Below are 61,794 nucleotides of genomic sequence, written 5' to 3' on the forward strand. Positions count from 1 at the left end.
CATCGTTCATTCGTCATTGATCATTGATCCTTGTTCATTCTTCATCGTTCATTCGTCATTGACCATTAATCCTTGTTCATTCTTCATCGTTCATTCTTCATTGATCATTGATCCTTGTTCATTCTTCATCGTTCATTCGCCATTGATCATTGATGCTTGTTCATTCTTCATCGTTCATTCGTCAGTGACCATCAATCCTTGTTCATTCTTCATCGTTCATTCGTCATTGACAATCAATCCTTGTTCATTCTTAATCGTTCATTCTTCATTGATTATTGATCCTTGTTCATTCTTCATCGTCCATTCGTCATTGATCATTGATCCTTGTTCATTCTTCATCGTTCATTCGTCATTGACCATTAATCCTTGTTCATTCTTCATCGTTCATTCTTCATTGATCATTGATCCTTGTTCATTCTTCATCGTTCATTCGTCATTGATCATTGATCCTTGTTCATTCTTCATCGTTCATTCTTCAATTATCATTGATCCTTATTCATTCATCATCGTTCATTCTTCATTGATCATTGATCATTGATCCTTGTTCATTCTTCATCGTTCATTCGTCATTGACCATTAAGCCTTGTTCATTCTTCATCATTCATTCTACATTGATCATTGATCCTTTTTCATTCTTCATCGTTCATTCTTCATTGATCTTTGATCTTTGTTCATTCTTCATCGTTCATTCGTCATTGACCATTAATCCTTGTTCATTCTTCATCGTTCATTCTTCATTGATCATTGATCCTTGTTCATTCTTCATCGTTCATTCGTCATTGACCATTAATCCTTGTTCATTCTTCATCGTTCATTCGTCATTGATCATTGATCCTTATTCATTCTTTATCGTTCATTCTTCATTGATCATTGATCCTTGTTCATTCTTCATCGTTCATTCTTTATTGATCATTGATCCTTGTTCATTCTTCATCGTTCCATCTTCATTGATCATTGATCCTTGTTCATTCTTCATCGTTCATTCGTCATTGACCATTAATCCTTGTTCATTCTTCATTGATCATTGATCCTTGTTCATTCTTCATGGTTCATTCTTCATTGATTATTGATCCTTGTTCATTCTTCATCTTTCATTGTTCATTGATCATTGATCCTTGTTCATTCTTCATTGATCATTGATCCTTGTTCATTCTTCATCGTTCATTCGTCATTGATCATTGATCCTTGTTCATTCTTCATCGTTCATTCGTCATTGACCATTAATCCTTGTTCATTCTTCATCGTTCATTCTTCATTGATCATTGATCCTTGTTCATTCTTCATCGTTCATTCGTCATTGACCATTGATCCTTTTTCATTCTTCATCGTTCATTCTTCATTGATCATTGATCCTTGTTCATTCTTCATTGATCATTGATCCTTGTTCATTCTTCATCGTTCATTCGTCATTGACCATTAATCCTTGTTCATTCTTCATCGTTCATTCTTCATTGATCATTGATCCTTGTTCATTCTTCATCGTTCATTCTTCATTGATCATTGATCCTTGTTCATTCTTCATCGTTCATTCGTCATTGACCATTAATCCTTGTTCATTCTTCATCGTTCATTCTTCATTGATCATTGATCCTTGTTCATTCTTCATCGTACATTCTTCATTGATCATTGATCCTTGTTCATTCTTCATCGTTCATTCATCATTGACCATTAATCCTTGTTCATTCTTCATCGTTCATTATTCATTGAGCATTGATCCTTGTTCATTCTTCATCGTTCATTCGTCATTGATCATTGATCCTTGTTCATTCTTCATCGTTCATTCGTCATTGACCATTAATCCTTGTTCATTCTTCATCGTTCATTCTTCATTGATCATTGATCCTTGTTCATTCTTCATCGTTCATTCGTCATTGACCATTGATCCTTTTTCATTCTTCATCGTTCATTCTTCATTGATCATTGATCCTTGTTCATTCTTCATTGATCATTGATCCTTGTTCATTCTTCATCGTTCATTCGTCATTGACCATTAAGCCTTGTTCATTCTTCATCATTCATTCTACATTGATCATTGATCCTTTTTCATTCTTCATCGTTCATTCTTCATTGATCTTTGATCTTTGTTCATTCTTCATTGTTCATTCGTCATTGACCATTAATCCTTGTTCATTCTTCATCGTTCATTCTTCATTGATCATTGATCCTTGTTCATTCTTCATCGTTCATTCGTCATTGACCATTAATCCTTGTTCATTCTTCATCGTTCATTCGTCATTGATCATTGATCCTTATTCATTCTTTATCGTTCATTATTCATTGATCATTGATCCTTGTTCATTCTTCATCGTTCATTCTTTATTGATCATTGATCCTTGTTCATTCTTCATCGTTCCATCTTTATTGATCATTGATCCTTGTTCATTCTTCATCGTTCATTCGTCATTGACCATTAATCCTTGTTCATTCTTCATTGATCATTGATCCTTGTTCATTCTTCATGGTTCATTCTTCATTGATTATTGATCCTTGTTCATTCTTCATCTTTCATTCTTCATTGATCATTGATCCTTGTTCATTCTTCATTGATCATTGATCCTTGTTCATTCTTCATCGTTCATTCGTCATTGATCATTGATCCTTGTTCATTCTTCATCGTTCATTCGTCATTGACCATTAATCCTTGTTCATTCTTCATCGTTCATTCTTCATTGATCATTGATCCTTGTTCATTCTTCATCGTTCATTCGTCATTGACCATTGATCCTTTTTCATTCTTCATCGTTCATTCTTCATTGATCATTGATCCTTGTTCATTCTTCATTGATCATTGATCCTTGTTCATTCTTCATCGTTCATTCGTCATTGACCATTAATCCTTGTTCATTCTTCATCGTTCATTCTTCATTGATCATTGATCCTTGTTCATTCTTCATCGTTCATTCTTCATTGATCATTGATCCTTGTTCATTCTTCATCGTTCATTCGTCATTGACCATTAATCCTTGTTCATTCTTCATCGTTCATTCTTCATTGATCATTGATCCTTGTTCATTCTTCATCGTACATTCTTCATTGATCATTGATCCTTGTTCATTCTTCATCGTTCATTCGTCATTGACCATTAATCCTTGTTCATTCTTCATCGTTCATTCTTCATTGAGCATTGATCCTTGTTCATTCTTCATCGTTCATTCGTCATTGAGCATTGATCCTTGTTCATTCTTCATCGTTCATTCGTCATTGACCATTAATCCTTGTTCATTCTTCATCGTTCATTCTTCATTGATCATTGATCCTTGTTCATTCTTCATCGTTCATTCGCCATTGATCATTGATGCTTGTTCATTCTTCATCGTTCATTCGTCATTGACCATCAATCCTTGTTCATTCTTCATCGTTCATTCGTCATTGACAATCAATCCTTGTTCATTCTTAATCGTTCATTCTTCATTGATTATTGATCCTTGTTCATTCTTCATCGTCCATTCGTCATTGATCATTGATCCTTGTTCATTCTTCATCGTTCATTCGTCATTGACCATTAATCCTTGTTCATGCTTCATCGTTCATTCTTCATTGATCATTGATCCTTGTTCATTCTTCATCGTTCATTCGTCATTGATCATTGATCCTTGTTCATTCTTCATCGTTCATTCTTCAATTATCATTGATCCTTATTCATTCATCATCGTTCATTCTTCATTGATCATTTATCATTGATCCTTGTTCATTCTTCATCGTTCATTCGTCATTGACCATTAAGTCTTGTTCATTCTTCATCATTCATTCTACATTGATCATTGATCCTTTTTCATTCTTCATCGTTCATTCTTCATTGATCTTTGATCTTTGTTCATTCTTCATCGTTCATTCGTCATTGACCATTAATCCTTGTTCATTCTTCATCGTTCATTTTTCATTGATCATTGATCCTTGTTCATTCTTCATCGTTCATTCGTCATTCACCATTAATCCTTGTTCATTCTTCATCGTTGATTCTTCATTGATCATTGATCCTTGTTCATTCTTCATCGTTCATTCGTCATTGATCATTGATCCTTATTCATTCTTCATGGTTCATTCTTCATTGATTATTGATCCTTGTTCATTCTTCATCATTCATTCTTCATTGATCATTGATCCTTGTTCATTCTTCATCGTTCATTCTTCATTGATCATTGATCCTTGTTCATTCTTCATCGTTCATTCTTCATTGATCATTGATCCTTGTTCATTCTTCATCGTTCATTCGTCATTGACCATTGATCCTTTTTCATTCTTCATCGTTCATTCTTCATTGATCATTGATCCTTGTTTATTCTTCATTGATCATTGATCCTTGTTCATTCTTCATCGTTCATTCTTCATTGATCGTTGATCCTTGTTCATTCTTCATCGTTCATTCTTTATTGATCATTGATCCTTATTCATTCATCATCGTTCATTCTTCATTGATCATTGATCCTTGTTCATTCTTCATCGTTCATTCGTCATTGACCATTAATCCTTGTTCATTCTTCATCGTTCATTCTTCATTGATCATTGATCCTTGTTCATTTTTCATGGTTCATTCTTCATTGATTATTGATCCTTGTTCATTCTTCATCTTTCATTCTTCATTGATCATTGATCCTTGTTCATTCTTCATTTATCATTGATCCTTGTTCATTCTTCATCGTTCATTCGTCATTAATCATTGATCCTTGTTCATTCTTCATCGTTCATTCGTCATTAAACATTAATCCTTGTTCATTCTTCATCGTTCATTCTTCATTGATCATTGATCCTTGTTCATTCTTCATCGTTCATTCTTCATTGATCATTGATCCTTGTTCATTCTTCATCATTCATTCGTCATTGACCATTAATCCTTGTTCATTCTTCATCGTTCATTCTTCATTGATCATTGATCCTTGTTCATTCTTCATTGATCATTGATCCTTGTTCATTCTTCATCGTTCATTCTTCATTGATCGTTGATCCTTGTTCATTCTTCATCGTTCATTCTTTATTGATCATTGATCCTTATTCATTCATCATCGTTCATTGATCATTGATCCTTGTTCATTCTTCATCATTCATTCTTCAATTATCATTGATCCTTGTTCATTCTTCATCGTTCATTCGTCATTGACCATTAATCCTTGTTCATTCTTCATCGTTCATTCTTCATTGATCATTGATCCTTGTTCATTCTTCATCGTTCATTCGTCATTTATCATTGATCCTTCTTCATTCTTCATCGTTCATTCTTCATTGATCATTGATCCTTGTTCATTCTTCATCGTTCATTCTTCATTGATCATTGATCCTTGTTCATTCTTCATCGTTCATTCGTCATTGACCATTAATCCTTGTTCATTCTTCATCGTTCATTCTTCATTGATCATTGATCCTTGTTCATTCTTCATGGTTCATTCTTCATTGATTATTGATCCTTGTTCATTCTTCATCGTTCATTCGTCATTAATCATTGATCCTTGTTCATTCTTCATCGTTCATTCGTCATTAAACATTAATCCTTGTTCATTCTTCATCGTTCATTCTTCATTGATCATTGATCCTTGTTCATTCTTCATCGTTCATTCTTCATTGATCATTGATCCTTGTTCATTCTTCATGGTTCATTCTTCATTGATTATTGATCCTTGTTCATTCTTCATCGTTCATTCGTCATTAATCATTGATCCTTGTTCATTCTTCATCGTTCATTCGTCATTAAACATTAATCCTTGTTCATTCTTCATCGTTCATTCTTCATTGATCATTGATCCTTGTTCATTCTTCATCGTTCATTCTTCATTGATCATTGATCCTTGTTCATTCTTCATCATTCATTCGTCATTGACCATTAATCCTTGTTCATTCTTCATCGTTCATTCTTCATTGATCATTGATCCTTGTTCATTCTTCATCGTTCATTCGTCATTGATCATTGATCCTTCTTCATTCTTCATCGTTCATTCTTCATTGATCATTGATCCTTGTTCATTCTTCATTGATCATTGATCCTTGTTCATTCTTCATCGTTCATTCTTCATTGATCGTTGATCCTTGTTCATTCTTCATCGTTCATTCTTTATTGATCATTGATCCTTATTCATTCATCATCGTTCATTCTTCATTGATCATTGATCCTTGTTCATTCTTCATCATTCATTCTTCAATTATCATTGATCCTTGTTCATTCTTCATCGTTCATTCGTCATTGACCATTAATCCTTGTTCATTCTTCATCGTTCATTCTTCATTGATCATTGATCCTTGTTCATTCTTCATCGTTCATTCGTCATTGATCATTGATCCTTCTTCATTCTTCATCGTTCATTCTTCATTGATCATTGATCCTTGTTCATTCTTCATTGATCATTGATCCTTGTTCATTCTTCATCGTTCATTCGTCATTGACCATTAATCCTTGTTCATTCTTCATCGTTCATTCTTCATTGATCATTGATCCTTGTTCATTCTTCATGGTTCATTCTTCATTGATTATTGATCCTTGTTCATTCTTCATCTTTCATTCTTCATTGATCATTGATCCTTGTTCATTCTTCATTTATCATTGATCCTTGTTCATTCTTCATCGTTCATTCGTCATTAATCATTGATCCTTGTTCATTCTTCATCGTTCATTCGTCATTAAACATTAATCCTTGTTCATTCTTCATCGTTCATTCTTCATTGATCATTGATCCTTGTTCATTCTTCATCGTTCATTCTTCATTGATCATTGATCCTTGTTCATTCTTCATCATTCATTCGTCATTGACCATTAATCCTTGTTCATTCTTCATCGTTCATTCTTCATTGATCATTGATCCTTGTTCATTCTTCATTGATCATTGATCCTTGTTCATTCTTCATCGTTCATTCTTCATTGATCGTTGATCCTTGTTCATTCTTCATCGTTCATTCTTTATTGATCATTGATCCTTATTCATTCATCATCGTTCATTGATCATTGATCCTTGTTCATTCTTCATCATTCATTCTTCAATTATCATTGATCCTTGTTCATTCTTCATCGTTCATTCGTCATTGACCATTAATCCTTGTTCATTCTTCATCGTTCATTCTTCATTGATCATTGATCCTTGTTAATTCTTTATCGTTCATTCGTCATTGACCATTAATCCTTGTTCATTCTTCATCGTTCATTCTTCATTGAGCATTGATCCTTGTTCATTCTTCATCGTTCATTCGTCATTGATCATTGATCCTTGTTCATTCTTCATCGTTCATTCGTCATTGACCATTAATCCTTGTTCATTCTTCATCGTTCATTCTTCATTGATCATTGATCCTTGTTCATTCTTCATCGTTCATTCGCCATTGATCATTGATGCTTGTTCATTCTTCATCGTTCATTCGTCATTGACCATCAATCCTTGTTCATTCTTCATCGTTCATTCGTCATTGACAATCAATCCTTGTTCATTCTTAATCGTTCATTCTTCATTGATCATTGATCCTTGTTCATTCTTCATCGTTCATTCGTCATTGATCATTGATCCTTGTTCATTATTCATCGTTCATTCTTCAATTATCATTGATCCTTATTCATTCATCATCGTTCATTCTTCATTGATCATTGATCATTGATCCTTGTTCATTCTTCATCGTTCATTCGTCATTGACCTTTAAGCCTTGTTCATTCTTCATCATTCATTCTACATTGATCATTGATCCTTTTTCATTCTTCATCATTTATTCTTCATTGATCTTTGTTCATTCTTCATCGTTCATTCGTCATTGACCATTAATCCTTGTTCATTCTTCATCGTTCATTTTTCATTGATCATTGATCCTTGTTCATTCTTCATCGTTCATTCGTCATTGACCATTAATCCTTGTTCATTCTTCATCGTTGATTCTTCATTGATCATTGATCCTTATTCATTCATCATCGTTCATTCTTCATTGATCATTGATCCTTGTTCATTCTTCATCGTTCATTCTTCAATTATTATTGATCCTTGTTCATTCTTCATCGTTCATTCGTCATTGATCATTGATCCTTATTCAATTTTCATCGTTCATTCTTCATTGATCATTGATCCTTGTTCATTCTTCAATGATCATTGATCCTTGTTCATTCTTCATCGTTCATTCTTCAATTATTGTTGACCCTTGTTCATTCTTCATCGTTCATTCGTCATTGATCATTGATCCTTATTCAATTTTCATCGTTCATTCTTCATTGATCATTGATCCTTGTTCATTCTTCATTGATCAGTGATACTTGTTCATTCTTCATCGTTCATTCGTCATTGACCATTGATCCTTGTTCATTCTTCATCGTTCATTCTTTATTGATCATTGATCCTTATTCATTCATCATCGTTCATTCTTCATTGATCATTGATCCTTGTTCATTCTTCATCGTTCATTCTTCAATTATTATTGATCCTTGTTCATTCTTCATCGTTCATTCGTCATTGATCATTGATCCTTATTCAATTTTCATCGTTCATTCTTCATTGATCATTGATCCTTGTTCATTCTTCAATGATCGTTGATCCTTGTTCATTCTTCATCGTTCATTTGTCATTGACCATTAATCCTTGTTCATTCTTCATCGTTCATTCTTCATTGATCATTGATCCTTGTTCATTCTTCATCGTTTATTCTTCATTGATCATTGATCCTTGTTCATTCTTCATCGTTCATTCGTCATTGATCATTGATCCTTATTCATTCTTCATCGTTCATTCTTCATTGATCATTGATCCTTGTTCATTCTTCATGGTTCATTCTTCATTGATCATTGATCCTTGTTCATTCTTCATCGTTCATTCTTCATTGATCATTGATCCTTGTTCATTCTTCATCGTTCATTCTTCATTGATCATTGATCCTTGTTCATTCTTCATCGTTCATTCGTCATTGACCATTGATCCTTTTTCATTCTTCATCGTTCATTATTCATTGATCCTTGATCCTTGTTCATTCTTCATCGTTCATTCTTCATTGATCATTTATCCTTGTTCATTCTTCATCGTTCATTCGTCATTGATCATTGATCCTTATTCATTCTTTATCGTTCATTCTTCATTGATCATTGATCCTTGTTCATTCTTCATCGTTCATTCTTCATTGATCATTGATCCTTGTTCATTGTTCATCATTCATTTTTCATTGATCATTGATCCTTGTTCATTCTTCATCGTTCTTTCGTCATTGACCATTAATCCTTGTTCATTCTTCATCGTTCATTCTTCATTGATCATTGATCCTTATTCATTCTTCTTCGTTCATTCGTCATTGATCATTGATCCTTGTTCATTCTTCATGGTTCATTCTTCATTAATCATTGATCCTTGTTCATTCTTCATTGATCATTGATCCTTGTTCATTCTTCATCGTTCATTCGTCATTGATCATTGATCCTTGTTCATTCTTCATCGTTCATTCGTCATTGACCATTAATCCTTGTTCATTCTTCATCGTTCATTCTTCATTGATCATTGATCCTTGTTCATTCTTCATCGTTCATTCGTCATTGATCATTGAACCTTGTTCATTCTTCATCGTTCATTCGTCATTGATCATTGATCCTTGTTCATTCTTCATCGTTCATTCGTCATTGACCATTAATCCTTGTTCATTCTTCATCGTTCATTCTTCATTGATCATTGATCCTTGTTCATTCTTCATCGTTCATTCGTCATTGATCATTGATCCTTGTTCATTCTTCATCGTTCATTCGTCATTGATCATTGATCCTTATTCATTTTTTATCGTTCATTCTTCATTGATCATTGATCCTTGTTCATTCTTCATCGTTCATTCTTCATTGATCATTGATCCTTGTTCATTCTTCATCGTTCATTCTTCATTGATCATTGATCCTTGTTCATTCTTCATCGTTCATTCTTCATTGATCATTGATCCTTGTTCATTCTTCATCGTTCATTCGTCATTGATCATTGATCCTTGTTCATTCTTCATCGTTCATTCTTCAATTATCATTGATCCTTATTCATTCATCATCGTTCATTCTTCATTGATCATTGATCATTGATCCTTGTTCATTCTTCATCGTTCATTCGTCATTGACCATTAAGCCTTGTTCATTCTTCATCATTCATTCTACATTGATCATTGATCCTTTTTCATTTTTCATCGTTCATTCTTCATTGATCTTTGATCTTTGTTCATTCTTCATCGTTCATTCGTCATTGACCATTAATCCTTGTTCATTCTTCATCGTTCATTCTTCATTGATCATTGATCCTTGTTCATTCTTCATCGTTCATTCTTTATTGATCATTGATCCTTGTTCATTCTTCATCGTTCCATCTTCATTGATCATTGATCCTTGTTCATTCTTCATCGTTCATTCGTCATTGACCATTAATCCTTGTTCATTCTTCATCGTTCATTCTTCATTGATCATTGAACCTTGTTCATTCTTCATCGTTCATTCGTCATTGACCATTAATCCTTGTTCATTCTTCATCGTTCATTCTTCATTGATCATTGATCCTTGTTCATTCTTCATCGTTCATTCTTCATTGATCATTGATCCTTGTTCATTCTTCATCGTTCATTCGTCATTGATCATTGATCCTTGTTCATTCTTCATCGTTCATTCGTCATTGACCATTAATCCTTGTTCATTCTTCATCGTTCATTCTTCATTGATCATTGATCCTTGTTCATTCTTCATCGTTCATTCTTCATTGATCATTGATCCTTGTTCATTCTTCATCGTTCATTCTTCATTGATCATTGATCCTTGTTCATTCTTCATCGTTCATTCGTCATTGATCATTGAACCTTGTTCGTTCTTCATCGTTCATTCGTCATTGACCATTAATCCTTGTTCATTCTTCATCGTCCATTCTTCATTGATCATTGATCCTTGTTCATTCTTCATCGTTCATTCGTCATTGATCATTGATCCTTATTAATTCTTCATCGTTCATTCTTCATTGATCATTGATCCTTGTTCATTCTTCATCGTTCATTCGTCATTGACCATTAATCCTTGTTCATTCTTCATCGTTCATTCTTCATTGATCATAGATCCTTGTTCATTCTTCATGGTTCATTCTTCATTGATTATTGATCCTTGTTCATTCATCATCTTTCATTCTTCATTGATCATTGATCCTTGTTCATTCTTCATCGTTCATTCGTCATTGATCATTGATCCTTATTCATTCTTTATCGTTCATTCTTCATTGATCATTGATCCTTGTTCATTCTTCATCGTTCATTCTTTATTGATCATTGATCCTTATTCATTCATCATCGTTCATTCTTCATTGATCATTGATCCTTGTTCATTCTTCATCATTCATTCTTCAATTATCATTGATCCTTGTTCATTCTTCATCGTTCATTCGTCATTGACCATTAATCCTTGTTCATTCTTCATCGTTCATTCTTCATTGATCATTGATCCTTGTTCATTCTTCATCGTTCATTCGTCATTGATCATTGATCCTTCTTCATTCTTCATCGTTCATTCTTCATTGATCATTGATCCTTGTTCATTCTTCATCGTTCATTCTTCATTGATCATTGATCCTTGTTCATTCTTCATCGTTCATTCGTCATTGACCATCAATCCTTGTTCATTCTTCATCGTTCATTCTTCATTGATCATTGATCCTTGTTCATTCTTCATGGTTCATTCTTCATTGAGTATTGATCCTTGTTCATTCTTCATCTTTCATTCTTTATTGATCATTGATCCTTGTTCATTCTTCATTGATCATTGATCCTTGTTCATTCTTCATCGTTCATTCGTCATTAATCATTGATCCTTGTTCATTCTTCATCGTTCATTCGTCATTGAACATTAATCCTTGTTCATTCTTCATCGTTCATTCTTCATTGATCATTGATCCTTGTTCATTCTTCATCGTTCATTCGTCATTGATCATTGATCCTTCTTCATTCTTCATCGTTCATTCTTCATTGATCATTGATCCTTGTTCATTCTTCATCGTTCATTCTTCATTGATCATTGATCCTTGTTCATTCTTCATCGTTCATTCGTCATTGACCATTAATCCTTGTTCATTCTTCATCGTTCATTCTTCATTGATCATTGTTCCTTGTTCATTCTTCATGGTTCATTCTTCATTGATTATTGATCCTTGTTCATTCTTCATCTTTCATTCTTTATTGATCATTGATCCTTGTTCATTCTTCATTGATCATTGATCCTTGTTCATTCTTCATCGTTCATTCGTCATTAATCATTGATCCTTGTTCATTCTTCATCGTTCATTCGTCATTGAACATTAATCCTTGTTCATTCTTCATCGTTCATTCTTCATTGATCATTGATCCTTGTTCATTCTTCATCGTTCATTCGTCATTGATCATTGATCCTTATTAATTCTTCATCGTTCATTCTTCATTGATCATTGATCCTTGTTCATTCTTCATCGTTCATTCGTCATTGACCATTAATCCTTGTTCATTCTTCATCGTTCATTCTTCATTGATCATTGATCCTTGTTCATTCTTCATGGTTCATTCTTCATTGATTATTGATCCTTGTTCATTCTTCATCTTTCATTCTTCATTGATCATTGATCCTTGTTCATTCTTCATTGATCATTGATCCTTGTTCATTCTTCATCGTTCATTCGTCATTGATCATTGATCCTTGTTCATTCTTCATCGTTCATTCGTCATTGACCATTAATCCTTCTTCATTCTTCATCGTTCATTCTTCATTGATCATTGATCCTTGTTCATTCTTCATCGTTCATTCTTCATTGATCATTGATCCTTGTTCATTCTTCATCGTTCATTCGTCATTGACCATTAATCCTTGTTCATTCTTCATCGATCATTCTTCATTGATCATTGATCCTTGTTCATTCTTCATCGTTCATTCTTCATAGGGTTCTGAGCCATATCAGCTAGGCTCAAATAAAGATCCAAGGGAACCAGCAAGCAATAACAACCTAAGGAACAATACAATCAAAAACAACAAAGAACACATGAATGTTTCTGTTGAAAATTTGGATCAAGCTGCACTTGGCCCTGTTTTAAGGACATCATCATTGAATAATGATGATCAGGATTCAGACCAAGACAATGACTTAATTATGGCAAACCAAGCAACAAGGAACACACAAGCAAAGCCAACAACAAGGACAAAACAAGCTAAGTCTGACCAACAGCAAGGTCTGACACCGACCAGCGACCAGGCTACCTTGACAAGCCCGCCCAGATGTAACCCGAGCCCAAGTGATGACGTGGAGGGCATAATTGGAATCTCCACACTAGGAACTAGCCATCATAGTCCAAGGGTTCCACGCATGATCATTGGAAACTCATGGAAACTTGAGGCAAAGGTCGCACAGTCAACCTGGACAGCAAGCTCAAACATGCATCAGTTTCTGACCATTGAGCAGGCCACCTTGGCAAGCTCACCCAGGCGTGACCCGAATCCATTGGATGACGTGGAGCATAGGGTTGGAATCTCTGCACTAGGACCTAGCCACCATGACCCAAGAACCCTCTTGAAAGTCAACGGAAAGGCATTGAAATCAGAGCACAAGGTTGCTTAGTCAACGACCAGCAGGAGGACTTTCACACAGCTGCTGATGTTTCTGTTTTGGCTTTAATAAACACATGTATGTGCACGTGATGTATATTACCGTTATGACCGTTGCTCCTTCATGTAACTTCAATTATTCTTAGTGTCTAGGCTTATATATAGATGATTCATGCATTGTAAAGGGACGTTGATCATTGAATAAATTTCCAAATTTCAGAAAACTTCAAGTGTTTGAGTTTTTCTTCAATTGCTTGCAATTGGGTTACTTGGGCCAGTTTGCCCTCCGTTGATTGTGCATCCTCTTGATCAGTCTTCAAGATTGCACTTCAACCTATCCAAGAACATTGAACATTCCCTTGATTAATCAAAGGAATTTGTCATTGTTGCGTTGAAAAGGGGCTTGGCAGTCCAACCCTTGACAAAGCACTGTGTTCAGTCTTGGAATATCCTCCATATATCTTCGTGTCCAATCCATTCCATTGCATTCACCACGCACACATACATCAATTGGTATCAGAGCAAGGACGTGTAGGGCTTGAATTTCATCCTCATTCATTGGTGAAGACGAATTCTTTGCTTGAACAATCAGAGGAATCAAGAATTCAGAGAACTAGGGCGATTTTTGTTCGTGTTCGATTTCAGTGGCGAATCTCTACAAATTTCGGTTGTTTTTCTTCTTTTTGTTTAATTACTTCATGAATTAATGTTCCTAGATGTAATTCGAAGCATTTGAATTGAATTTGATTGGTGATTCGTGCATACATAGTCTGACATTCACGAAAAATGTTCTGAAACCCTAAAGAACCCAGTTCTTGAAGGAGTTTCTGCATTTTGGTGATTTCATTCGTGATTTCTGTATAAAAATTCAATTGATTAAATTTCATTTGGTAAATAAAAGATTGCATTCACGTTTCATTGTATTTTGCGTGCAATTTGATTGTAATTGTGGCTGTATACTGCAAACCATCACAGAAGAACACTTCTGCAATTCTGATTTGTGTAACATTGCAATTTGTGATTTTATTTTGCATATTTGTCTAAATTTCATTCTGAATTAGTTAAAATAGATTTGCATTTACATTATCATTGCATCTTTGATTTTAAATTGTTTGTGATTGTGACTGCACATTGCATACCATTACAGAAATCACATTGTTGTTCTGATTTGTGTGATATTGATAGTCATCTTTGATTTTCACACCATCTCGTGCATAATTGGCTTTAGTTAACAATAACTAAACAGTTTGCATTTAACAAACCATATAAAGAACTAAGTAATTGCTGTTAATTCATTGCAAGGAAGGCTGCACAGAACACAATTGTTAAAATCTGATTTTCTGTTGTAAAACAGAACCATTGTGCATTCATTTCTAATTCTTGCATATTTTGTTGTAATACATAGTAAAATAACCAAATTGAAAATTAGCAAAATTCATTTAAAGTACAAGGTGACTATTATTGTTCATTTCAAAGCAAAACTGTGCACAGACACAATTGTTCAATCTGAGTTCTGTTACAAAACAGAACAAGCTACTGCATTCATTTTCACCCCATTTACATACATCAGTTGCTGCACTATTTCTTTCCTTTGCATATTTGGGTTTAAGTCAAAAATTCATCATAATTACAAGATACTTACTGCTATTTCATTTAAAGAAAATTCGTGTAAAAAATTCAGAAGCCAGATCACAACAGTTGCTTGTTGTGCACAGAACCAGCTTGCTGCATTCAGTTCATCATTGCATATTTGCATATTGCATAGCCTTGTGTGTTTGCATTCATATAGATCATCATGAATTTAGAAGAAAAATTTGATGCATTAGTAAATATGGTCACTCAGTTGAGTTTAACTGTTAATGAGTTGAAGAACACCACACCACAGTACCCATCAACTCCACAACCTAACCCTAACCATGAACATGCAAAAGAGGATAAAACCATGAGAATTGATATACATGAATTTGATGGCACATCTCATGATCCGGAGGTGTACATTAAATGGGAGAAAGGGGTAGAACGTTACTTTAAATTTAAGGATACACCCCCAGGCCAACAATATAAAGTAGCCAAGGTAAAACTGACCATGTTAGCTGCAACATGGCTGGAAGGTTTACAAAGGCAAAGGCAACGAGAGAATAGCTCAAAAATCAACACTTGGGAGAAACTAAGGAAGCACCTTAGGAGGAAGTACATTCCCCACAACTATAGACCTCAGTTATACACCAGCTGGAGCCACTTAAAACAAGGATCTAGGTCAGTTTCAAGCTATAGCCAAAAAGGTGAAAGGTTGATAGCCTTATGTGGGATAGATGAGCCAGCAGAAATGAAGGTTGGGAGGTTTCTAAGTGGGTTAAGGGAGGATTTGAAAGACAAAATTGAGGTGATGCAGAACCTTACCTATGAAGGAGCATGCATTAGTGCCCTAACATCTGAGAAGTCAGCAAAGAGGAAAGCTACACCTCTGAAATTAGAGCAAAGACCTGCACACACATGTAATAAGAGCAAAGACCTTAGGCAAACTGCACAACACTCCTCTAAAGTTGGGGAAACACAGCAGCATGCACCCATTGTTAAGACTATACATGTTGAAATAAACAGCCCGCCCTTGCAAGTTTCATCTACATGTGTTGATAATGTTGAGATGAATGGGTTTTATTTCATAGAAGATGAGATTACACAACTTTCTAACAATAGGAGTGCACAACCCCACCTTGCATCAATTAGTCCTTACATAGCGAGACAACTCACAGCAAAGGAAAAGGAAGTGAACCCTAAGGATGTCATACCTCCTACAACGACCACGCAAACACCTACGCATTTATTAGGAAGGAAGGAGTATGATGATAAAGATGATAGTGATAGACACATAACCAAGCTACCCTTCTATGAGACCATTACATTACATGAAATACCTCAAGGCATGGACTCCAAGCTAACCTTCATACATGTATTCTGTGTTGATATTCATGGAGGATTTGCACATAGTAGATATCCTAATCTGCATTCTAAATACTTTCCATTTGCATGCATGTATGGCCTTAATCATTGGAATACTACTACCTTAGTTTATTTACTTGTGCAGGACAAAAGTACATGGAACACAAGGAAGCAATTAGACACAGCTCAGATTCAGACAGCAGCGGATGCACACACTGCTGATGCAGCCAGCAGCCATGTTTCACCCTACCACACGAGCTTAGAATTGAGGACAATTCTTTTTCAAGAAGGGGGGATTGAGCCATATCAGCTAGGCTCAAATAAAGATCCAAGGGAACCAGCAAGCAATAACAACCTAAGGAACAATACAATCAAAAACAACAAAGAACACATGAATGTTTCTGTTGAAAATTTGGATCAAGCTGCACTTGGCCCTGTTTTAAGGACATCATCATTGAATAATGATGATCAGGATTCAGACCAAGACAATGACTTAATTATGGCAAACCAAGCAACAAGGAACACACAAGCAAAGCCAACAACAAGGACAAAACAAGCTAAGTCTGACCAACAGCAAGGTCTGACACCGACCAGCGACCAGGCTACCTTGACAAGCCCGCCCAGATGTAACCCGAGCCCAAGTGATGACGTGGAGGGCATAATTGGAATCTCCACACTAGGAACTAGCCATCATAGTCCAAGGGTTCCACGCATGATCATTGGAAACTCATGGAAACTTGAGGCAAAGGTCGCACAGTCAACCTGGACAGCAAGCTCAAACATGCATCAGTTTCTGACCATTGAGCAGGCCACCTTGGCAAGCTCACCCAGGCGTGACCCGAATCCATTGGATGACGTGGAGCATAGGGTTGGAATCTCTGCACTAGGACCTAGCCACCATGACCCAAGAACCCTCTTGAAAGTCAACGGAAAGGCATTGAAATCAGAGCACAAGGTTGCTTAGTCAACGACCAGCAGGAGGACTTTCACACAGCTGCTGATGTTTCTGTTTTGGCTTTAATAAACACATGTATGTGCACGTGATGTATATTACCGTTATGACCGTTGCTCCTTCATGTAACTTCAATTATTCTTAGTGTCTAGGCTTATATATAGATGATTCATGCATTGTAAAGGGACGTTGATCATTGAATAAATTTCCAAATTTCAGAAAACTTCAAGTGTTTGAGTTTTTCTTCAATTGCTTGCAATTGGGTTACTTGGGCCAGTTTGCCCTCCGTTGATTGTGCATCCTCTTGATCAGTCTTCAAGATTGCACTTCAACCTATCCAAGAACATTGAACATTCCCTTGATTAATCAAAGGAATTTGTCATTGTTGCGTTGAAAAGGGGCTTGGCAGTCCAACCCTTGACAAAGCACTGTGTTCAGTCTTGGAATATCCTCCATATATCTTCGTGTCCAATCCATTCCATTGCATTCACCACGCACACATACATCAGGTTCATTCTCCATCGTCCATTCTTCATTGATCATTGATCCTTGTTCATTCTTCATCGTTCATTCGTCATTGATCATTGATCCTTATTCATTCTTTATCGTTCATTCTTCATTGATCATTGATCTTTGTTCATTCTTCATCGTTCATTCGTCATTGATCATTGAACCTTGTTCATTCTTCATCGTTCATTCGTCATTGACCATTAATCCTTGTTCATTCTTCATCGTTCATTCTTCATTGATCATTGATCCTTGTTCATTCTTCATCGTTCATTCTTCATTGATCATTGATCCTTGTTCATTCTTCATCGTTCATTCGTCATTGATCATTGATCCTTGTTCATTCTTCATCGTTCATTCGTCATTGACCATTAATCCTTGTTCATTCTTCATCGTTCATTCTTCATTGATCATTGATCCTTGTTCATTCTTCATCGTTCATTCTTCATTGATCATTGATCCTTGTTCATTCTTCATCGTTCATTCTTCATTGATCATTGATCCTTGTTCATTCTTCATGGTTCATTCTTCATTGATCATTGATCCTTGTTCATTCTTCATTGATCATTGATCCTTGTTCATTCTTCATCGTTCATTCGTCATTGATCATTGATCCTTGTTCATTCTTCATCGTTCATTCGTCATTGACCATTAATCCTTGTTCATTCTTCATCGTTCATTCTTCATTGATCATTGATCCTTGTTCATTCTTCATCGTTCATTCTTCATAGGGTTCATTCTTCATCGTCCATTCTTCATTGATCATTGATCCTTGTTCATTCTTCATCGTTCATTCGTCATTGATCATTGATCCTTATTCATTCTTTATCGTTCATTCTTCATTGATCATTGATCCTTGTTCATTCTTCATCGTTCATTCTTCATTGATCCTTGATCCTTGTTCATTGTTCATCGTTCATTATTCATTGATCATTGATCCTTGTTCATTCTTCATCGTTCATTCGTCATTGACCATTAATCCTTGTTCATTCTTCATCGTTCATTCTTCATTGATCATTGATCCTTGTTCATTCTTCATCGTTCATTCGTCATTGATCATTGATCCTTATTCATTCTTCTTCGTTCATTCTTCATTGATCATTGATCCTTGTTCATTCTTCATGGTTCATTCTTCATTGATCATTGATCCTTGTTCATTCTTCATTGATCATTGATCCTTGTTCATTCTTCATCGTTCATTCGTCATTGATCATTGATCCTTGTTCATTCTTCATCGTTCATTCGTCATTGACCATTAATCCTTGTTCATTCTTCATCGTTCATTCTTCATTGATCATTGATCCTTGTTCATTCTTCATCGTTCATTCGTCATTGATCATTGAACCTTGTTCATTCTTCATCGTTCATTCGTCATTGACCATTAATCCTTGTTCATTCTTCATCGTCCATTGTTCATTGATCATTGATCCTTGTTCATTCTTCATCGTTCATTCGTCATTGATCATTGATCCTTATTCATTCTTTATCGTTCATTCTTCATTGATCATTGATCCTTGTTCATTCTTCATCGTTCATTCTTTATTGATCATTGATCCTTGTTCATTCTTCATCGTTCCATCTTCATTGATCATTGATCCTTGTTCATTCTTCATCGTTCATTCGTCATTGACCATTAATCCTTGTTCATTCTTCATTGATCATTGATCCTTGTTCATTCTTCATGGTTCATTCTTCATTGATTATTGATCCTTGTTCATTCTTCATCTTTCATTCTTCATTGATCATTGATCCTTGTTCATTCTTCATTGATCATTGATCCTTGTTCATTCTTCATCGTTCATTCGTCATTGATCATTGATCCTTGTTCATTCTTCATCGTTCATTCGTCATTGACCATTAATCCTTGTTCATTCTTCATCGTTCATTCTTCATTGATCATTGATCCTTGTTCATTCTTCATCGTTCATTCGTCATTGACCATTGATCCTTTTTCATTCTTCATCGTTCATTCTTCATTGATCATTGATCCTTGTTCATTCTTCATTGATCATTGATCCTTGTTCATTCTTCATCGTTCATTCGTCATTGACCATTAATCCTTGTTCATTCTTCATCGTTCATTCTTCATTGATCATTGATCCTTGTTCATTCTTCATCGTTCATTTTTCATTGATCATTGATCCTTGTTCATTCTTCATCGTTCATTCATCATTGACCATTAATCCTTGTTCATTCTTCATCGTTCATTCTTCATTGATCATTGATCCTTGTTCATTCTTCATCGTACATTCTTCATTGATCATTGATCCTTGTTCATTCTTCATCGTTCATTCGTCATTGACCATTAATCCTTGTTCATTCTTCATCGTTCATTCTTCATTGAGCATTGATCCTTGTTCATTCTTCATCGTTCATTCGTCATTGATCATTGATCCTTGTTCATTCTTCATCGTTCATTCGTCATTGACCATTAATCCTTGTTCATTCTTCATCGTTCATTCTTCATTGATCATTGATCCTTGTTCATTCTTCATCGTTCATTCGCCATTGATCATTGATGCTTGTTCATTCTTCATCGTTCATTCGTCAGTGACCATCAATCCTTGTTCATTCTTCATCGTTCATTCGTCATTGACAATCAATCCTTGTTCATTCTTAATCGTTCATTCTTCATTGATTATTGATCCTTGTTCATTCTTCATCGTCCATTCGTCATTGATCATTGATCCTTGTTCATTCTTCATCGTTCATTCGTCATTGACCATTAATCCTTGTTCATTCTTCATCGTTCATTCTTCATTGATCATTGATCCTTGTTCATTCTTCATCGTTCATTCGTCATTGATCATTGATCCTTGTTCATTCTTCATCGTTCATTCTTCAATTATCATTGATCCTTATTCATTCATCATCGTTCATTCTTCATTGATCATTGATCATTGATCCTTGTTCATTCTTCATCGTTCATTCGTCATTGACCATTAAGCCTTATTCATTCTTCATCATTCATTCTACATTGATCATTGATCCTTTTTCATTCTTCATCGTTCATTCTTCATTGATCTTTGATCTTTGTTCATTCTTCATCGTTCATTCGTCATTGACCATTAATCCTTGTTCATTCTTCATCGTTCATTCTTCATTGATCATTGATCCTTGTTCATTCTTCATCGTTCATTCTTTATTGATCATTGATCCTTGTTCATTCTTCATCGTTCCATCTTCATTGATCAATTATCCTTGTTCATTCTTCATCGTTCATTCGTCATTGACCATTAATCCTTGTTCATTCTTCATCGTTCATTCTTCATTGATCATTGAACCTTGTTCATTCTTCATCGTTCATTCGTCATTGACCATTAATCCTTGTTCATTCTTCATCATTCATTCTACATTGATCATTGATCCTTTTTCATTCTTCATCGTTCATTCTTCATTGATCTTTGATCTTTGTTCATTCTTCATCGTTCATTCGTCATTGACCATTAATCCTTGTTCATTCTTCATCGTTCATTCTTCATTGATCATTGATCCTTGTTCATTCTTCATCGTTCATTCTTCAATTATCATTGATCCTTATTCATTCATCATCGTTCATTCTTCATTGATCATTGATCATTGAACCTTGTTCATTCTTCATCGTTCATTCGTCATTGACCATTAAGCCTTGTTCATTCTTCATCATTCATTCTACATTGATCATTGATCCTTTTTCATTCTTCATCGTTCATTCTTCATTGATCTTTGATCTTTGTTCATTCTTCATCGTTCATTCGTCATTGACCATTAATCCTTGTTCATTCTTCATCGTTCATTCTTCATTGATCATTGATCCTTGTTCATTCTTCATCGTTCATTCTTTATTGATCATTGATCCTTGTTCATTCTTCATCGTTCCATCTTCATTGATCATTGATCCTTGTTCATTCTTCATCGTTCATTCGTCATTGACCATTAATCCTTGTTCATTCTTCATCGTTCATTCTTCATTGATCATTGAACCTTGTTCATTCTTCATCGTTCATTCGTCATTGACCATTAATCCTTGTTCATTCTTCATCGTTCATTCTTCATTGATCATTGATCCTTGTTCATTCTTCATCGTTCATTCTTCATTGATCATTGATCCTTGTTCATTCTTCATCGTTCATTCGTCATTGATCATTGATCCTTGTTCATTCTTCATCGTTCATTCGTCATTGACCATTAATCCTTGTTCATTCTTCATCGTTCATTCTTCATTGATCATTGATCCTTGTTCATTCTTCATCGTTCATTCTTCATTGATCATTGATCCTTGTTCATTCTTCATCGTTCATTCTTCATTGATCATTGATCCTTGTTCATTCTTTATCGTTCATTCGTCATTGATCATTGAACCTTGTTCGTTCTTCATCGTTCATTCGTCATTGACCATTAATCCTTGTTCATTCTTCATCGTCCATTCTTCATTGATCATTGATCCTTGTTCATTCTTCATCGTTCATTCGTCATTGATCATTGATCCTTATTAATTCTTCATCGTTCATTCTTCATTGATCATTGATCCTTGTTCATTCTTCATCGTTCATTCGTCATTGACCATTAATCCTTGTTCATTCTTCATCGTTCATTCTTCATTGATCATAGATCCTTGTTCATTCTTCATGGTTCATTCTTCATTGATTATTGATCCTTGTTCATTCATCATCTTTCATTCTTCATTGATCATTGATCCTTGTTCATTCTTCATCGTTCATTCGTCATTGATCATTGATCCTTATTCATTCTTTATCGTTCATTCTTCATTGATCATTGATCCTTGTTCATTCTTCATTGATCATTGATCCTTGTTCATTCTTCATCGTTCATTCGTCATTGACCATTAATCCTTGTTCATTCTTCATCGTTCATTCTTCATTGATCATTGATCCTTGTTCATTCTTCATCGTTCATTCTTCATTGATCATTGATCCTTGTTCATTCTTCATCGTTCATTCATCATTGACCATTAATCCTTGTTCATTCTTCATCGTTCATTCTTCATTGATCATGGATCCTTGTTCATTCTTCATCGTACATTCTTCATTGATCATTGATCCTTGTTCATTCTTCATCGTTCATTCGTCATTGACCATTAATCCTTGTTCATTCTTCATCGTTCATTCTTCATTGAGCATTGATCCTTGTTCATTCTTCATCGTTCATTCGTCATTGATCATTGATCCTTGTTCATTCTTCATCGTTCATTCGTCATTGACCATTAATCCTTGTTCATTCTTCATCGTTCATTCTTCATTGATCATTGATCCTTGTTCATTCTTCATCGTTCATTCGCCATTGATCATTGATGCTTGTTCATTCTTCATCGTTCATTCGTCAGTGACCATCAATCCTTGTTCATTCTTCATCGTTCATTCGTCATTGACAATCAATCCTTGTTCATTCTTAATCGTTCATTCTTCATTGATTATTGATCCTTGTTCATTCTTCATCGTCCATTCGTCATTGATCATTGATCCTTGTTCATTCTTCATCGTTCATTCGTCATTGACCATTAATCCTTGTTCATTCTTCATCGTTCATTCTTCATTGATCATTGATCCTTGTTCATTCTTCATCGTTCATTCGTCATTGATCATTGATCCTTGTTCATTCTTCATCGTTCATTCTTCAATTATCATTGATCCTTATTCATTCATCATCGTTCATTCTTCATTGATCATTGATCATTGATCCTTGTTCATTCTTCATCGTTCATTCGTCATTGACCATTAAGCCTTGTTCATTCTTCATCATTCATTCTACATTGATCATTGATCCTTTTTCATTCTTCATCGTTCATTCTTCATTGATCTTTGATCTTTGTTCATTCTTCATCGTTCATTCGTCATTGACCATTAATCCTTGTTCATTCTTCATCGTTCATTCTTCATTGATCATTGATCCTTGTTCATTCTTCATCGTTCATTCGTCATTGACCATTAATCCTTGTTCATTCTTCATCGTTCATTCGTCATTGATCATTGATCCTTATTCATTCTTTATCGTTCATTCTTCATTGATCATTGATCCTTGTTCATTCTTCATCGTTCATTCTTTATTGATCATTGATCCTTGTTCATTCTTCATCGTTCCATCTTCATTGATCATTGATCCTTGTTCATTCTTCATCGTTCATTCGTCATTGACCATTAATCCTTGTTCATTCTTCATTGATCATTGATCCTTGTTCATTCTTCATGGTTCATTCTTCATTGATTATTGATCCTTGTTCATTCTTCATCTTTCATTGTTCATTGATCATTGATCCTTGTTCATTCTTCATTGATCATTGATCCTTGTTCATTCTTCATCGTTCATTCGTCATTGATCATTGATCCTTGTTCATTCTTCATCGTTCATTCGTCATTGACCATTAATCCTTGTTCATTCTTCATCGTTCATTCTTCATTGATCATTGATCCTTGTTCATTCTTCATCGTTCATTCGTCATTGACCATTGATCCTTTTTCATTCTTCATCGTTCATTCTTCATTGATCATTGATCCTTGTTCATTCTTCATTGATCATTGATCCTTGTTCATTCTTCATCGTTCATTCGTCATTGACCATTAATCCTTGTTCATTCTTCATCGTTCATTATTCATTGAGCATTGATCCTTGTTCATTCTTCATCGTTCATTCGTCATTGATCATTGATCCTTGTTCATTCTTCATCGTTCATTCGTCATTGACCATTAATCCTTGTTCATTCTTCATCGTTCATTCTTCATTGATCATTGATCCTTGTTCATTCTTCATCGTTCATTCGTCATTGACCATTGATCCTTTTTCATTCTTCATCGTTCATTCTTCATTGATCATTGATCCTTGTTCATTCTTCATTGATCATTGATCCTTGTTCATTCTTCATCGTTCATTCGTCATTGACCATTAAGCCTTGTTCATTCTTCATCATTCATTCTACATTGATCATTGATCCTTTTTCATTCTTCATCGTTCATTCTTCATTGATCTTTGATCTTTGTTCATTCTTCATTGTTCATTCGTCATTGACCATTAATCCTTGTTCATTCTTCATCGTTCATTCTTCATTGATCATTGATCCTTGTTCATTCTTCATCGTTCATTCGTCATTGACCATTAATCCTTGTTCATTCTTCATCGTTCATTCGTCATTGATCATTGATCCTTATTCATTCTTTATCGTTCATTATTCATTGATCATTGATCCTTGTTCATTCTTCATCGTTCATTCTTTATTGATCATTGATCCTTGTTCATTCTTCATCGTTCCATCTTTATTGATCATTGATCCTTGTTCATTCTTCATCGTTCATTCGTCATTGACCATTAATCCTTGTTCATTCTTCATTGATCATTGATCCTTGTTCATTCTTCATGGTTCATTCTTCATTGATTATTGATCCTTGTTCATTCTTCATCTTTCATTCTTCATTGATCATTGATCCTTGTTCATTCTTCATTGATCATTGATCCTTGTTCATTCTTCATCGTTCATTCGTCATTGATCATTGATCCTTGTTCATTCTTCATCGTTCATTCGTCATTGACCATTAATCCTTGTTCATTCTTCATCGTTCATTCTTCATTGATCATTGATCCTTGTTCATTCTTCATCGTTCATTCGTCATTGACCATTGATCCTTTTTCATTCTTCATCGTTCATTCTTCATTGATCATTGATCCTTGTTCATTCTTCATTGATCATTGATCCTTGTTCATTCTTCATCGTTCATTCGTCATTGACCATTAATCCTTGTTCATTCTTCATCGTTCATTCTTCATTGATCATTGATCCTTGTTCATTCTTCATCGTTCATTCTTCATTGATCATTGATCCTTGTTCATTCTTCATCGTTCATTCGTCATTGACCATTAATCCTTGTTCATTCTTCATCGTTCATTCTTCATTGATCATTGATCCTTGTTCATTCTTCATCGTACATTCTTCATTGATCATTGATCCTTGTTCATTCTTCATCGTTCATTCGTCATTGACCATTAATCCTTGTTCATTCTTCATCGTTCATTCTTCATTGAGCATTGATCCTTGTTCATTCTTCATCGTTCATTCGTCATTGAGCATTGATCCTTGTTCATTCTTCATCGTTCATTCGTCATTGACCATTAATCCTTGTTCATTCTTCATCGTTCATTCTTCATTGATCATTGATCCTTGTTCATTCTTCATCGTTCATTCGCCATTGATCATTGATGCTTGTTCATTCTTCATCGTTCATTCGTCATTGACCATCAATCCTTGTTCATTCTTCATCGTTCATTCGTCATTGACAATCAATCCTTGTTCATTCTTAATCGTTCATTCTTCATTGATTATTGATCCTTGTTCATTCTTCATCGTCCATTCGTCATTGATCATTGATCCTTGTTCATTCTTCATCGTTCATTCGTCATTGACCATTAATCCTTGTTCATGCTTCATCGTTCATTCTTCATTGATCATTGATCCTTGTTCATTCTTCATCGTTCATTCGTCATTGATCATTGATCCTTGTTCATTCTTCATCGTTCATTCTTCAATTATCATTGATCCTTATTCATTCATCATCGTTCATTCTTCATTGATCATTTATCATTGATCCTTGTTCATTCTTCATCGTTCATTCGTCATTGACCATTAAGTCTTGTTCATTCTTCATCATTCATTCTACATTGATCATTGATCCTTTTTCATTCTTCATCGTTCATTCTTCATTGATCTTTGATCTTTGTTCATTCTTCATCGTTCATTCGTCATTGACCATTAATCCTTGTTCATTCTTCATCGTTCATTTTTCATTGATCATTGATCCTTGTTCATTCTTCATCGTTCATTCGTCATTCACCATTAATCCTTGTTCATTCTTCATCGTTGATTCTTCATTGATCATTGATCCTTGTTCATTCTTCATCGTTCATTCGTCATTGATCATTGATCCTTATTCATTCTTCATGGTTCATTCTTCATTGATTATTGATCCTTGTTCATTCTTCATCATTCATTCTTCATTGATCATTGATCCTTGTTCATTCTTCATCGTTCATTCTTCATTGATCATTGATCCTTGTTCATTCTTCATCGTTCATTCTTCATTGATCATTGATCCTTGTTCATTCTTCATCGTTCATTCGTCATTGACCATTGATCCTTTTTCATTCTTCATCGTTCATTCTTCATTGATCATTGATCCTTGTTTATTCTTCATTGATCATTGATCCTTGTTCATTCTTCATCGTTCATTCTTCATTGATCGTTGATCCTTGTTCATTCTTCATCGTTCATTCTTTATTGATCATTGATCCTTATTCATTCATCATCGTTCATTCTTCATTGATCATTGATCCTTGTTCATTCTTCATCGTTCATTCGTCATTGACCATTAATCCTTGTTCATTCTTCATCGTTCATTCTTCATTGATCATTGATCCTTGTTCATTTTTCATGGTTCATTCTTCATTGATTATTGATCCTTGTTCATTCTTCATCTTTCATTCTTCATTGATCATTGATCCTTGTTCATTCTTCATTTATCATTGATCCTTGTTCATTCTTCATCGTTCATTCGTCATTAATCATTGATCCTTGTTCATTCTTCATCGTTCATTCGTCATTAAACATTAATCCTTGTTCATTCTTCATCGTTCATTCTTCATTGATCATTGATCCTTGTTCATTCTTCATCGTTCATTCTTCATTGATCATTGATCCTTGTTCATTCTTCATCATTCATTCGTCATTGACCATTAATCCTTGTTCATTCTTCATCGTTCATTCTTCATTGATCATTGATCCTTGTTCATTCTTCATTGATCATTGATCCTTGTTCATTCTTCATCGTTCATTCTTCATTGATCGTTGATCCTTGTTCATTCTTCATCGTTCATTCTTTATTGATCATTGATCCTTATTCATTCATCATCGTTCATTGATCATTGATCCTTGTTCATTCTTCATCATTCATTCTTCAATTATCATTGATCCTTGTTCATTCTTCATCGTTCATTCGTCATTGACCATTAATCCTTGTTCATTCTTCATCGTTCATTCTTCATTGATCATTGATCCTTGTTCATTCTTCATCGTTCATTCGTCATTTATCATTGATCCTTCTTCATTCTTCATCGTTCATTCTTCATTGATCATTGATCCTTGTTCATTCTTCATCGTTCATTCTTCATTGATCATTGATCCTTGTTCATTCTTCATCGTTCATTCGTCATTGACCATTAATCCTTGTTCATTCTTCATCGTTCATTCTTCATTGATCATTGATCCTTGTTCATTCTTCATGGTTCATTCTTCATTGATTATTGATCCTTGTTCATTCTTCATCGTTCATTCGTCATTAATCATTGATCCTTGTTCATTCTTCATCGTTCATTCGTCATTAAACATTAATCCTTGTTCATTCTTCATCGTTCATTCTTCATTGATCATTGATCCTTGTTCATTCTTCATCGTTCATTCTTCATTGATCATTGATCCTTGTTCATTCTTCATGGTTCATTCTTCATTGATTATTGATCCTTGTTCATTCTTCATCGTTCATTCGTCATTAATCATTGATCCTTGTTCATTCTTCATCGTTCATTCGTCATTAAACATTAATCCTTGTTCATTCTTCATCGTTCATTCTTCATTGATCATTGATCCTTGTTCATTCTTCATCGTTCATTCTTCATTGATCATTGATCCTTGTTCATTCTTCATCATTCATTCGTCATTGACCATTAATCCTTGTTCATTCTTCATCGTTCATTCTTCATTGATCATTGATCCTTGTTCATTCTTCATCGTTCATTCGTCATTGATCATTGATCCTTCTTCATTCTTCATCGTTCATTCTTCATTGATCATTGATCCTTGTTCATTCTTCATTGATCATTGATCCTTGTTCATTCTTCATCGTTCATTCTTCATTGATCGTTGATCCTTGTTCATTCTTCATCGTTCATTCTTTATTGATCATTGATCCTTATTCATTCATCATCGTTCATTCTTCATTGATCATTGATCCTTGTTCATTCTTCATCATTCATTCTTCAATTATCATTGATCCTTGTTCATTCTTCATCGTTCATTCGTCATTGACCATTAATCCTTGTTCATTCTTCATCGTTCATTCTTCATTGATCATTGATCCTTGTTCATTCTTCATCGTTCATTCGTCATTGATCATTGATCCTTCTTCATTCTTCATCGTTCATTCTTCATTGATCATTGATCCTTGTTCATTCTTCATTGATCATTGATCCTTGTTCATTCTTCATCGTTCATTCGTCATTGACCATTAATCCTTGTTCATTCTTCATCGTTCATTCTTCATTGATCATTGATCCTTGTTCATTCTTCATGGTTCATTCTTCATTGATTATTGATCCTTGTTCATTCTTCATCTTTCATTCTTCATTGATCATTGATCCTTGTTCATTCTTCATTTATCATTGATCCTTGTTCATTCTTCATCGTTCATTCGTCATTAATCATTGATCCTTGTTCATTCTTCATCGTTCATTCGTCATTAAACATTAATCCTTGTTCATTCTTCATCGTTCATTCTTCATTGATCATTGATCCTTGTTCATTCTTCATCGTTCATTCTTCATTGATCATTGATCCTTGTTCATTCTTCATCATTCATTCGTCATTGACCATTAATCCTTGTTCATTCTTCATCGTTCATTCTTCATTGATCATTGATCCTTGTTCATTCTTCATTGATCATTGATCCTTGTTCATTCTTCATCGTTCATTCTTCATTGATCGTTGATCCTTGTTCATTCTTCATCGTTCATTCTTTATTGATCATTGATCCTTATTCATTCATCATCGTTCATTGATCATTGATCCTTGTTCATTCTTCATCATTCATTCTTCAATTATCATTGATCCTTGTTCATTCTTCATCGTTCATTCGTCATTGACCATTAATCCTTGTTCATTCTTCATCGTTCATTCTTCATTGATCATTGATCCTTGTTAATTCTTTATCGTTCATTCGTCATTGACCATTAATCCTTGTTCATTCTTCATCGTTCATTCTTCATTGAGCATTGATCCTTGTTCATTCTTCATCGTTCATTCGTCATTGATCATTGATCCTTGTTCATTCTTCATCGTTCATTCGTCATTGACCATTAATCCTTGTTCATTCTTCATCGTTCATTCTTCATTGATCATTGATCCTTGTTCATTCTTCATCGTTCATTCGCCATTGATCATTGATGCTTGTTCATTCTTCATCGTTCATTCGTCATTGACCATCAATCCTTGTTCATTCTTCATCGTTCATTCGTCATTGACAATCAATCCTTGTTCATTCTTAATCGTTCATTCTTCATTGATCATTGATCCTTGTTCATTCTTCATCGTTCATTCGTCATTGATCATTGATCCTTGTTCATTATTCATCGTTCATTCTTCAATTATCATTGATCCTTATTCATTCATCATCGTTCATTCTTCATTGATCATTGATCATTGATCCTTGTTCATTCTTCATCGTTCATTCGTCATTGACCTTTAAGCCTTGTTCATTCTTCATCATTCATTCTACATTGATCATTGATCCTTTTTCATTCTTCATCATTTATTCTTCATTGATCTTTGTTCATTCTTCATCGTTCATTCGTCATTGACCATTAATCCTTGTTCATTCTTCATCGTTCATTTTTCATTGATCATTGATCCTTGTTCATTCTTCATCGTTCATTCGTCATTGACCATTAATCCTTGTTCATTCTTCATCGTTGATTCTTCATTGATCATTGATCCTTATTCATTCATCATCGTTCATTCTTCATTGATCATTGATCCTTGTTCATTCTTCATCGTTCATTCTTCAATTATTATTGATCCTTGTTCATTCTTCATCGTTCATTCGTCATTGATCATTGATCCTTATTCAATTTTCATCGTTCATTCTTCATTGATCATTGATCCTTGTTCATTCTTCAATGATCATTGATCCTTGTTCATTCTTCATCGTTCATTCTTCAATTATTGTTGACCCTTGTTCATTCTTCATCGTTCATTCGTCATTGATCATTGATCCTTATTCAATTTTCATCGTTCATTCTTCATTGATCATTGATCCTTGTTCATTCTTCATTGATCAGTGATACTTGTTCATTCTTCATCGTTCATTCGTCATTGACCATTGATCCTTGTTCATTCTTCATCGTTCATTCTTTATTGATCATTGATCCTTATTCATTCATCATCGTTCATTCTTCATTGATCATTGATCCTTGTTCATTCTTCATCGTTCATTCTTCAATTATTATTGATCCTTGTTCATTCTTCATCGTTCATTCGTCATTGATCATTGATCCTTATTCAATTTTCATCGTTCATTCTTCATTGATCATTGATCCTTGTTCATTCTTCAATGATCGTTGATCCTTGTTCATTCTTCATCGTTCATTTGTCATTGACCATTAATCCTTGTTCATTCTTCATCGTTCATTCTTCATTGATCATTGATCCTTGTTCATTCTTCATCGTTTATTCTTCATTGATCATTGATCCTTGTTCATTCTTCATCGTTCATTCGTCATTGATCATTGATCCTTATTCATTCTTCATCGTTCATTCTTCATTGATCATTGATCCTTGTTCATTCTTCATGGTTCATTCTTCATTGATCATTGATCCTTGTTCATTCTTCATCGTTCATTCTTCATTGATCATTGATCCTTGTTCATTCTTCATCGTTCATTCGTCATTGACCATTGATCCTTTTTCATTCTTCATCGTTCATTATTCATTGATCCTTGATCCTTGTTCATTCTTCATCGTTCATTCTTCATTGATCATTTATCCTTGTTCATTCTTCATCGTTCATTCGTCATTGATCATTGATCCTTATTCATTCTTTATCGTTCATTCTTCATTGATCATTGATCCTTGTTCATTCTTCATCGTTCATTCTTCATTGATCATTGATCCTTGTTCATTGTTCATCATTCATTTTTCATTGATCATTGATCCTTGTTCATTCTTCATCGTTCTTTCGTCATTGACCATTAATCCTTGTTCATTCTTCATCGTTCATTCTTCATTGATCATTGATCCTTATTCATTCTTCTTCGTTCATTCGTCATTGATCATTGATCCTTGTTCATTCTTCATGGTTCATTCTTCATTAATCATTGATCCTTGTTCATTCTTCATTGATCATTGATCCTTGTTCATTCTTCATCGTTCATTCGTCATTGATCATTGATCCTTGTTCATTCTTCATCGTTCATTCGTCATTGACCATTAATCCTTGTTCATTCTTCATCGTTCATTCTTCATTGATCATTGATCCTTGTTCATTCTTCATCGTTCATTCGTCATTGATCATTGAACCTTGTTCATTCTTCATCGTTCATTCGTCATTGATCATTGATCCTTGTTCATTCTTCATCGTTCATTCGTCATTGACCATTAATCCTTGTTCATTCTTCATCGTTCATTCTTCATTGATCATTGATCCTTGTTCATTCTTCATCGTTCATTCGTCATTGATCATTGATCCTTGTTCATTCTTCATCGTTCATTCGTCATTGATCATTGATCCTTATTCATTTTTTATCGTTCATTCTTCATTGATCATTGATCCTTGTTCATTCTTCATCGTTCATTCTTCATTGATCATTGATCCTTGTTCATTCTTCATCGTTCATTCTTCATTGATCATTGATCCTTGTTCATTCTTCATCGTTCATTCTTCATTGATCATTGATCCTTGTTCATTCTTCATCGTTCATTCGTCATTGATCATTGATCCTTGTTCATTCTTCATCGTTCATTCTTCAATTATCATTGATCCTTATTCATTCATCATCGTTCATTCTTCATTGATCATTGATCATTGATCCTTGTTCATTCTTCATCGTTCATTCGTCATTGACCATTAAGCCTTGTTCATTCTTCATCATTCATTCTACATTGATCATTGATCCTTTTTCATTTTTCATCGTTCATTCTTCATTGATCTTTGATCTTTGTTCATTCTTCATCGTTCATTCGTCATTGACCATTAATCCTTGTTCATTCTTCATCGTTCATTCTTCATTGATCATTGATCCTTGTTCATTCTTCATCGTTCATTCGTCATTGACCATTAATCCTTGTTCATTCTTCATCGTTCATTCGTCATTGATCATTGATCCTTATTCATTCTTTATCGTTCATTCTTCATTGATCATTGATCCTTGTTCATTCTTCATCGTTCATTCTTTATTGATCATTGATCCTTGTTCATTCTTCATCGTTCCATCTTCATTGATCATTGATCCTTGTTCATTCTTCATCGTTCATTCGTCATTGACCATTAATCCTTGTTCATTCTTCATTGATCATTGATCCTTGTTCATTCTTCATGGTTCATTCTTCATTGATTATTGATCCTTGTTCATTCTTCATCTTTCATTGTTCATTGATCATTGATCCTTGTTCATTCTTCATTGATCATTGATCCTTGTTCATTCTTCATCTTTCATTGTTCATTGATCATTGATCCTTGTTCATTCTTCATTGATCATTGATCCTTGTTCATTCTTCATCGTTCATTCGTCATTGATCATTGATCCTTGTTCATTCTTCATCGTTCATTCGTCATTGACCATTAATCCTTGTTCATTCTTCATCGTTCATTCTTCATTGATCATTGATCCTTGTTCATTCTTCATCGTTCATTCGTCATTGACCATTGATCCTTTTTCATTCTTCATCGTTCATTCTTCATTGATCATTGATCCTTGTTCATTCTTCATTGATCATTGATCCTTGTTCATTCTTCATCGTTCATTCGTCATTGACCATTAATCCTTGTTCATTCTTCATCGTTCATTCTTCATTGATCATTGATCCTTGTTCATTCTTCATCGTTCATTCTTCATTGATCATTGATCCTTGTTCATTCTTCATCGTTCATTCGTCATTGACCATTAATCCTTGTTCATTCTTCATCGTTCATTCTTCATTGATCATTGATCCTTGTTCATTCTTCATCGTTCATTCTTCATTGATCATTGATCCTTGTTCATTCTTCATCGTTCATTCATCATTGACCATTAATCCTTGTTCATTCTTCATCGTTCATTCTTCATTGATCATGGATCCTTGTTCATTCTTCATCGTACATTCTTCATTGATCATTGATCCTTGTTCATTCTTCATCGTTCATTCGTCATTGACCATTAATCCTTGTTCATTCTTCATCGTTCATTCTTCATTGAGCATTGATCCTTGTTCATTCTTCATCGTTCATTCGTCATTGATCATTGATCCTTGTTCATTCTTCATCGTTCATTCGTCATTGACCATTAATCCTTGTTCATTCTTCATCGTTCATTCTTCATTGATCATTGATCCTTGTTCATTCTTCATCGTTCATTCGCCATTGATCATTGATGCTTGTTCATTCTTCATCGTTCATTCGTCAGTGACCATCAATCCTTGTTCATTCTTCATCGTTCATTCGTCATTGACAATCAATCCTTGTTCATTCTTAATCGTTCATTCTTCATTGATTATTGATCCTTGTTCATTCTTCATCGTCCATTCGTCATTGATCAATAAAAAACCAACTTAGTAATCTTTTTTTATCATTGCCAACTCAAGAAGTAAAGTAATTGAATTGATTGACGAGTGGATAGATGCTTGAAAGAGTTCTATGGTGTGGAAACTTCTTCGATCTTTTTGAAATGAAAAAGAAATAGTAAACCTCATCCATTTTTAACACGTAAAACCCGATATGAAAGAAATCGATAAAGCACAACAAAATCAAATCTATTTCCTATCATCTAGATTTCATTTCGTTTCGAATCGAAATATAAACATGGGAATTAGTTAAATATTTCTTTTATTGACATTTCTTTATTATCTTTAATTAAAAATGAAAAACACTTTCTGGAGCGATCTATAAATCTAAAACAAATGATACAGTTTTATTCCTCAACTAAAAACTCAATGAGTAATTAATTAAGGAATATTTCTAGAGTCCACTTCTTCCCCATACTACAAGTGAAAGAGAAAACGTAAAGACTACCATTAAAGCAGCCCAAGCGAGACTTACAATATCCATGTGAATTATGTCCCCTATTTCTATGAATATGAAGGAATTATTCCATTATTGTTTACTAATAATAGTGAAATCCATGGTACAGAGTCAAAATTTTTTGGACTATCCATTTTGTACTATTAATTTAATGAACCAATCTAATACCTTAAGTACTCAGCGACTTTTTTGAGTTTGTATACAAACTCTATTTCGTCTTTCTTTTCCACAATTACTAATCCCCCCCGCTGACCAGTCAGTAACCAAAATGGAAGGGAATGAATGGGTCTCACGGTATTCCTTCCACTATTTACTAAAGTAAAAATCTTTCTATCCACAAGAATTTACAGAACTTTCACTTTTGAGAACTCTCGTATACTTAGAATAAAGTATGTATCAAGAAACCTCCTCCTCTCTTTCCCTTCGACTGGAGAATAATCCGCGAGTTCTAGGTTATATGAGTTATAGTAGTCGATAGTCGATAAGGGATTTATAGTTTTTTGTTTTGTTAATTAGAACCAGGCGACACCCGGATTTGAACTGGGGAACAAGGATTTGCAGTCCTCCGCCTTACCACTCGGCCATGCCGCCAAAACGATACAAAATAGAATAAACAAAAATATTATTTGGGATGGATTACTGAATTTTTTTTTTATTTATTGTACTTGCATTTTGAATCCCTTTTCCTTGCTATCCCTTACTAAAACCTAAAACTAAAATCTTTCTTTTGTTTTTTATTTTTGATTCGATCGATACCAAAAAATATGGACTTTCAGTTAAAAAAGTAAAAATTCATGATAAACATGAGAAATTGGAACCATTAACTATTGACTTAATTGCAATTTCATGAACGATTCCTCAATTTTGATTTCAAATTATGTTTACCTAATGACATAAGAAAATCAATATGATAACCCTTGACAAAGCACTGTGTTCAGTCTTGGAATATCCTCCATATATCTTCGTGTCCAATCCATTCCATTGCATTCACCACGCACACATACATCAATTGGTATCAGAGCAAGGACGTGTAGGGCTTGAATTTCATCCTCATTCATTGGTGAAGACGAATTCTTTGTTTGAACAATCAGAGGAATCAAGAATTCAGAGAACTAGGGCGATTTTTCTTTACTGACTGCCCAAAACTGATGAAATCCGGGTACCTTGGTAAGTTGTCTTCGAAAACCTATCAAGATTCTTTTATTTGGCTCTCATCTTTCACCAAATTATCAATAACTATCCTATATTCATTAAACCACATCATTTGTGCACTTTTTCTTACGTTTCATAGGTTTCTTGATTGACCCATTTCATTGTTGTTTCTCAAAGTACAGTAGAGTCTCATTTGTACTTTTCTTCTGTATTTTCATTGTGTCTCTTTCATTTTTGAGTCTTTTTCATTGTTTCTTTTTTTCATTTTGGGTATTTTTGAGTCTAACTTTTTATTCAGTCTTGTGGTGTAGTCATTGGAGTTGTGGAAAAAAAGATGCGCAAGTGTTTTAGACCAAAGGTCACAAAACAGTTCAGATTGGATGTTTGGAGGAATTTTTTTTAATTGTGATCAAACTAGACCACGTATTTGAGTATTTCCAATTTGGGGTGTTTGTAGACATCTTGAGGTGTGTTGTCACCAAGTTTCATCATACTTGGAGTTGGTTTGGTCGGGTTTTCAATAGCAAACATTTCATACTGATTTCTGAATTTGGCTGTTTGGTTCTGATTTGCCTCCTGTCTTGTGCACACATCAATATTACTAGTAGTTGTTGCGGTGTTTTTGGGGTTATGTGTAGAAAGCATGCAAGGAGAGGGTCAAGAATTGAGGACAATTCTTTTTCCAAGAAGGGGAGATTGAACCATATTGGTTCAGATCTTGGTAGCTTGGCAATAAGTGGAAGAATGGACGTGTGTTGTTCAACCATATGCACATGCATCTCCCAAGTTATTCTGATTCTGCACTTAGTAATTCACCCATGGATCTTGAATGTAATGAGAGCCAAGACAGCTAGGAAGGGGGGTGAATTGATCATGGAAGAATAGATACAAAGGCAAGAACAAGGAAAGCCAACAACATACACAGAACACTAAAAACAGTAGCAGAACAGCACAGCCGCAAACCAGCCGCAAACCAAGCCTTGACCATGAAGCTTTAGACCTAACCAATCATGGGGACGTGATCTCTATACATAGGCCTAGCCATAAAGGTCCAAGATTCATGCTAATAGTGCACACAGCTCTCTGAAATCCGTGCACAAGGTCCTCCAGTCAGCAGGTCGATGCTGAGATCAGAACTGGTGTTCTGACTTGGTGACCAGGTGACCTTGCAAGGGATGTCCCGAGCTAACCCACACACTTTGGGAGACATGAAGGATAAAAATGGAATCTCTATACTTGGATCTTTCCATCAAGACCTTAATTGCCTCTTATCCATCACGGGAAGACCCAAAGAAATGGAGCTGAAGGTCGAGTGTTCAGCGGATAGTGCAGCAAAATAAGAATTCTGTTTTCTGATTTTTGATCCTTAAAATGTGCACATGTTAGTCACGTGATACTTTTTAGCCGTTATTCTTGTTTGGGGGCGTGTCATAAGCCTTGTCATTGTATTTCCCACTTCCCATATGTCTATATATAGATGGCTCATTCATTGTAAACAAGTTAGTTGATTTTAATGAAAACATTTCAGAAAAAATTCAGTGTTTGAATTTTTTTTCAATTGCCTTTGCAATTGGGTTACTTGGGCCAGTTTGCCCTCCGTTGATTGTGCATCCTCTTGATCAGTCTTCAAGATTGCACTTCAACCTATCCAAGAACATTGAACATTCCCTTGATTAATCAAAGGAATTTGTCATTGTTGCGTTGAAAAGGGGCTTGGCAGTCCAACCCTTGACAAAGCACTGTGTTCAGTCTTGGAATATCCTCCATATATCTTCGTGTCCAATCCATTCCATTGCATTCACCACGCACACATACATCACTTCATTGATCATTGATCCTTGTTCATTCTTCATCGTTCATTCGTCATTGATCATTGATCCTTATTCATTCTTCATCGTTCATTCTTCATTGATCATTGATCCTTGTTCATTCTTCATGGTTCATTCTTCATTGATCATTGATCCTTGTTCATTCTTCATCGTTCATTCTTCATTGATCATTGATCCATGTTCATTCTTCATCGTTCATTCTTCATTGATCATTGATCCTTGTTCATTCTTCATCGTTCATTCGTCATTGACCATTGATCCTTTTTCATTCTTCATCGTTCATTATTCATTGATCCTTGATCCTTGTTCATTCTTCATCGTTCATTCTTCATTGATCATTTATCCTTGTTCATTCTTCATCGTTCATTCGTCATTGATCATTGATCCTTATTCATTCTTTATCGTTCATTCTTCATTGATCATTGATCCTTGTTCATTCTTCATCGTTCATTCTTCATTGATCATTGATCCTTGTTCATTGTTCATCATTCATTTTTCATTGATCATTGATCCTTGTTCATTCTTCATCGTTCTTTCGTCATTGACCATTAATCCTTGTTCATTCTTCATCGTTCATTCTTCATTGATCATTGATCCTTATTCATTCTTCTTCGTTCATTCGTCATTGATCATTGATCCTTGTTCATTCTTCATGGTTCATTCTTCATTAATCATTGATCCTTGTTCATTCTTCATTGATCATTGATCCTTGTTCATTCTTCATCGTTCATTCGTCATTGATCATTGATCCTTGTTCATTCTTCATCGTTCATTCGTCATTGACCATTAATCCTTGTTCATTCTTCATCGTTCATTCTTCATTGATCATTGATCCTTGTTCATTCTTCATCGTTCATTCGTCATTGATCATTGAACCTTGTTCATTCTTCATCGTTCATTCGTCATTGATCATTGATCCTTGTTCATTCTTCATCGTTCATTCGTCATTGACCATTAATCCTTGTTCATTCTTCATCGTTCATTCTTCATTGATCATTGATCCTTGTTCATTCTTCATCGTTCATTCGTCATTGATCATTGATCCTTGTTCATTCTTCATCGTTCATTCGTCATTGATCATTGATCCTTATTCATTTTTTATCGTTCATTCTTCATTGATCATTGATCCTTGTTCATTCTTCATCGTTCATTCTTCATTGATCATTGATCCTTGTTCATTCTTCATCGTTCATTCTTCATTGATCATTGATCCTTGTTCATTCTTCATCGTTCATTCGTCATTGACCATTAATCCTTGTTCATTCTTCATCGTTCATTCTTCATTGATCATTGATCCTTGTTCATTCTTCATGGTTCATTCTTCATTGATTATTGATCCTTGTTCATTCTTCATCTTTCATTCTTCATTGATCATTGATCCTTGTTCATTCTTCATTGATCATTGATCCTTGTTCATTCTTCATCGTTCATTCGTCATTGACCATTAATCCTTGTTCATTCTTCATCGTTCATTCTTCATTGATCATTGATCCTTGTTCATTCTTCATCGTTCATTCGTCATTGACCATTGATCCTTTTTCATTCTTCATCGTTCATTCGCCATTGATCATTGATCCTTGTTCATTCTTCATTGATCATTGATCCTTGTTCATTCTTCATCATTCATTCGTCATTGACCATTAATCCTTGTTCATTCTTCATCATTCATTCTTCAATTATCATTGATCCTTGTTCATTCTTCATCGTTCATTCGTCATTGACCATTAATCCTTGTTCATTCTTCATCGTTCATTCTTCATTGATCATTGATCCTTGTTCATTCTTCATCGTTCATTCGTCATTGATCATTGATCCTTCTTCATTCTTCATCGTTCATTCTTCATTGATCATTGATCCTTGTTCATTCTTCATCGTTCATTCTTCATTGATCATTGATCCTTGTTCATTCTTCATCGTTCATTCGTCATTGACCATTAATCCTTGTTCATTCTTCATCGTTCATTCTTCATTGATCATTGATCCTTGTTCATTCTTCATGGTTCATTCTTCATTGATTATTGATCCTTGTTCATTCTTCATCTTTCATTCTTTATTGATCATTGATCCTTGTTCATTCTTCATTGATCATTGATCCTTGTTCATTCTTCATCGTTCATTCGTCATTAATCATTGATCCTTGTTCATTCTTCATCGTTCATTCGTCATTGAACATTAATCCTTGTTCATTCTTCATCGTTCATTCTTCATTGATCATTGATCCTTGTTCATTCTTCATCGTTCATTCGTCATTGATCATTGATCCTTGTTCATTCTTCATCGTTCATTCGTCATTGATCATTGATCCTTATTCATTTTTTATCGTTCATTCTTCATTGATCATTGATCCTTGTTCATTCTTCATCGTTCAATCTTCATTGATCATTGATCCTTGTTCATTCTTCATCGTTCATTCTTCATTGATCATTGATCCTTGTTCATTCTTCATCGTTCATTCGTCATTGACCATTAATCCTTGTTCATTCTTCATCGTTCATTCTTCATTGATCATTGATCCTTGTTCATTCTTCATGGTTCATTCTTCATTGATTATTGATCCTTGTTCATTCTTCATCTTTCATTCTTCATTGATCATTGATCCTTGTTCATTCTTCATTGATCATTGATCCTTGTTCATTCTTCATCGTTCATTCGTCATTGATCATTGATCCTTGTTCATTCTTCATCGTTCATTCGTCATTGACCATTAATCCTTGTTCATTCTTCATCGTTCATTCTTCATTGATCATTGATCCTTGTTCATTCTTCATCGTTCATTCGTCATTGACCATTGATCCTTTTTCATTCTTCATCGTTCATTCGCCATTGATCATTGATCCTTGTTCATTCTTCATTGATCATTGATCCTTGTTCATTCTTCATCGTTCATTCGTCATTGTCCATTAATCCTTGTTCATTCTTCATCGTTCATTCTTCATTGATCATTGATCAATGAAGAATGAACGATGAAGAATGAACAAGGATTAATGGTCAATGACGAATGAACGATGAAGAATGAACAAGGATCAATGATCAATGAAGAATGAACGATGAAGAATGAACAAGGATCAATGATCAATGAAGAATGAACGATGAAGAATGAACAAGGATCAATGATCAATGAAGAATGAACGATAAAAAATGAATAAGGATCAATGATCAATGACGAATGAACGATGAAGAATGAACAAGGATCAATGATCAATGACGAATGAACGATGAAGAATGAACAAGGATCAATGATCAATGAAGAATGAACGATGAAGAATGAACAAGGATCAACGATCAATGAAGAATGAACGATGAAGAATGAACAAGGATCAATGATCAATGAAGAATGAACAAGGATCAATGATCAATGAAGAATGAACGATGAAGAATGAACAAGGATTAATGGTCAATGACGAATGAATGATGAAGAATGAACAAGGATCAATGATCAATGAAGAATGAACGATGAAGAATGAACAAGGATCAATGATCAATGAAGAATGAACGATGAAGAATGAACAAGGATTAATGGACAATGACGAATGAACGATGAAGAATGAACAAGGATCAATGATCAATGAAGAATGAACAAGGATCAATGATCAATGGCGAATGAACGATGAAGAATGAAAAAGGATCAATGGTCAATGACGAATGAACGATGAAGAATGAACAAGGATCAATGATCAATGAAGAATGAACGATGAAGAATGAACAAGGATTAATGGTCAATGACGAATGAACGATGAAGAATGAACAAGGATCAATGATCAATGACGAATGAACGATGAAGAATGAACAAGGATCAATGATCAATGAAGAATGAACAAGGATCAATGATCAATGAAGAATGAAAGATGAAGAATGAACAAGGATCAATAATCAATGAAGAATGAACCATGAAGAATGAACAAGGATCAATGATCAATGAAGAATGAACGATGAAGAATGAACAAGGATTAATGGTCAATGACGAATGAACGATGAAGAATGAACAAGGATCAATGATCAATGAAGAATGAACGATGAAGAATGAACAAGGATCAATGATCAATGAAGATTGAACGATGAAGAATGAACAAGGATCAATGATCAATGAAGAATGAACGATAAAAAATGAATAAGGATCAATGATCAATGACGAATGAACGATGAAGAATGAACAAGGATCAATGATCAATGACGAATGAACGATGAAGAATGAACAAGGATCAATGATCAATGAAGAATGAACGATGAAGAATGAACAAGGATTAATGTTCAATGACGAATGAACGATGAAGAATGAACAAGGATCAATGATTAATGACGAATGAACGATGAAGAATGAACAAGGATCAATGATCAATGAAGAATGAACAAGGATCAATGATCAATAAAGAATGAAAGATGAAGAATGAACAAGGATCAATAATCAATGAAGAATGAACCATGAAGAATGAACAAGGATCAATGATCAATGAAGAATGAACGATGAAGAATGAACAAGGATTAATGGTCAATGACGAATGAACGATGAAGAATGAACAAGGATCAATGATCAATGAAGAATGAACGATGAAGAATGAACAAGGATCAATGATCAATGAAGAATGAACGATGAAGAATGAAGAAGGATCAATGATCAATGACGAATGAACGATGAAGAATGAACAAGGATCAATGATCAATGAAGAATGAACGATGAAGAATGAACAAGGATTAATGGTCAATGACGAATGAACGATGAAGAATGAACAAGGATCAATGATAATTGAAGAATGAATGATGAAGAATGAACAAGGATTAATGGTCAATGACGAATGAATGATGAAGAATGAACAAGGATCAATGATCAATGAAGAATGAACGATGAAGAATGAACAAGGATCAATGATCAATGAAGAATGAACGATGAAGAATGAACAAGGATTAATGGACAATGACGAATGAACGATGAAGAATGAACAAGGATCAATGATCAATGAAGAATGAACAAGGATCAATGATCAATGGCGAATGAACGATGAAGAATGAAAAAGGATCAATGGTCAATGACGAATGAACGATGAAGAATGAACAAGGATCAATGATCAATGAAGAATGAACGATGAAGAATGAACAAGGATTAATGGTCAATGACGAATGAACGATGAAGAATGAACAAGGATCAATGATCAATGAAGAATGAACAAGGATCAATGATCAATGAAGAATGAAAGATGAAGAATGAACAAGGATCAATAATCAATGAAGAATGAACCATGAAGAATGAACAAGGATCAATGATCAATGAAGAATGAACGATGAAGAATGAACAAGGATTAATGGTCAATGACGAATGAACGATGAAGAATGAACAAGGATCAATGATCAATGAAGAATGAACGATGAAGAATGAACAAGGATCAATGATCAATGAAGAATGAACGATGAAGAATGAACAAGGATCAATGATCAATGAAGAATGAACGATAAAAAATGAATAAGGATCAATGATCAATGACGAATGAACGATGAAGAATGAACAAGGATCAATGATCAATGACGAATGAACGATGAAGAATGAACAAGGATCAATGATCAATGAAGAATGAACGATGAAGAATGAACAAGGATTAATGGTCAATGACGAATGAACGATGAAGAATGAACAAGGATCAATGATCAATGACGAATGAACGATGAAGAATGAACAAGGTTCAATGATCAATGACGAATGAACGATGAAGAATGAACAAGGATCAATGATCAATGAAGAATGAACGATGAAGAATGAACAAGGATTAATGGTCAATGACGAATGAACGATGAAGAATGAACAAGGATCAATGATCAATGACGAATGAACGATGAAGAATGAACAAGGATCAATGATCAATGAAGAATGAACAAGGATCAATGATTAATGAAGAATGAACCATGAAGAATGAACAAGGATCAATGATCAATGACGAATGAACGAAGAAGAATGAATAAGGATCAATGATCAATGAAGAATGAACGATGAAGAATGAACAAGGATTAATGGTCAATGACGAAAGAACGATGAAGAATGAACAAGGATCAATGATCAATGAAAAATGAATGATGAACAATGAACAAGGATCAATGATCAATGAAGAATGAACGATGAAGAATGAACAAGGATCAATGATCAATGAAGAATGAACGATAAAGAATGAATAAGGATCAATGATCAATGACGAATGAACGATGAAGAATGAACAAGGATAAATGATCAATGAAGAATGAACGATGAAGAATGAACAAGGATCAAGGATCAATGAATAATGAACGATGAAGAATGAAAAAGGATCAATGGTCAATGACGAATGAACGATGAAGAATGAACAAGGATCAATGATCAATGAAGAATGAACGATGAAGAATGAACATGGATCAATGATCAATGAAGAATGAACGATGAAGAATGAACAAGGATCAATGATCAATGAAGAATGAACCATGAAGAATGAACAAGGATCAATGATCAATGAAGAATGAACGATGAAGAATGAATAAGGATCAATGATCAATGACGAATGAACGATGAAGAATGAACAAGGATCAATGATCAATGAAGAATAAACGATGAAGAATGAACAAGGATCAATGATCAATGAAGAATGAACGATGAAGAATGAACAAGGATTAATGGTCAATGACAAATGAACGATGAAGAATGAACAAGGATCAACGATCATTGAAGAATGAACAAGGATCAATGATCAATGAAGAATGAACGATGAAAATTGAATAAGGATCAATGATCAATGACGAATGAACGATGAAGAATGAACAAGGATCAATAATAATTGAAGAATGAACGATGAAGAATGAACAAGGATCAATGATCAATGAAGAATGAACGATGATGAATGAATAAGGATCAATGATCAATAAAGAATGAACGATGAAGAATGAACAAGGATCAATGGTCAATGACGAATGAACGATGAAGAATGAACAAGTATCACTGATCAATGAAGAATGAACAAGGATCAATGATCAATGAAGAATGAACGATGAAAATTGAATAAGGATCAATGATCAATGACGAATGAACGATGAAGAATGAACAAGGGTCAACAATAATTGAAGAATGAACGATGAAGAATGAACAAGGATCAATGATCATTGAAGAATGAACAAGGATCAATGATCAATGAAGAATGAACGATGAAAATTGAATAAGGATCAATGATCAATGACGAATGAACGATGAAGAATGAACAAGGATCAATAATAATTGAAGAATGAACGATGAAGAATGAACAAGGATCAATGATCAATGAAGAATGAACGATGATGAATGAATAAGGATCAATGATCAATGAAGAATCAACGATGAAGAATGAACAAGGATTAATGGTCAATGACGAATGAACGATGAAGAATGAACAAGGATCAATGATCAATGAAAAATGAACGATGAAGAATGAACAAGGATTAATGGTCAATGACGAATGAACGATGAAGAATGAACAAAGATCAATGAAGAATAAATGATGAAGAATGAAAAAGGATCAATGATCAATGTAGAATGAATGATGAAGAATGAACAAGGCTTAATGGTCAATGACGAATGAACGATGAAGAATGAACAAGGATCAATGATCAATGATCAATGAAGAATGAACGATGATGAATGAATAAGGATCAATGATAATTGAAGAATGAACGATGAATAATGAACAAGGATCAATGATCAATGACGAATGAACGATGAAGAATGAACAAGGATCAATGATCAATGAAGAATGAACGATTAAGAATGAACAAGGATTGATTGTCAATGACGAATGAACGATGAAGAATGAACAAGGATTGATGGTCAATGACGAATGAACGATGAAGAATGAACAAGCATCAATGATCAATGGCGAATGAACGATGAAGAATGAACAAGGATCAATGATCAATGAAGAATGAACGATGAAGAATGAACAAGGATTAATGGTCAATGACGAATGAACGATGAAGAATGAACAAGGATCAATGATCAATGACGAATGAACGATGAAGAATGAACAAGGATCAATGCTCAATGAAGAATGAACGATGAAGAATGAACAAGGATTAATGGTCAATGACGAATGAACGATAAAGAATTAACAAGGATCAATGATCAATGAAGAATGAACGATGAAGAATGAACAAGGATCAATGATCAATGAAGAATGAACGATGAAGAATGAACAAGGATTAATGGTCAATGACGAATGAATGATGAAGAATGAACAAGGATCAATGATCAATGAAGAATGAAGAATGAACGATGAAGAATGAACAAGGATCAATGATCAATGAAGAATGAACGATGAAGAATGAACAAGGATTAATGTTCAATGACGAATGAACGATGAAGAATGAACAAGGATCAATGATTAATGACGAATGAACGATGAAGAATGAACAAGGATCAATGATCAATGAAGAATGAACAAGGATCAATGATCAATAAAGAATGAAAGATGAAGAATGAACAAGGATCAATAATCAATGAAGAATGAACCATGAAGAATGAACAAGGATCAATGATCAATGAAGAATGAACGATGAAGAATGAACAAGGATTAATGGTCAATGACGAATGAACGATGAAGAATGAACAAGGATCAATGATCAATGAAGAATGAACGATGAAGAATGAACAAGGATCAATGATCAATGAAGAATGAACGATGAAGAATGAAGAAGGATCAATGATCAATGACGAATGAACGATGAAGAATGAACAAGGATCAATGATCAATGAAGAATGAACGATGAAGAATGAACAAGGATTAATGGTCAATGACGAATGAACGATGAAGAATGAACAAGGATCAATGATAATTGAAGAATGAATGATGAAGAATGAACAAGGATCAATGATCAATGAACGATGATGAATGAATAAGGATCAATGATCAATAAAGAATGAACGATGAAGAATGAACAAGGATCAACGATCAATGAAGAATGAACGATGAAGGGTTTAGGGTTTAGGGTTTAGGGTTTAGGGTTTAGGGTTAGGGTTTAGGGTTTAGGGTTTAGGGTTTAGGGTTTAGGGTTTAGGGTTTAGGGTTTAGGGTTTAGGGTTTAGGGTTTTAGGGTTTTAGGGTTTAGGGTTTAGGGTTTTAGGGTTTAGGGTTTAGGGTTTTAGGGTTTTAGGGTTTAGGGTTTAGGGTTTAGGGTTTTAGGGTTTAGGGTTTAGGGTTTAGGGTTTAGGGTTTAGGGTTTAGGGTTTAGGGTTTAGGGTTTAGGGTTTAGGGTTTAGGGTTTAGGGTTTAGGGTTTAGGGTTTAGGGTTTAGGGTTTAGGGTTTAGGGTTTAGGGTTTAGGGTTTAGGGTTTAGGGTTTAGGGTTTAGGGTTTAGGGTTTAGGGTTTAGGGTTTAGGGTTTAGGGTTTAGGGTTTAGGGTTTAGGGTTTAGGGTTTAGGGTTTAGGGTTTAGGGTTTAGGGTTTAGGGTTTAGGGTTTAGGGTTTAGGGTTTAGGGTTTAGGGTTTAGGGTTTAGGGTTTAGGGTTTAGGGTTTAGGGTTTAGGGTTTAGGGTTTAGGGTTTAGGGTTTAGGGTTTAGGGTTTAGGGTTTAGGGTTTAGGGTTTAGGGTTTAGGGTTTAGGGTTTAGGGTTTAGGGTTTAGGGTTTAGGGTTTAGGGTTTAGGGTTTAGGGTTTAGGGTTTAGGGTTTAGGGTTTAGGGTTTAGGGTTTAGGGTTTAGGGTTTAGGGTTTAGGGTTTAGGGTTTAGGGTTTAGGGTTTAGGGTTTAGGGTTTAGGGTTTAGGGTTTAGGGTTTAGGGTTTAGGGTTTAGGGTTTAGGGTTTAGGGTTTAGGGTTTAGGGTTTAGGGTTTAGGGTTTAGGGTTTAGGGTTTAGGGTTTAGGGTTTAGGGTTTAGGGTTTAGGGTTTAGGGTTTAGGGTTTAGGGTTTAGGGTTTAGGGTTTAGGGTTTAGGGTTTAGGGTTTAGGGTTTAGGGTTTAGGGTTTAGGGTTTAGGGTTTAGGGTTTAGGGTTTAGGGTTTAGGGTTTAGGGTTTAGGGTTTAGGGTTTAGGGTTTAGGGTTTAGGGTTTAGGGTTTAGGGTTTAGGGTTTAGGGTTTAGGGTTTAGGGTTTAGGGTTTAGGGTTTAGGGTTTAGGGTTTAGGGTTTAGGGTTTAGGGTTTAGGGTTTAGGGTTTAGGGTTTAGGGTTTAGGGTTTAGGGTTTAGGGTTTAGGGTTTAGGGTTTAGGGTTTAGGGTTTAGGGTTTAGGGTTTAGGGTTTAGGGTTTAGGGTTTAGGGTTTAGGGTTTAGGGTTTAGGGTTTAGGGTTTAGGGTTTAGGGTTTAGGGTTTAGGGTTTAGGGTTTAGGGTTTAGGGTTTAGGGTTTAGGGTTTAGGGTTTAGGGTTTAGGGTTTAGGGTTTAGGGTTTAGGGTTTAGGGTTTAGGGTTTAGGGTTTAGGGTTTAGGGTTTAGGGTTTAGGGTTTAGGGTTTAGGGTTTAGGGTTTAGGGTTTAGGGTTTAGGGTTTAGGGTTTAGGGTTTAGGGTTTAGGGTTTAGGGTTTAGGGTTTAGGGTTTAGGGTTTAGGGTTTAGGGTTTAGGGTTTAGGGTTTAGGGTTTAGGGTTTAGGGTTTAGGGTTTAGGGTTTAGGGTTTAGGGTTTAGGGTTTAGGGTTTAGGGTTTAGGGTTTAGGGTTTAGGGTTTAGGGTTTAGGGTTTAGGGTTTAGGGTTTAGGGTTTAGGGTTTAGGGTTTAGGGTTTAGGGTTTAGGGTTTAGGGTTTAGGGTTTAGGGTTTAGGGTTTAGGGTTTAGGGTTTAGGGTTTAGGGTTTAGGGTTTAGGGTTTAGGGTTTAGGGTTTAGGGTTTAGGGTTTAGGGTTTAGGGTTTAGGGTTTAGGGTTTAGGGTTTAGGGTTTAGGGTTTAGGGTTTAGGGTTTAGGGTTTAGGGTTTAGGGTTTAGGGTTTAGGGTTTAGGGTTTAGGGTTTAGGGTTTAGGGTTTAGGGTTTAGGGTTTAGGGTTTAGGGTTTAGGGTTTAGGGTTTAGGGTTTAGGGTTTAGGGTTTAGGGTTTAGGGTTTAGGGTTTAGGGTTTAGGGTTTAGGGTTTAGGGTTTAGGGTTTAGGGTTTAGGGTTTAGGGTTTAGGGTTTAGGGTTTAGGGTTTAGGGTTTAGGGTTTAGGGTTTAGGGTTTAGGGTTTAGGGTTTAGGGTTTAGGGTTTAGGGTTTAGGGTTTAGGGTTTAGGGTTTAGGGTTTAGGGTTTAGGGTTTAGGGTTTAGGGTTTAGGGTTTAGGGTTTAGGGTTTAGGGTTTAGGGTTTAGGGTTTAGGGTTTAGGGTTTAGGGTTTAGGGTTTAGGGTTTAGGGTTTAGGGTTTAGGGTTTAGGGTTTAGGGTTTAGGGTTTAGGGTTTAGGGTTTAGGGTTTAGGGTTTAGGGTTTAGGGTTTAGGGTTTAGGGTTTAGGGTTTAGGGTTTAGGGTTTAGGGTTTAGGGTTTAGGGTTTAGGGTTTAGGGTTTAGGGTTTAGGGTTTAGGGTTTAGGGTTTAGGGTTTAGGGTTTAGGGTTTAGGGTTTAGGGTTTAGGGTTTAGGGTTTAGGGTTTAGGGTTTAGGGTTTAGGGTTTAGGGTTTAGGGTTTAGGGTTTAGGGTTTAGGGTTTAGGGTTTAGGGTTTAGGGTTTAGGGTTTAGGGTTTAGGGTTTAGGGTTTAGGGTTTAGGGTTTAGGGTTTAGGGTTTAGGGTTTAGGGTTTAGGGTTTAGGGTTTAGGGTTTAGGGTTTAGGGTTTAGGGTTTAGGGTTTAGGGTTTAGGGTTTAGGGTTTAGGGTTTAGGGTTTAGGGTTTAGGGTTTAGGGTTTAGGGTTTAGGGTTTAGGGTTTAGGGTTTAGGGTTTAGGGTTTAGGGTTTAGGGTTTAGGGTTTAGGGTTTAGGGTTTAGGGTTTAGGGTTTAGGGTTTAGGGTTTAGGGTTTAGGGTTTAGGGTTTAGGGTTTAGGGTTTAGGGTTTAGGGTTTAGGGTTTAGGGTTTAGGGTTTAGGGTTTAGGGTTTAGGGTTTAGGGTTTAGGGTTTAGGGTTTAGGGTTTAGGGTTTAGGGTTTAGGGTTTAGGGTTTAGGGTTTAGGGTTTAGGGTTTAGGGTTTAGGGTTTAGGGTTTAGGGTTTAGGGTTTAGGGTTTAGGGTTTAGGGTTTAGGGTTTAGGGTTTAGGGTTTAGGGTTTAGGGTTTAGGGTTTAGGGTTTAGGGTTTAGGGTTTAGGGTTTAGGGTTTAGGGTTTAGGGTTTAGGGTTTAGGGTTTAGGGTTTAGGGTTTAGGGTTTAGGGTTTAGGGTTTAGGGTTTAGGGTTTAGGGTTTAGGGTTTAGGGTTTAGGGTTTAGGGTTTAGGGTTTAGGGTTTAGGGTTTAGGGTTTAGGGTTTAGGGTTTAGGGTTTAGGGTTTAGGGTTTAGGGTTTAGGGTTTAGGGTTTAGGGTTTAGGGTTTAGGGTTTAGGGTTTAGGGTTTAGGGTTTAGGGTTTAGGGTTTAGGGTTTAGGGTTTAGGGTTTAGGGTTTAGGGTTTAGGGTTTAGGGTTTAGGGTTTAGGGTTTAGGGTTTAGGGTTTAGGGTTTAGGGTTTAGGGTTTAGGGTTTAGGGTTTAGGGTTTAGGGTTTAGGGTTTAGGGTTTAGGGTTTAGGGTTTAGGGTTTAGGGTTTAGGGTTTAGGGTTTAGGGTTTAGGGTTTAGGGTTTAGGGTTTAGGGTTTAGGGTTTAGGGTTTAGGGTTTAGGGTTTAGGGTTTAGGGTTTAGGGTTTAGGGTTTAGGGTTTAGGGTTTAGGGTTTAGGGTTTAGGGTTTAGGGTTTAGGGTTTAGGGTTTAGGGTTTAGGGTTTAGGGTTTAGGGTTTAGGGTTTAGGGTTTAGGGTTTAGGGTTTAGGGTTTAGGGTTTAGGGTTTAGGGTTTAGGGTTTAGGGTTTAGGGTTTAGGGTTTAGGGTTTAGGGTTTAGGGTTTAGGGTTTAGGGTTTAGGGTTTAGGGTTTAGGGTTTAGGGTTTAGGGTTTAGGGTTTAGGGTTTAGGGTTTAGGGTTTAGGGTTTAGGGTTTAGGGTTTAGGGTTTAGGGTTTAGGGTTTAGGGTTTAGGGTTTAGGGTTTAGGGTTTAGGGTTTAGGGTTTAGGGTTTAGGGTTTAGGGTTTAGGGTTTAGGGTTTAGGGTTTAGGGTTTAGGGTTTAGGGTTTAGGGTTTAGGGTTTAGGGTTTAGGGTTTAGGGTTTAGGGTTTAGGGTTTAGGGTTTAGGGTTTAGGGTTTAGGGTTTAGGGTTTAGGGTTTAGGGTTTAGGGTTTAGGGTTTAGGGTTTAGGGTTTAGGGTTTAGGGTTTAGGGTTTAGGGTTTAGGGTTTAGGGTTTAGGGTTTAGGGTTTAGGGTTTAGGGTTTAGGGTTTAGGGTTTAGGGTTTAGGGTTTAGGGTTTAGGGTTTAGGGTTTAGGGTTTAGGGTTTAGGGTTTAGGGTTTAGGGTTTAGGGTTTAGGGTTTAGGGTTTAGGGTTTAGGGTTTAGGGTTTAGGGTTTAGGGTTTAGGGTTTAGGGTTTAGGGTTTAGGGTTTAGGGTTTAGGGTTTAGGGTTTAGGGTTTAGGGTTTAGGGTTTAGGGTTTAGGGTTTAGGGTTTAGGGTTTAGGGTTTAGGGTTTAGGGTTTAGGGTTTAGGGTTTAGGGTTTAGGGTTTAGGGTTTAGGGTTTAGGGTTTAGGGTTTAGGGTTTAGGGTTTAGGGTTTAGGGTTTAGGGTTTAGGGTTTAGGGTTTAGGGTTTAGGGTTTAGGGTTTAGGGTTTAGGGTTTAGGGTTTAGGGTTTAGGGTTTAGGGTTTAGGGTTTAGGGTTTAGGGTTTAGGGTTTAGGGTTTAGGGTTTAGGGTTTAGGGTTTAGGGTTTAGGGTTTAGGGTTTAGGGTTTAGGGTTTAGGGTTTAGGGTTTAGGGTTTAGGGTTTAGGGTTTAGGGTTTAGGGTTTAGGGTTTAGGGTTTAGGGTTTAGGGTTTAGGGTTTAGGGTTTAGGGTTTAGGGTTTAGGGTTTAGGGTTTAGGGTTTAGGGTTTAGGGTTTAGGGTTTAGGGTTTAGGGTTTAGGGTTTAGGGTTTAGGGTTTAGGGTTTAGGGTTTAGGGTTTAGGGTTTAGGGTTTAGGGTTTAGGGTTTAGGGTTTAGGGTTTAGGGTTTAGGGTTTAGGGTTTAGGGTTTAGGGTTTAGGGTTTAGGGTTTAGGGTTTAGGGTTTAGGGTTTAGGGTTTAGGGTTTAGGGTTTAGGGTTTAGGGTTTAGGGTTTAGGGTTTAGGGTTTAGGGTTTAGGGTTTAGGGTTTAGGGTTTAGGGTTTAGGGTTTAGGGTTTAGGGTTTAGGGTTTAGGGTTTAGGGTTTAGGGTTTAGGGTTTAGGGTTTAGGGTTTAGGGTTTAGGGTTTAGGGTTTAGGGTTTAGGGTTTAGGGTTTAGGGTTTAGGGTTTAGGGTTTAGGGTTTAGGGTTTAGGGTTTAGGGTTTAGGGTTTAGGGTTTAGGGTTTAGGGTTTAGGGTTTAGGGTTTAGGGTTTAGGGTTTAGGGTTTAGGGTTTAGGGTTTAGGGTTTAGGGTTTAGGGTTTAGGGTTTAGGGTTTAGGGTTTAGGGTTTAGGGTTTAGGGTTTAGGGTTTAGGGTTTAGGGTTTAGGGTTTAGGGTTTAGGGTTTAGGGTTTAGGGTTTAGGGTTTAGGGTTTAGGGTTTAGGGTTTAGGGTTTAGGGTTTAGGGTTTAGGGTTTAGGGTTTAGGGTTTAGGGTTTAGGGTTTAGGGTTTAGGGTTTAGGGTTTAGGGTTTAGGGTTTAGGGTTTAGGGTTTAGGGTTTAGGGTTTAGGGTTTAGGGTTTAGGGTTTAGGGTTTAGGGTTTAGGGTTTAGGGTTTAGGGTTTAGGGTTTAGGGTTTAGGGTTTAGGGTTTAGGGTTTAGGGTTTAGGGTTTAGGGTTTAGGGTTTAGGGTTTAGGGTTTAGGGTTTAGGGTTTAGGGTTTAGGGTTTAGGGTTTAGGGTTTAGGGTTTAGGGTTTAGGGTTTAGGGTTTAGGGTTTAGGGTTTAGGGTTTAGGGTTTAGGGTTTAGGGTTTAGGGTTTAGGGTTTAGGGTTTAGGGTTTAGGGTTTAGGGTTTAGGGTTTAGGGTTTAGGGTTTAGGGTTTAGGGTTTAGGGTTTAGGGTTTAGGGTTTAGGGTTTAGGGTTTAGGGTTTAGGGTTTAGGGTTTAGGGTTTAGGGTTTAGGGTTTAGGGTTTAGGGTTTAGGGTTTAGGGTTTAGGGTTTAGGGTTTAGGGTTTAGGGTTTAGGGTTTAGGGTTTAGGGTTTAGGGTTTAGGGTTTAGGGTTTAGGGTTTAGGGTTTAGGGTTTAGGGTTTAGGGTTTAGGGTTTAGGGTTTAGGGTTTAGGGTTTAGGGTTTAGGGTTTAGGGTTTAGGGTTTAGGGTTTAGGGTTTAGGGTTTAGGGTTTAGGGTTTAGGGTTTAGGGTTTAGGGTTTAGGGTTTAGGGTTTAGGGTTTAGGGTTTAGGGTTTAGGGTTTAGGGTTTAGGGTTTAGGGTTTAGGGTTTAGGGTTTAGGGTTTAGGGTTTAGGGTTTAGGGTTTAGGGTTTAGGGTTTAGGGTTTAGGGTTTAGGGTTTAGGGTTTAGGGTTTAGGGTTTAGGGTTTAGGGTTTAGGGTTTAGGGTTTAGGGTTTAGGGTTTAGGGTTTAGGGTTTAGGGTTTAGGGTTTAGGGTTTAGGGTTTAGGGTTTAGGGTTTAGGGTTTAGGGTTTAGGGTTTAGGGTTTAGGGTTTAGGGTTTAGGGTTTAGGGTTTAGGGTTTAGGGTTTAGGGTTTAGGGTTTAGGGTTTAGGGTTTAGGGTTTAGGGTTTAGGGTTTAGGGTTTAGGGTTTAGGGTTTAGGGTTTAGGGTTTAGGGTTTAGGGTTTAGGGTTTAGGGTTTAGGGTTTAGGGTTTAGGGTTTAGGGTTTAGGGTTTAGGGTTTAGGGTTTAGGGTTTAGGGTTTAGGGTTTAGGGTTTAGGGTTTAGGGTTTAGGGTTTAGGGTTTAGGGTTTAGGGTTTAGGGTTTAGGGTTTAGGGTTTAGGGTTTAGGGTTTAGGGTTTAGGGTTTAGGGTTTAGGGTTTAGGGTTTAGGGTTTAGGGTTTAGGGTTTAGGGTTTAGGGTTTAGGGTTTAGGGTTTAGGGTTTAGGGTTTAGGGTTTAGGGTTTAGGGTTTAGGGTTTAGGGTTTAGGGTTTAGGGTTTAGGGTTTAGGGTTTAGGGTTTAGGGTTTAGGGTTTAGGGTTTAGGGTTTAGGGTTTAGGGTTTAGGGTTTAGGGTTTAGGGTTTAGGGTTTAGGGTTTAGGGTTTAGGGTTTAGGGTTTAGGGTTTAGGGTTTAGGGTTTAGGGTTTAGGGTTTAGGGTTTAGGGTTTAGGGTTTAGGGTTTAGGGTTTAGGGTTTAGGGTTTAGGGTTTAGGGTTTAGGGTTTAGGGTTTAGGGTTTAGGGTTTAGGGTTTAGGGTTTAGGGTTTAGGGTTTAGGGTTTAGGGTTTAGGGTTTAGGGTTTAGGGTTTAGGGTTTAGGGTTTAGGGTTTAGGGTTTAGGGTTTAGGGTTTAGGGTTTAGGGTTTAGGGTTTAGGGTTTAGGGTTTAGGGTTTAGGGTTTAGGGTTTAGGGTTTAGGGTTTAGGGTTTAGGGTTTAGGGTTTAGGGTTTAGGGTTTAGGGTTTAGGGTTTAGGGTTTAGGGTTTAGGGTTTAGGGTTTAGGGTTTAGGGTTTAGGGTTTAGGGTTTAGGGTTTAGGGTTTAGGGTTTAGGGTTTAGGGTTTAGGGTTTAGGGTTTAGGGTTTAGGGTTTAGGGTTTAGGGTTTAGGGTTTAGGGTTTAGGGTTTAGGGTTTAGGGTTTAGGGTTTAGGGTTTAGGGTTTAGGGTTTAGGGTTTAGGGTTTAGGGTTTAGGGTTTAGGGTTTAGGGTTTAGGGTTTAGGGTTTAGGGTTTAGGGTTTAGGGTTTAGGGTTTAGGGTTTAGGGTTTAGGGTTTAGGGTTTAGGGTTTAGGGTTTAGGGTTTAGGGTTTAGGGTTTAGGGTTTAGGGTTTAGGGTTTAGGGTTTAGGGTTTAGGGTTTAGGGTTTAGGGTTTAGGGTTTAGGGTTTAGGGTTTAGGGTTTAGGGTTTAGGGTTTAGGGTTTAGGGTTTAGGGTTTAGGGTTTAGGGTTTAGGGTTTAGGGTTTAGGGTTTAGGGTTTAGGGTTTAGGGTTTAGGGTTTAGGGTTTAGGGTTTAGGGTTTAGGGTTTAGGGTTTAGGGTTTAGGGTTTAGGGTTTAGGGTTTAGGGTTTAGGGTTTAGGGTTTAGGGTTTAGGGTTTAGGGTTTAGGGTTTAGGGTTTAGGGTTTAGGGTTTAGGGTTTAGGGTTTAGGGTTTAGGGTTTAGGGTTTAGGGTTTAGGGTTTAGGGTTTAGGGTTTAGGGTTTAGGGTTTAGGGTTTAGGGTTTAGGGTTTAGGGTTTAGGGTTTAGGGTTTAGGGTTTAGGGTTTAGGGTTTAGGGTTTAGGGTTTAGGGTTTAGGGTTTAGGGTTTAGGGTTTAGGGTTTAGGGTTTAGGGTTTAGGGTTTAGGGTTTAGGGTTTAGGGTTTAGGGTTTAGGGTTTAGGGTTTAGGGTTTAGGGTTTAGGGTTTAGGGTTTAGGGTTTAGGGTTTAGGGTTTAGGGTTTAGGGTTTAGGGTTTAGGGTTTAGGGTTTAGGGTTTAGGGTTTAGGGTTTAGGGTTTAGGGTTTAGGGTTTAGGGTTTAGGGTTTAGGGTTTAGGGTTTAGGGTTTAGGGTTTAGGGTTTAGGGTTTAGGGTTTAGGGTTTAGGGTTTAGGGTTTAGGGTTTAGGGTTTAGGGTTTAGGGTTTAGGGTTTAGGGTTTAGGGTTTAGGGTTTAGGGTTTAGGGTTTAGGGTTTAGGGTTTAGGGTTTAGGGTTTAGGGTTTAGGGTTTAGGGTTTAGGGTTTAGGGTTTAGGGTTTAGGGTTTAGGGTTTAGGGTTTAGGGTTTAGGGTTTAGGGTTTAGGGTTTAGGGTTTAGGGTTTAGGGTTTAGGGTTTAGGGTTTAGGGTTTAGGGTTTAGGGTTTAGGGTTTAGGGTTTAGGGTTTAGGGTTTAGGGTTTAGGGTTTAGGGTTTAGGGTTTAGGGTTTAGGGTTTAGGGTTTAGGGTTTAGGGTTTAGGGTTTAGGGTTTAGGGTTTAGGGTTTAGGGTTTAGGGTTTAGGGTTTAGGGTTTAGGGTTTAGGGTTTAGGGTTTAGGGTTTAGGGTTTAGGGTTTAGGGTTTAGGGTTTAGGGTTTAGGGTTTAGGGTTTAGGGTTTAGGGTTTAGGGTTTAGGGTTTAGGGTTTAGGGTTTAGGGTTTAGGGTTTAGGGTTTAGGGTTTAGGGTTTAGGGTTTAGGGTTTAGGGTTTAGGGTTTAGGGTTTAGGGTTTAGGGTTTAGGGTTTAGGGTTTAGGGTTTAGGGTTTAGGGTTTAGGGTTTAGGGTTTAGGGTTTAGGGTTTAGGGTTTAGGGTTTAGGGTTTAGGGTTTAGGGTTTAGGGTTTAGGGTTTAGGGTTTAGGGTTTAGGGTTTAGGGTTTAGGGTTTAGGGTTTAGGGTTTAGGGTTTAGGGTTTAGGGTTTAGGGTTTAGGGTTTAGGGTTTAGGGTTTAGGGTTTAGGGTTTAGGGTTTAGGGTTTAGGGTTTAGGGTTTAGGGTTTAGGGTTTAGGGTTTAGGGTTTAGGGTTTAGGGTTTAGGGTTTAGGGTTTAGGGTTTAGGGTTTAGGGTTTAGGGTTTAGGGTTTAGGGTTTAGGGTTTAGGGTTTAGGGTTTAGGGTTTAGGGTTTAGGGTTTAGGGTTTAGGGTTTAGGGTTTAGGGTTTAGGGTTTAGGGTTTAGGGTTTAGGGTTTAGGGTTTAGGGTTTAGGGTTTAGGGTTTAGGGTTTAGGGTTTAGGGTTTAGGGTTTAGGGTTTAGGGTTTAGGGTTTAGGGTTTAGGGTTTAGGGTTTAGGGTTTAGGGTTTAGGGTTTAGGGTTTAGGGTTTAGGGTTTAGGGTTTAGGGTTTAGGGTTTAGGGTTTAGGGTTTAGGGTTTAGGGTTTAGGGTTTAGGGTTTAGGGTTTAGGGTTTAGGGTTTAGGGTTTAGGGTTTAGGGTTTAGGGTTTAGGGTTTAGGGTTTAGGGTTTAGGGTTTAGGGTTTAGGGTTTAGGGTTTAGGGTTTAGGGTTTAGGGTTTAGGGTTTAGGGTTTAGGGTTTAGGGTTTAGGGTTTAGGGTTTAGGGTTTAGGGTTTAGGGTTTAGGGTTTAGGGTTTAGGGTTTAGGGTTTAGGGTTTAGGGTTTAGGGTTTAGGGTTTAGGGTTTAGGGTTTAGGGTTTAGGGTTTAGGGTTTAGGGTTTAGGGTTTAGGGTTTAGGGTTTAGGGTTTAGGGTTTAGGGTTTAGGGTTTAGGGTTTAGGGTTTAGGGTTTAGGGTTTAGGGTTTAGGGTTTAGGGTTTAGGGTTTAGGGTTTAGGGTTTAGGGTTTAGGGTTTAGGGTTTAGGGTTTAGGGTTTAGGGTTTAGGGTTTAGGGTTTAGGGTTTAGGGTTTAGGGTTTAGGGTTTAGGGTTTAGGGTTTAGGGTTTAGGGTTTAGGGTTTAGGGTTTAGGGTTTAGGGTTTAGGGTTTAGGGTTTAGGGTTTAGGGTTTAGGGTTTAGGGTTTAGGGTTTAGGGTTTAGGGTTTAGGGTTTAGGGTTTAGGGTTTAGGGTTTAGGGTTTAGGGTTTAGGGTTTAGGGTTTAGGGTTTAGGGTTTAGGGTTTAGGGTTTAGGGTTTAGGGTTTAGGGTTTAGGGTTTAGGGTTTAGGGTTTAGGGTTTAGGGTTTAGGGTTTAGGGTTTAGGGTTTAGGGTTTAGGGTTTAGGGTTTAGGGTTTAGGGTTTAGGGTTTAGGGTTTAGGGTTTAGGGTTTAGGGTTTAGGGTTTAGGGTTTAGGGTTTAGGGTTTAGGGTTTAGGGTTTAGGGTTTAGGGTTTAGGGTTTAGGGTTTAGGGTTTAGGGTTTAGGGTTTAGGGTTTAGGGTTTAGGGTTTAGGGTTTAGGGTTTAGGGTTTAGGGTTTAGGGTTTAGGGTTTAGGGTTTAGGGTTTAGGGTTTAGGGTTTAGGGTTTAGGGTTTAGGGTTTAGGGTTTAGGGTTTAGGGTTTAGGGTTTAGGGTTTAGGGTTTAGGGTTTAGGGTTTAGGGTTTAGGGTTTAGGGTTTAGGGTTTAGGGTTTAGGGTTTAGGGTTTAGGGTTTAGGGTTTAGGGTTTAGGGTTTAGGGTTTAGGGTTTAGGGTTTAGGGTTTAGGGTTTAGGGTTTAGGGTTTAGGGTTTAGGGTTTAGGGTTTAGGGTTTAGGGTTTAGGGTTTAGGGTTTAGGGTTTAGGGTTTAGGGTTTAGGGTTTAGGGTTTAGGGTTTAGGGTTTAGGGTTTAGGGTTTAGGGTTTAGGGTTTAGGGTTTAGGGTTTAGGGTTTAGGGTTTAGGGTTTAGGGTTTAGGGTTTAGGGTTTAGGGTTTAGGGTTTAGGGTTTAGGGTTTAGGGTTTAGGGTTTAGGGTTTAGGGTTTAGGGTTTAGGGTTTAGGGTTTAGGGTTTAGGGTTTAGGGTTTAGGGTTTAGGGTTTAGGGTTTAGGGTTTAGGGTTTAGGGTTTAGGGTTTAGGGTTTAGGGTTTAGGGTTTAGGGTTTAGGGTTTAGGGTTTAGGGTTTAGGGTTTAGGGTTTAGGGTTTAGGGTTTAGGGTTTAGGGTTTAGGGTTTAGGGTTTAGGGTTTAGGGTTTAGGGTTTAGGGTTTAGGGTTTAGGGTTTAGGGTTTAGGGTTTAGGGTTTAGGGTTTAGGGTTTAGGGTTTAGGGTTTAGGGTTTAGGGTTTAGGGTTTAGGGTTTAGGGTTTAGGGTTTAGGGTTTAGGGTTTAGGGTTTAGGGTTTAGGGTTTAGGGTTTAGGGTTTAGGGTTTAGGGTTTAGGGTTTAGGGTTTAGGGTTTAGGGTTTAGGGTTTAGGGTTTAGGGTTTAGGGTTTAGGGTTTAGGGTTTAGGGTTTAGGGTTTAGGGTTTAGGGTTTAGGGTTTAGGGTTTAGGGTTTAGGGTTTAGGGTTTAGGGTTTAGGGTTTAGGGTTTAGGGTTTAGGGTTTAGGGTTTAGGGTTTAGGGTTTAGGGTTTAGGGTTTAGGGTTTAGGGTTTAGGGTTTAGGGTTTAGGGTTTAGGGTTTAGGGTTTAGGGTTTAGGGTTTAGGGTTTAGGGTTTAGGGTTTAGGGTTTAGGGTTTAGGGTTTAGGGTTTAGGGTTTAGGGTTTAGGGTTTAGGGTTTAGGGTTTAGGGTTTAGGGTTTAGGGTTTAGGGTTTAGGGTTTAGGGTTTAGGGTTTAGGGTTTAGGGTTTAGGGTTTAGGGTTTAGGGTTTAGGGTTTAGGGTTTAGGGTTTAGGGTTTAGGGTTTAGGGTTTAGGGTTTAGGGTTTAGGGTTTAGGGTTTAGGGTTTAGGGTTTAGGGTTTAGGGTTTAGGGTTTAGGGTTTAGGGTTTAGGGTTTAGGGTTTAGGGTTTAGGGTTTAGGGTTTAGGGTTTAGGGTTTAGGGTTTAGGGTTTAGGGTTTAGGGTTTAGGGTTTAGGGTTTAGGGTTTAGGGTTTAGGGTTTAGGGTTTAGGGTTTAGGGTTTAGGGTTTAGGGTTTAGGGTTTAGGGTTTAGGGTTTAGGGTTTAGGGTTTAGGGTTTAGGGTTTAGGGTTTAGGGTTTAGGGTTTAGGGTTTAGGGTTTAGGGTTTAGGGTTTAGGGTTTAGGGTTTAGGGTTTAGGGTTTAGGGTTTAGGGTTTAGGGTTTAGGGTTTAGGGTTTAGGGTTTAGGGTTTAGGGTTTAGGGTTTAGGGTTTAGGGTTTAGGGTTTAGGGTTTAGGGTTTAGGGTTTAGGGTTTAGGGTTTAGGGTTTAGGGTTTAGGGTTTAGGGTTTAGGGTTTAGGGTTTAGGGTTTAGGGTTTAGGGTTTAGGGTTTAGGGTTTAGGGTTTAGGGTTTAGGGTTTAGGGTTTAGGGTTTAGGGTTTAGGGTTTAGGGTTTAGGGTTTAGGGTTTAGGGTTTAGGGTTTAGGGTTTAGGGTTTAGGGTTTAGGGTTTAGGGTTTAGGGTTTAGGGTTTAGGGTTTAGGGTTTAGGGTTTAGGGTTTAGGGTTTAGGGTTTAGGGTTTAGGGTTTAGGGTTTAGGGTTTAGGGTTTAGGGTTTAGGGTTTAGGGTTTAGGGTTTAGGGTTTAGGGTTTAGGGTTTAGGGTTTAGGGTTTAGGGTTTAGGGTTTAGGGTTTAGGGTTTAGGGTTTAGGGTTTAGGGTTTAGGGTTTAGGGTTTAGGGTTTAGGGTTTAGGGTTTAGGGTTTAGGGTTTAGGGTTTAGGGTTTAGGGTTTAGGGTTTAGGGTTTAGGGTTTAGGGTTTAGGGTTTAGGGTTTAGGGTTTAGGGTTTAGGGTTTAGGGTTTAGGGTTTAGGGTTTAGGGTTTAGGGTTTAGGGTTTAGGGTTTAGGGTTTAGGGTTTAGGGTTTAGGGTTTAGGGTTTAGGGTTTAGGGTTTAGGGTTTAGGGTTTAGGGTTTAGGGTTTAGGGTTTAGGGTTTAGGGTTTAGGGTTTAGGGTTTAGGGTTTAGGGTTTAGGGTTTAGGGTTTAGGGTTTAGGGTTTAGGGTTTAGGGTTTAGGGTTTAGGGTTTAGGGTTTAGGGTTTAGGGTTTAGGGTTTAGGGTTTAGGGTTTAGGGTTTAGGGTTTAGGGTTTAGGGTTTAGGGTTTAGGGTTTAGGGTTTAGGGTTTAGGGTTTAGGGTTTAGGGTTTAGGGTTTAGGGTTTAGGGTTTAGGGTTTAGGGTTTAGGGTTTAGGGTTTAGGGTTTAGGGTTTAGGGTTTAGGGTTTAGGGTTTAGGGTTTAGGGTTTAGGGTTTAGGGTTTAGGGTTTAGGGTTTAGGGTTTAGGGTTTAGGGTTTAGGGTTTAGGGTTTAGGGTTTAGGGTTTAGGGTTTAGGGTTTAGGGTTTAGGGTTTAGGGTTTAGGGTTTAGGGTTTAGGGTTTAGGGTTTAGGGTTTAGGGTTTAGGGTTTAGGGTTTAGGGTTTAGGGTTTAGGGTTTAGGGTTTAGGGTTTAGGGTTTAGGGTTTAGGGTTTAGGGTTTAGGGTTTAGGGTTTAGGGTTTAGGGTTTAGGGTTTAGGGTTTAGGGTTTAGGGTTTAGGGTTTAGGGTTTAGGGTTTAGGGTTTAGGGTTTAGGGTTTAGGGTTTAGGGTTTAGGGTTTAGGGTTTAGGGTTTAGGGTTTAGGGTTTAGGGTTTAGGGTTTAGGGTTTAGGGTTTAGGGTTTAGGGTTTAGGGTTTAGGGTTTAGGGTTTAGGGTTTAGGGTTTAGGGTTTAGGGTTTAGGGTTTAGGGTTTAGGGTTTAGGGTTTAGGGTTTAGGGTTTAGGGTTTAGGGTTTAGGGTTTAGGGTTTAGGGTTTAGGGTTTAGGGTTTAGGGTTTAGGGTTTAGGGTTTAGGGTTTAGGGTTTAGGGTTTAGGGTTTAGGGTTTAGGGTTTAGGGTTTAGGGTTTAGGGTTTAGGGTTTAGGGTTTAGGGTTTAGGGTTTAGGGTTTAGGGTTTAGGGTTTAGGGTTTAGGGTTTAGGGTTTAGGGTTTAGGGTTTAGGGTTTAGGGTTTAGGGTTTAGGGTTTAGGGTTTAGGGTTTAGGGTTTAGGGTTTAGGGTTTAGGGTTTAGGGTTTAGGGTTTAGGGTTTAGGGTTTAGGGTTTAGGGTTTAGGGTTTAGGGTTTAGGGTTTAGGGTTTAGGGTTTAGGGTTTAGGGTTTAGGGTTTAGGGTTTAGGGTTTAGGGTTTAGGGTTTAGGGTTTAGGGTTTAGGGTTTAGGGTTTAGGGTTTAGGGTTTAGGGTTTAGGGTTTAGGGTTTAGGGTTTAGGGTTTAGGGTTTAGGGTTTAGGGTTTAGGGTTTAGGGTTTAGGGTTTAGGGTTTAGGGTTTAGGGTTTAGGGTTTAGGGTTTAGGGTTTAGGGTTTAGGGTTTAGGGTTTAGGGTTTAGGGTTTAGGGTTTAGGGTTTAGGGTTTAGGGTTTAGGGTTTAGGGTTTAGGGTT

General features: G+C 36.4%; 1 protein-coding gene and 1 non-coding gene across 2 annotated transcripts; one reads left to right on the forward strand and one right to left on the reverse strand.

The window, feature by feature from the left end:
* Nucleotides 1–35,432: 35,432 nt before the first annotated feature.
* On the reverse strand, nucleotides 35,433–35,503 carry TRNAC-GCA (transfer RNA cysteine (anticodon GCA)). Its single transcript has one exon. It is a non-coding gene; the product is annotated as a tRNA-Cys (tRNA).
* A 548-nt stretch (nucleotides 35,504–36,051) lies between these two features.
* LOC130801148 (uncharacterized) lies at nucleotides 36,052–37,404 on the forward strand. The gene is made up of 3 exons (XM_057664918.1): nucleotides 36,052–36,079; nucleotides 36,522–36,926; nucleotides 37,238–37,404. Exons 1-3 carry the CDS (start codon nucleotides 36,061–36,063, stop codon nucleotides 37,402–37,404), a joined length of 591 nt encoding a protein of 196 aa, XP_057520901.1. The 5' UTR covers nucleotides 36,052–36,060.
* Nucleotides 37,405–61,794: the final 24,390 nt, after the last annotated feature.

The sequence above is a fragment of the Amaranthus tricolor genome, chromosome 15, assembly GCF_026212465.1.
Source record: "Amaranthus tricolor cultivar Red isolate AtriRed21 chromosome 15, ASM2621246v1, whole genome shotgun sequence".
Classification (NCBI taxonomy): domain Eukaryota; kingdom Viridiplantae; phylum Streptophyta; class Magnoliopsida; order Caryophyllales; family Amaranthaceae; genus Amaranthus; species Amaranthus tricolor.

Excerpts from the sequence above, each read along its gene's own strand:
- LOC130801148 (XM_057664918.1), top strand. Across the intron at positions 36,927-37,237 it reads CAAGACAGCTAGGAAGGGGG|GGATGTCCCGAGCTAACCCA; the intron begins GTGAATTGATCA and ends TGACCTTGCAAG.